At 42.4% G+C, this 72,089-nt stretch overlaps 1 protein-coding gene across 2 annotated transcripts; it reads left to right on the forward strand.

The window, feature by feature from the left end:
• Positions 1 to 40,282: 40,282 nt before the first annotated feature.
• CEP15 (centrosomal protein 15) lies at positions 40,283 to 60,290 on the forward strand. Of its 2 annotated transcripts, XM_007499995.3 has the most exons (5): positions 40,283 to 40,461; positions 45,989 to 46,094; positions 47,515 to 47,641; positions 58,024 to 58,098; positions 59,849 to 60,290. In XM_007499995.3, the coding sequence occupies exons 1-5, from the start codon at positions 40,386 to 40,388 to the stop codon at positions 59,978 to 59,980; spliced, it is 516 nt and encodes a 171-aa protein (XP_007500057.1). In that variant the 5' UTR covers positions 40,283 to 40,385; the 3' UTR covers positions 59,981 to 60,290. The 2 variants fall into 2 exon arrangements, with proteins under 2 accessions (XP_007500057.1, XP_056660323.1); XM_056804345.1 differs by having other exon boundaries at positions 40,291 to 40,461; positions 58,024 to 60,290.
• The last annotated feature ends 11,799 nt before the right edge of the window (positions 60,291 to 72,089 follow it).

Raw genomic sequence — 72,089 nt, forward strand, 5'->3', positions numbered from 1 at the left:
AGATAGAAACAATTTGAATAAGTAAATTATGGTTATTTATCTTATAACTGGTAACATTTTGACAGTCCACTAAAACACAAAATCCAATATTTAACATTCACATGACTCATGAATTCTACCTAACTTGACAATGTTTCAAAATTGACCATTCTAAGAATAACTAATATGGATGGGCTGTTGTGAAAGATACAAAACATCATTTTTCAACTAAAGATGCATGGGAATATGCAGCGTATTACATACAAAGATAGTATTAACTCCAAATTGAACTCATTATTTATTAACTGATCACAGTCTCTCTTACTATGAATCGGAGCAGAATTTTCAAGTTTCTCATAAATCTTCCAAGTAGAATCCTTTCGGGGCAGTGGGCATGGGGGATAGGGGCTGAGAAAACTTCCAGAAAGTTTTCCTAGGGTTTACTCTTCTTGACCCGTCCCCACAACACATCCTTTTGGCCTGATGAAGCATCGCCACTCCTGCTTTCTCCTAGGACAGGGACAGAGATTCCACCTTTGATGTCCTTAGTATGGGGACCTTCTGGATGAGGAAACTCCCTCTAGACACTACCTCAGCACTTTCTCTGCAATTTAATTATCCAGAGCCCAGAGAGTTTAAGTGACTTGCTCAGGGGTACACAGCTCATGTGTTTCAGAGGAGTGGAATAAACCCAGTTCTTCCTGAGTTCAAAGCCGGCTCTATTCAGTATATAACACAGCCTTTCTTCTCATATACTTCTTTTTTCATCTACTTTATAAAATATTGCCACCACAACACTTTGTCAATCCATCTCACACAACCAATGATCTGTTCTAGATCTCTCTTCCCTTCCTTCTTGTCTTCTCTCCCTTTGTGACTTCATCTATTCCCATAATTTAAATCATCTGTATGGAAGTGATAACTCCCACAACTCTTTCATCTCAAGACCTGACCTTTCAACAAAGCTCCAGAGAGTTCTAAGGGGCTTCTAAGTGCCTGCTGGAAATCTCTGCTTGGAGGTCTCACAAGTTCCTCAAACACAACATGGCCAAAACTAAACTAATCATCTTCCCCCTGTTGAAGGAAAAATTCTTTTTGGGGGGAAGGGGGTAGCGGGGCTTTTATCCTGATTAATGAGGCAAAACTCAGAACAAAGAAAATAAAAGGAGTTTATTAAAGTATGTCAAGGTAGCAAAATGTCGATGAGCTGACCATTGGAGATCAGCTTATTTATAAGACAATTTGTATAGGTCCGCATTGATTAGAAAAAAAAGTTGGGCACAGATGGGTCCTACATGACAACTCCCACATTGGTGGGGCATGTGACTCACCTACATGACAGGTGCAAGGGGAGGGTGATTTGGCTATATGACAGATATCAAGGAATACTAGCCTGAAGACTGAAGGATGCTTCCCCCTCAACACTGGCCAAACAGCGAGTCATTGAGTCAATATAACTTTACCCCACTGCTGGCTTCCTTATTTATGTCAATGGCATCACCATCTCATCAGTCTCCCCAAAGTGTAACCTTTGAGCCTTCTTTTTCTCTTGTGGTCCCTTGACAACCCATGTCGTTTACACTTCCTTAATGTCTCACCATCTCATTTCTTGCTGTATCCTCTGGAGTGGAGACCTTGATTTACTTTTTATTTTTTAAAGAGTTTAATACTTGGTTCATGGTTTTCCTTCTTCATTGCATTCCCTGTCCTTAAGCCTAAGAATATAATTTTTATATATATGCATATATATATATATGTATGTAGTTATGTGTCTATGAGAGAGAGAGACTTCAGAAGTACTGGATTCCCAGACTTCCTTCTTCGCCCCTGCCCCCTAAGCCTGAGAACACACACACACACACACACACACACACACACACAGAGGAGATATTGATGTCTTCTCAAAATCCTGGCATCCCAATTCTTTAATCTCATCAACGGTCCTCACCTGCCCCTCTATTCTAAAACTTGTTTGTAGATGTGACTTCGTCACACATACACAGCCTCAAACATTATATCTCCATGATTTAGAACTCTGAAACTCCTCCATCTTCCTCTCCTTCCATTTCTTCCTGGGCTTAAACCTAATCTTCAAGACCACTACAAACTCCAGTCACTTTACCCCATTTCAGTTTTCCAAGTCATGTTAGGGCCCAAGTTCCCCTCAATGAATATTGGCCCATCTTATAGAATCTAGATTGATTTGGTCATACTAATAATTAAGATGGAAATGAGAATAGATTTTTATATAACAAGAATAAACTTTGGCTCAGGATAACTAAGACAAATCAGGATTCAAGCCATAAACAAGCTCAATGCCATCTTGCTTCTTTGGTTTGCCACAAGAGTCCTGATGAAATGGCTACCTGTAGATAGGAATAACCACATAATCTATAAATAAGTATTTCACAGAGTGTGTTTGAGGCCATGAGAACAGGCTCACATTGCTCTAAGCACAAGGCCATTAAAACTTAAAATCCAGTCATTGGGTAAATCACCCTGTCCCCCTTTTCTTTTCTCTGCTCTATGAACCAAATAAAAATCTCAAATATCTCAAAATATAGATCTGAAAGTGGTGTTAATAGTAACACTTTCCTTCCTTGCCAGCCATAGCCCCAGGAAGCAAGAAGAAACTGACACATAGGAGAGATGAGACCCATCCTGTGGACCCAGGTAGTGTCTGACTATTTGAGTGAAGAACTACTCCCCTTCAATGACCCCACCCTTGGAAAATGGGCCTAGTCCTCCATTAAGCCACTCTGTGAAACCAAACTCTTAACTGACACCTCCACCCCATCCCTCACTGAGAAGCTGATTAATCCTTTGAAGTGCAAGAAATGGGACTGTGCAAAGAGTAAAATGATCACTACTTGCCTCTGAAAAAAGCTTCCCTAAACATTGGGTTTAAACTTCAGCTTATTTTAAAAACACAAATTTATCAAAATGATGAGATGCTCTAATTTGGTTTGGGCCCCAGAGAGGTTAAAAACAACCAACCATCCCAACAACAACAACAAAAACCAACCTAGCAATTTTAGGCAAATATGAGATCTCTGTCATTCTATTTGTACTCTTCATTGGTTTACTCCTTTTCAGGGCACTCTTCCTTCCTTTTTCAAATAAGACAATACAGATCAATAGCAGTGAGATAAATTGGATTTTATCTAAATTGATTTGACCTTCATAATTTAAATGGAAATTGGGATGGATTTTAAATAATATAAATAAACTTTGCCACTAAAAATTATTCTCCCTAGGAAAAAAAGGTGTGTGTGTGTGTGTGTGTGTGTGTGTGTGTGTAAAACCTAACTATGATCATTAATGGCAATTTGAGCTGACACGGTCTGATTCTCTCAATTCCATGTGGACTCTATGTAGTTGACTCTGATGGGTCCTACAAACAGCTATGACTCTAGTCGCGGGCAGTGCCATTCTCCAAAACTCACTATATCTTAATATTTTCTTAAAAATCTATATCCTATAATCCCTTGATGTTTCAATTATTCTATAAGCTGCCAGGAACTAAAGTGGAGCTGAGTCCCCTTTAGCTACTCAAACTACCCATCTGCTGTCTACATTAAGCCTTTCTCCACTTTCTTTAGTCTCCACAAATCATATATATAGTGCCCTCAATTCAGAATCCTCTCCCACAAGCCAATGGTATTCATTCTTGCAAAAGAAATCCAAGAAGTTCCATTCTGACAAGGGGAACATCAATTCCTGTCATGCATTTCTTGTGTTCTGGTGGCAGCAGAGTTACACCTATATAAAAAGGGAAAGTTTGGAAATTATCTTTGTTTCCACTCACTGCTCAAAGATTCATAGCATCTCCCATTTCTAGATCTCCTGGGATCTTGATTAGTTGTAAGAATATCCTTCAGGGGACAGTTTCATGGCTCAGTAGATTGAGAGCCAGGCCTATGTGAATTTTAGATTTTCTCCATTTTGCTTAGTCTTAGAATTCTAGCAACAAGGAATGCGTACACCCCTACTTAAGGATTAAGTGTTGAGGAGGATGGCCTATGACTGACATGTGCTAGGAAGTGACAAATAAGAAACAATTGACTGACCCCCTGGGCTGTCCTAAGTCAAGCTTAAGCTACCATTGGTACATGTGAGACACAGGAAGTGATATAAATAACTGTCTACATATTTCATGTCACTTGCTTGCTCTCTCTGTCTCTCTCTCTCTCTCTCTCTCTCTCTCTCTCTCTCTCTCTCTCTCTCAGATGTTGGACTTTTTCTACATTGGGAGCATGTGGCAGCATTCTTAGCATGCTTGGTGAGTGATTTAGGCTGTTTCCTCTTTTCCTTTACCTCCTAAAGCTATATCCTCCTAGGAGGCCCCTCATCTCAGAGGAGGCCTCGTGGCTGGAAGCGAAACTAGATTGAGAAGGCCCCTTGGTCTAGGCCTCTGAACTCCTATCTGGCTTGCCAGAGCAGTTCAATTCCTTTTCCTCTCTCTCTCTTCTTAATTTCTTCCTACTATTGTAATTAAACCACCATAAAAATCCCAAACTGACTTGAGTATTTTATTGGTATTGAACTTTAATCCCTGGCGACCACTAGTATAATATATTCAGTCAACAACCCTAATTTTTACCATTAACACCTAGAGATGAGAAATACTGGGTTCAACTCTGGCCTCAGATACTTCCTAGCTGGGTGACCCTGGGCAAGTCACTTGACCCCCATTGCCCAGCCCTTACTACTCTTCTGCCTTGGAGCCAACACACAGTATTGATTCCAAGACAAAAGGTAAGGGATTTTTTTTTAAAGAATATATTTCAATAAATTTTATTTGTATATGTAAGTTTCACACATGGACTCTTGTTACCTCCCGATGGTAGATGTTGATTTGTCAATTTTACATCGTCCTCTGCCTTCAGTCTATCATCTTTCAGATTGGTATCAATTCACTAATCAGATATTTACTACTCTTTGGATATGATCCAAATCAACTCATTCCAAATCCTCTTAAATGGATAGTCTTTACCTCTCCTTCTTGTCTATTAGCATATCATGAAAGATTTGTCATATTCCTTGGAGAAGTCAAGGTTTCCCATACTCATGGCATTTCCCTCATTCTCCACATGGATTTGGATCCGGAAGTGGCATTAGAGACCATGGCGTGCAATACCCTCATTTTTCAAAGGACAAAGTGAGACTCCTTTGGGTCCAGTCACTTCCCTGGAGCCATTCAGCTACAGCAATTAGTACTTATCCAAGTCTATCAGATTCCAACTTTAGGACTCTACCTACTACATGATCAGTAGGTCTATCAGGGACAAATTTGAGGTAAATGATGAACCCTGGATAAATTCTCAGGCAATAAGGATTTATTAAACATTTATTATGGTGGCACAGTAGATAGAGTGCTGTACCTGGAGTCAGGAAGGCTCATCTTCATGACTTCCAATCTGGTCTCAGACACTTACTTAGCTGTGTGACTCTGGACAAGTCATTTAACCACATTTGCTTCCTTTTCTTCATCTGAAAACTGAACTGGAGAAGGAAATGGTAAGCTACTTCTTTATCTCTGTTAAGGAAACCCCAAATGGGGTCACAAAGAGTTGGACATGACCAACAATGTGGCCTCAGTTTATCTAGTACAATCAATATATCAATGGGGCTCAAGCTATGGTTTTGAGTAGACACTAACCTACAATATCCTTTAAGATTAGAGTGTCTGCTACTACATTACTTAGGGTATTTTTTCATTCTATACTTATATATAAAACAGAGATAGTCAAGAAGAAGCTGTACTCCAGTCTTTGTCACAGTATGAAAATTCTTTTAGACCATGATTTTTGACCCATTCCTGCCTTCTCCTCTGCTTTCAAATTTAAATATCAATATTTAATAGGAATGGGAAATTTTTATGTTCACCTTAGAAACCATATGTCTGACCCTGGCTTGGCTAGGGGATGGAGGGAAGCAATAGGTTAGACCCTTAAAGTGGTAGAGATGGGTAATATGTAAATGATTAAACTGGGAAAGGATTGGGGCCAAAGTGAAGCTATGGCAGGTGCAAAATAGGGTCAAGGAAGGAGGTGAAGGGTTAAGTCCCTGGCTACAGTAATTGTAATTTGAAGCTAGATTTCAATATTTTTAAAGACCTCTGATTTCACTGGGGTGAATTCTCCCTGCAAGGAAGAGAATGACAATGTTTCTGAGCCTTAGTAATCAGTTCTCATGAATTTTCATTCTTGTTATTCAATCATATCTGATTCTTTTTGACCCTTTCTGTGGTTTTCTTGGCAAAGACATTGGAATAGTTTGCCATTTCCTTCTACAGCCTATTTTACAAATGAGGAAACTGAAGCAAACAAGGTTAAGCCACTTGCTCAGCATCACACAGTTAGTGTCTGAGATCAGATTTTAATTCAAGAAGATGAGTCTTCCTGACTCCAGGCCCAGCACTCTATTCCCTGAGCCATCTATCTGTCTCTTATGAGTTACTTTAGCCAAAAAAGAAAAAGAAAAGGAAAGGAAAGGAAAGGGAAGGAAAGGAAAGGAAAGGAAAGGAAAGGAAAGGAAAGGAAAGGAAAGGAAAGGAAAGGAAAGGAAAGGAAAGGAAAGGAAAGGAAAGGAAAGGAAAGGAAAGGAAAGGAAAGGAAAGGAAAGGAAAGGAAAGGAAAGGAAAGGAAAGGAAAGGAAAGGAAAGGAAAGGAAAGGAAAGGAAAGGAAAGGAAAGGAAAGGAAAGGAAAGGAAAGGAAAGGAAAGGAAAGGAAAGGAAAAAGGAAAGGAAAGGAAAGGAAAGAAAAGGAAAGGAAAGAAAAGAAAAGAAAAGAAAAGAAAAGAAAAGAAAAGAAAAGAAAAGAAAAGAAAAGAAAAGAAAAGAAAAGGATCTGCTATTCCAGCGCTGGAATAATGGAGGGTTCTAACCTTTAGGCTGGTCCTTAGATGAAAGATCCACATTCCATCCCCAGGACCTGTGCTCAGAGACTTTCATCTTAGCAGAACCTGCCAGATTTTGTATTCCATAGGCACAGTCTTAGAGAATTTTCTCACCATGGTAAGATACCAGAATAGGACTTTGTCAAACAATTTGATTTTTGCAAATATTCATATCAGTCTCTGATCCCATTGACATGAGCATCCCTTCTGATAATGAAAATCACAAACTGTCCATGTCTACCCATTCTGTGAGAGTCTTGTCCATATCCTCCCATCATACAATGTATTAGAGACCTTCCTCCCTTTCTCTTAATGTCAAAAGGACACCGGTGAAGTTCGTGGGCTGTCCAAGAGTTATTCTTCATTCTTGCTTTCAAGAAGGTCTATATTCTTTTTTTGATCATCTTTGACTGTATCTTTGTAAAATCCCAGAGGAAGGAAAGAGGAGGGAGGGAGGGCAGAAACGAATATATTCCATCATTCAATTTTCACCTTGGAAAAAATTCCTGTGGCTTCTCAAAGCTCTTGCAAATATGAAGAAAGCCTCATTCTTTTGGTGTGATTAATCCTTCTGTGCTTAGAGAGGACAACAAAGACGCATGAAGGTTAATAGCTTGCCTGCTATCACCTAATCAGTGATGTACTTGTCTAAAAAGGGAAGCACAAGGACCCAAGTCTAGCTTCTCAAGCTCTGGCCCTGCTCAAGAAATGTTGCTTCCTTTTGTACTATTCCAGATCCCTTCCCCAGAAGGGTGAAAAAATTAAGTCATTTACCTTCAAAATGAGGCTTTAGAAGAGGGGTCACCTAATGCTGATTGCAGCAATAGCTCCGTGTCCTAATAGTAAAGACAGCATTAACACTCAGCAATCTCGCCAGGGAAAGAAAGGAGGGCTAATTCCGCCATGCTGTGTCTGCCTGTTAGATTTGTTAGACTACTGCTTGCATTCAAATGGATATGTCTGTTAAGGGAAAAATTCCATCTGAAACCCCAGCCATTCAGAACGTTGGTAGTGGTGGAGGGAGTGCACAATTCACCTTGAGAATACAAGTTCTCCTGCTAAGTCCTCTCTGGCTTAAAACCAGCTTGGCAGTTTTCTAGCCAAAGGCCCACCCCTCTTATGAAAGGTTCAGTTGGGTCCATCTAGATGGCGCAGTGGATTGAGCTCAGTCAAGGCTTGACATGGGAGATCCTGGGCTCAAACACTTCCTGGCTGTGTGACCCTGAAAAAATCATTGAACCCCACTGCCATGGAACCAAAACTTAGCATTAATTCTCAGATGAAAGGTAAGAATTTAAAAATAAAATAAAATTTATTTTTTTAATTTTATTTAATTAATTAAAATAAAAATTTAAAGAAAGATTTGGTTACATGTGGAGACTGAAAGTTAACCCCCCATGTCAGTTGCAAAGATGAGAAAAAATTAATAATGATTCAGAAATATAAGCCTTGCTAATGAAATCTACATGGGGGTGACCTTCCTTCAAGCTTTGTGGCCATAGATTTCTAATCTGGAGCTGGAAAGGGCTTTAGGGGCCTCATCATCCAATCTTCCCATTGGACAGAAGAATAAGCTGAGTCCCAGGAAGAATAAAAATAATAAATATTAATTTATTATTAAATTAATTATTTATTAATTATCATTTATCTATATAATTATTTATTTATATTATATTATAATATGTTATATTTATTTAAGTATATTATTTATTAATTATTATTAGTTATTAATTTATTAAATTAATTATATAATAATACATAATAATTGATTAATTATTAAATTAATTAAATATGCAGGTTCAATTTGAACCCAAGTCCTCTAGTTCCAAATGTAGGTTTTGTTTTGTTTTTTAACTATTCTAATCACTGAGAATTTCTGTTTCCTGGCTATTGAGCTGACCATTTAGCTATCAGCTCCCAGTATTTCCTTATATTTGTAAAGGCAATATAGATACCTAATGAAGTAATGCAGAAATAGGAAAGAAGGGCCCAATACCCCCTAATAGGAGGACTACACTAAGATGAAAGATAGTTGAAAGAACTAGGGACACACAATTGCTGTCTTCATGTATTCAAAGGGGGCAGGACAGAATTTGCGCCCTTGGGGGGAAGTTACTAGATTTTGGCTCTGATTTCTAGGTAGCTCTTCTAGAGGGTATAGGGGGTATTCAGGGAAGATTGGAACCTCTAGTGCAAGGGATCAGTGAGGTCTTTTCAGGGATATTCATCCACCATCCCGCCTTTCACTCAACTCTCTCTGGTGGTTCCAAGAAGCTTTGGGATGTGAAGTAGCTGCCCCCCCCCAAGAAAACTATCTTGACAGATGGGAGGGCAACAGACAGGCCTCAAAGCCATTGGTGAGTTAGAGGGATGTCTACCCCCAGGCATGTAAAGATTTCCCCCATTGGAATGGGTGGATGAGAATATTGTGTTCCAACAGCCATGAAGAAGGCTGAAGCATGTGCTGTGGAGGGCTTAGAGCTTGGTCAGACATTGAAGATGCCAAAGTCCTCTACTACATCCTGGGCCATTGCCAGTCATTCTGACTTTTCTCCTGCCACTAGACTTTGATGACCCTAGAAAAAAGAGTGAGACTGATGACTTTGTGCAACTCTGCCTCCCTTAAATTCAATTCATGAACAAGTCAAGATAACACCCTTGATATCATCCAACCTCCTTGGAAAAGAAAGAACAATAACTTTTCTAATGGTCCAACAAGGGAAATGACTACCTGATGAAATGATGAACGCCCTGCCACTCAAGATATCTAAGTAGAGGCTGAAATGAATGACATGATATTGCAGCCAAAAAAAAACTAAAGCTTTTTAGGTTGGTTTAAAAGAATCACACTGAGGGGCAGCTAGGTAGCACAATGGATAGAACACCAGGTCTGGTGTCAGGAGGACCTGTGTTTAAATTCCTAACTGTGTGACCATGGGCAAGTCATTTAACCTTGATTGTCTAGCCCTTGCCATACTTTTGCCCTAGAAGTAATACTAAGACAAAAAGTCTTAAAAAAAAAAAAGGAACAGAAAGAATCTCAATCCTCAGAACCCAAGAGGTGACAATGTCTTCTGCCTTCATGAGAAGACATCTGGAATAAAGTATTTCATTCTGGGTGTCATATTTTAGTGAGAGCATTGATTGTCCTTCCTGTGATCTGAACAAAGGAGGGCAACCAGAGCCTGGAGGAATTGCTGTCTACACATATCTGGAAGCCTATACAGTGGAAGGAAGACTAGGCTTATTTTGCTCAGCCTGGAGATCAGAATCAAGTGTATTGACATGTCAGAAAGGTAGATCTGGGCTCATTTAAGGAAAAATCTACTGAAAAAAGATTCCAAAAATGTATCAGCCTGCTGGCCAGAGAGGAAGCAATGGTGGAGGAAGCATGCATGCAATACAGAAAATGAGGATGGATCATCTGTCAGTCAAATGAAGATTCCATTTTGGAATGTTACCGGGAAAAGCAGTTGGAGCCAAGCCAATGGCTGGACTGGGCTGAAGGGCTTTTGGCTTCTGGCTGATGGTGGTGACTGAAGCTGAAGGCTTTTGCCGGCTGGCTGAGGTGAAGAAAAGAAGCTAGTTCTCTGGGACTTGGGTTAATCAAGTTGGAGGTGACCTGGCTGATTTGAAGGAAGAAAGAAGAAGGACAATTGTCCCTATAACTCCCTGATTGACTCTGTTTCATGCTTGTGACCGAATTGCCAATACTCTCAATAATCCTCCAGTTCAACACTCACTGTAGAGAATAGGGAAATCCTACCCCTCTTACCCTATCCTCCATCCTTGTCCTGTCTCCCCAAATAAACCCCTTGTTATAAAAGAAGATTAAGAACTATTTCATTGAAATCTCATAGTTCACTCTGAGTGAAAGCTGAAAGGCTTCTGAAGAGGGAGGAAGACAAGTGGAATAGGGAGGAGGGTAGACAAAACTTGATCCATTAGTCATCTAATATACCATCAAATATACACCCTCAAAGTATCATCTATTACAAAGCTCCCAATCTCTTTGCAAAGGCTAGATGATCACTTACACTTCAGAAGAGATTCCTACTCAGGCCTCAGTAACCTCTGAGGACTCTTCCACCTCTGACACTCCAGGAGTCTATGAGCTAACATGCTGGCTTGTTGCCCTTATAGTTGGTCAAGAGTCAGAGCTCTGGAGCTGAGTAAACTGAGCAAGAAATCCTAGTCAGGCTTCCAGAGGACTGTAGCAGACTGTGTAGGTTAAGGAATCAAAACCTCCTTTTCTACATATAGGGTCACCCTTGGAAATGCTACAGCATTCCTCACCAGCAATCAACTCCAGCCCCCAAGGCAGTATTTGATGTCCTATAGTTCAAACAACCTAAATCCTGGACCAAATGAATCTCAGACCCATTCATTCTCCCAAACCAGAATTCCCTGGGCATGTTTAAGACAACTTAGGATGAATTATTCATCAGAAAATGCTAAGGCAGTCATTATCAAGAGAAAATAGACTATCTAATTCAGATCAGGACCTGGGGGGTGCTTTCCCCCTTGTCTTCCTTTATTTCTTTTGTAAACTGTTGCATTAAATACAATATCCTTTAAAAAACAATTCTTTCCCCATATATATCTCTTACTAATCAACCAAGTCTGATCATTTATACTACATTCCATACCCATAGTTCCCCTCCATCTCTCATGAAAAGAGGGATATGTATTTCATCCTGTTTTCCAGAACAAAGATTATTCATTGTCATTAAGATCTGTTTAGAAACAGGAAATGAAAGTGATGCTTTCTTTTACATTATTGTAGTGGTTCAGTTTTCTCACTGCATTATATCAATTATGTCTTTGAATAGAAAGAGGCTGGGATCCACAGCTACAGATGACCCTCTGATCAGGAGCAACAGAGAGGCTGGGAACTCTGCCAGCCATCAGCGAGCATGTACAGGGCATGGCTGGAAGCCGAGTTGTGCCATTCAGTTATCTGGGGGCATGGAGGCAGCAGGTGGATTTCCCTATGTAGTTTGAAACTGGGCACTATCGAGAGGTCTTGTTATGCTTCAGTCACCTCTGGAAAGTACCTCAAACCAAAAGGAGTCTCTGTAGCTAGGACTAGCTACAGGCGTTTTGTTCGGGTGCCCTAAGAATGCCCTGATGCAAGCATTACCACATGCCTTTACCAGAACATACCAACTGCTGGGAAGGTGGTCCAGGGAATCACTTGTATTTCTGTTCTGCTAATTGACCCAACCCATTGGCACTGTAGCTTTCCTGTTGGTACCTCCTTGTAGGCTGGAGTCAGTCTTTGAATTAGGGAAATTGATGACAAGACCTTTCTCCTTCAGCTTTGACAGTCAACACACATTTCTTTCTTTTTTTTTTTAACCCTTACCTTCCATCTTGGAATCAATACTGTGTATTGGTTCCAAGGCAGAAGAGTGGTAAGGGTTAGGCAATGGGGGTCAAGTGACTTGCCCAGGGTCACACAGCTGGAAAGTATCTGAGGTCACATTTGAACCTAGGACCTCCCATCTCTAGGCCTGGCTCTCAATCCACTGAGCTACCCAGCTGCCCCCTCAACACACATTTCTTAAATGCTTGCTATGTGCCAAGAACTGTGCTAAGTTCTGGGAATATTCTTCTTAATGGATTGACTGCCAGCAACCAAAAAACTGGAAATCTCAATCAACCATCTCCCTGTATCTCCATTGTTGGGCATAGAGTCCTGTATTTCTACTCTGGAGAACCAAGATTGTACCTTCCTAGTTAGCAATGGAACTGGCAATGACATATACTGGATATGCCATGCTCCTATGATAGCAGTTCTCAAACATTTTGGTCTCAGGACCCATTTACACTCTTACATATTATTGAGGATTCCTCCAAAGAGCTTTTGTTCATCAGGATTATGTCTATGAATAGTTACCATATTAGAAATTTAAATGTCCCAGTATTATTATGAAATCAGTTTTGACTTCAAAGAGCCTTTGAAAGGATTTCAGGGATTCCCAGGGTTCTCTGGACCATATGTTGAAAACCATTGTCCAACACAAACTCGAATCAGTCGATCAGTAAGATTTTATTAGCTTGAATACACCTTGTCTTCCATATTTGTTGAAGCTGACAGAGCTGTCTTAGGTATGGCTGGATTATATTTGACCCATTAAATGCCAACTGGACATTTAAGCTTCATTTAAAGGATGTAACAAAGGTTCATTGCCTTATTGATGTCAAAGACACCTTTGGCAGTCTGCATCACTTCTCAGAATAAAAATTTTTAATAATTAAAAGAAATGCCAAGTTTTGATTAGAGGTTAGTGAAAATAATCATTTTTCCATTCATATTCATGAACCGCCTGAAATTTATCCATGGCTACAAGTTAAGAATCCTTGGCAGAAAAGACTGAAAGTTTTTAGAGAACAGAGAAGACATGACTGCCTTGGAGGACTATGGAAATAATGATATAATATTCTATTTGGTAAGGCTATCAAAACTGAATATTAAGTAAAAATGCTAGCTATTACTAACATATAATCATGCATTTACTGAGTTGAATTCTCTTTATAAGGTGAAAAATAGAATGTGTAAGAAGACAATGAGTTCCACAATTCCATTTCTTGGTGTGAAAAATTAGCATGCATTTTCTCTTGTGGTTGACAAATTCAACATGGCAGTCTCTGAGCTCTCTGACTTTATTCTTTTGAATTCTTCAACTACCTCTATGGTTTCTAAAAACAAAGGCCTGATTATTTTTTTATGCTTTCTACTTTAATAATCTGAGAGTGCAGAAGTCCTTCTCAACTCTCCCAATTAAATATCTATTCTTTTTTTTTTCCATGCTTGAGTAGAATATAATGTACTTTTGCTACTAAAACATTGGCCTATTTTCTCCCTTCCCTATCCCTACAACTTCCAAAGGCCTTTTATATTAAATGAGAGGAGCTGTTTTCTTTTTTTAAATGAAATGCTGTCAAGCTGGGATTAAGGAAGAGTCTCCTGAAAGCCATTCGTATTACAACCTGGTGGTTTCCAGCCACATCCTCCTTTCCTCTGGAAAAGGACTAGGGCAGTGATGGCAAACCATTTAAAGACCGTGTGCCGTCCCCCCACCCCCAGACTGCTGTGCCCCACCCCTCCCCTTACTCCACATAGGGAAGAGAAAATGCACTCCCATTGGGCTGCTGGGCATAGGGGTGGGTGAAATGAGGAATGTTTTCAGAAGTGTAGAGCAGAGAAGGGGAGTGGGCTGAGAGTTCTGCTCCCTTCCTCTGCCACCTGTGAGCCACCTACTTTACCCCCTGGGCACTCATATTGGGCTGCTGGGAAGAAGAGCAGGTGATATGATAAAATGTCTTCAGGAACAGTGGAAAGGGGGAAGGGAGCAGCTCTACCTGAGTCGCTCTGCCTTTATAATAACAAACTCTGGTGGGGAGGGGAGAGTACTCTGCATGCCATCTTTGGTACCCATGTCATAGGTTCACCATCACTGGATCAGGGCATTGAAATTGAACAAATTTGGATCACCAGTAAAATATTGGAAGGACCTTTGAATTAGTGCCCCATGCTCACATATTGAGGGAGTATTGAATGGGGAAAACAAAATAAGCTAGGGAAAGGGTTCTTAACTTTTGTGTGTGCCATGACCATTTCGGCAGTTTTCTGAAACCTACTCAGAAAACTATTTTTAAATGCATAAAATGAAATATTTAGAAGTACAAAAGAAAAACACATTTTTCTGAAATAATAAGGTAATTTTCCCCCAATCAAATTCCCCCAAAATAAAATCCTTATCCATGGATCCCTTGGGGGTTCTACGGATTCTGGATTAAGAACCTTTGATCTAGAAAATCTGCCCTCCAAGAGAACACAAGCTCCTGAGGGAAGGAACTGTATTTTGTATTTGCTTTTGCATTCTGAGTCTTTATAGTCTTTATTCAATTCATATCAATACACATTTATTAAATGACATAGTCAAATGGCCCAATGGATAGAGCAGTGAGCCTGGAGTCAAAAAGACCTGAGTTCAAATCTAGCCTCAGAACCTACTAGCTATGTGATCCTGAGCAGGTAACATAACCTCTGTCTGTCTGCCTCAGTTTTCCTTATTTGTAAAATTGGGATAATAGTATCTGCTTCTAAAATTTGTTGTGAGGATTAAATGAAATAATAATTGTAAAGCACTTAGCATAGTACCTGGCACATCGTACTATATAAACAAATGATAGCTATTATTATTATAGTATTACTATGTTCAAGGAGCCAAGTGCAAAGTTGGTACTTAGTAAATGCTTGTTAAATGTAATTCTTTCCTTTGCTCATTTCTTGACAACACAAAGAGTATATTAGTCATGTTTTTAGACTTCCCGAATACTCACCATCATATTCCATAGTTTGGAGGCCATATCTCCAAAATAAGGACTTGCAAGTTTTATCCTTTTCTCCTGAATTTCCCCTTTCTTTCCCATTTTACTAATAAAAGAGAGATTTCTTCCTTCTATACTGTCATTTACAATCATCTAAGAACTAAAGATTACATATTATTTCATAATTCTCATGACAATTTACAGATAAGGAAGGAATTATCCCCATTTTACAGATTTAAAAATTAGATAAAGAAAAGGTAAATAGTCTAGTATCAAATAATCAGTGAGTGTTGGAAATGAATATAGAAACCTAACATTCTAATCACATAAATAAATATCTACTTGGCAAGTGACAAGAAATGCAAGCAGATATTATCCCAGAATTCATATCTGGTGATGTCTTTTGATTTGGATTTCCTTGATTGTGCTTTTGGAGGCTTCTGGGGCAGTTAGGTGGAGCAGCACTAGAGTGCAGGAATTGGAGTCAGGAAGGCTCCTCTTTCCAAGTTCAAATCTGGTTTCAGACACTTACTAGCTGTGTAACCCTGGGCAAATCACTTAAGCCTGCCTCACTTTCTTCATCTGTAAAATAAACTGGAAAAACAAATAGCAAATCACTTTAGTATCTCTGCCAAGGAAACTCTAAATGGAACCATAAAGCGTCAAAGGACTGAAAATGCCTGAAAGACAACTGAAGGCTTCTAGGAGGGAAGCTCAAAGCCTGAGTGAGCTGACATTTTGATTCTCTGCCCCTGGAGAAATATGGGTAGGGTCAAGTGGGGCTTCTTATCTGGGTACCAGCTCTGTTCCTCCTTCTTTGGCAATCCGATGAGCCCCAATTGTAGACCATGGGGATCTGAAGCTAAGAATTGGTCTCTCCCAAGCTGAGCCCTAAGGGGCTGCTGGTAAGACAATAGAGCAGCTACAATATCATGATCACACCTATACTGTAGAAATGTCAATTATCTGGGAACTGGGCACTTTCCCAGCTCCTTTGGAAGATGGCCTAGTATAGCACGAGAAATTGAATTGGACTCAGCAGCCAGTAGTGTAAGCTGCCTCTTCCCAGCCAAACAAACTCTTCCCCAACCCCATTGCTCACTTCCCTTGCACTGCCATCACTTTATTTCTTATATTCCTTTCTTTATGTGAGCTAATCTTTGTCTACTTGACTAAGGCTGGTGTGGGGTGAGAGTGGTAGAAAGGTTTAGAGGGGCTCAAACTCCCTTATGTGAGTGCTACATGTGGTGACCCTCATGCAACATCTTCAAGAATGTCAATGGTAGGGGGCAGCTGGGTAGCTCAGTGGATTGAGAGCCAGGTCTAGAGACAGGAGCTCCTGGGTTCAAATGTGGCCTCAGACACTTCCTAACTGTGTGACCCTGAGCAAGTCACTTCACCCCCATTGCCTAGCCCTTACCGCTCTTCTGCCTTGGAACCAATTGGTTCTTAGATGGAAGGTAAAGGTTTAAAAAAAAAAAGAATGTTAACTATGGATGCTGAAAGGGACCTTAGACAAGATCCCGTCCATCTTCCTCCCTTTACAAATGAAAAAACAGGTGAAGAGACATGATTTTCCCTAACACATTTGGTTGTGGGAGAGATGACCAGAACCTAATTCTCTGGACTTGGAGCACCACCTTCCTTTTCTTTTACTTGCAAATCTTAGATTTCATTCAAAGAAATGATCCTAAGGTCTTCCTTCACAAGCTTCCTTCCTTAGACGGAAAGATCTCCAGGAACTGATGCAGAGAGAAATAAGGAGAACTGGGAGGACACTGTAAACAGTAACAGCAATATTGGATGATGATTATCTGTGAAAACTTAACTGCTCTCAGCAATGCACTGATCTGGGGGAATCCTGATGAGGAAAGCTATACAGTTCTAGAGAAAACTTTTGGAGTTGTCTGTCACATCAGTGTCTCTTCGGTTATATTTCAGAGCTTATTATGAATTTGCTCTAACAATAGTGACCAATTTGGAAGCATGTTTTGCATGCCAACAAAAATAAACTAAAAAAAAACAAAAACAAATTTCCTTCCTTCCTACCCAAGTATGATGTATATGGGAGGGATTTGTTAAGTTGCTTGGAATCCCTAAGTGCAAAGGGTTTTCATCAAGTAGTTTCTGCCTCCCCCTTTTTGGTTTTTGTACTGACGTCACCTCTGGGCTCAGTGTCTTCCCCTTTTTTTTCTTCTTCTTTAAAAAAAAAACCAACAAACCTTACTTTCTGTCTTAGAATCAATATTGTGTATTGGTTCCAAGGCAGAAGAGTGGTAAGGGCTAGGCAAGGGGGGCTAAGTGACTTGCCCAGGGTCACACAGCTAGGAAGTGTCTGAGGGCAGATTTGAATCCAGGAATCCACTGAGCTGTACCCTCAGTATCTTTTCTCACAGGCCTTTGGACACTTTTCCCTCTCTGTTTCAGCTAAATCAGCTACATGAAGCAACTTGCATCTAAAATAATTCATGTAGTATTGATAATTCAGTTTTGTCCTTTGGGTGTAATCTCAAAGCCCAGATCAATAAGAAAAAGAAATTGTTTTCCACGTAATATGAAACAATAGGAGGATGCATCCCCAGGAATTTGCACTTAGACTTGTATGGCACACAGTAGGTACTTAGGAAACAATGTTGATCAAATAAACAAGCTAATGACTTTCAAGGAGTTGAAGAGGAAATAGAACAGTAACAATAACAAGTAGGAGAGGAGCAAGTAGCTTGACATTTCAGAGTTAAGAGACAGATGGGAAGGCAGCTGGGTCAAGGTCAAGAGAAGGCTTTTTTTGTTTTCAAAATATTGGAAAGACATGAAAATGTTGTTGGTAAATGAACAGACAAGATCCTGTAATAACCCGCAGAAGAAGCTGGTGGAAAAGGAATTCCAGGTAACAAAGAGAGGAAAAAGCAGAAATGAACAAGGGGAGGGAATAGATAAGCCTGCCAGCAGCAGAGATTCTATGTGGAGGAGTAATGAGAGAAAAGATCAGAAGATAGGATAGGGGACAAATTGTGGAGGGTCTTAGAGTTTAAATTTTATCTTGTAGGCAATTAGAATTCGTTCAAAAGCCCGCAAGTCACAAAGAATCCTTTGGTGTCACTGTCAGAGATGAGTATTAGACGAAATAGACCATTGGTCTGAGCCAGCACTGTCTTATGTATTCATTCCTTGGAATTATGTCTGCTTCTCTAAGACAGATCTGAATTTTCTTGTTCATCTCTGGAAGTCAAATTCAGATTAAGCGTCTGGAAATCTAAATTGTAAGATTTAAATAAAAGTGGCACAGCTCCCTTTTGAGCTGTAAGTCAGAGATAACCATGAATCTTTTTCATACATCTGAGGATTAAACAGCATTATAATTTTAAGCTTTATTGAAATACCTTCAAGTCTGAGACATTTGTTAACTCTATGGGCTTGGGGTTTTAAAATATTTTAAAATCAAGTTCAGACATTCACTTGGTGACTTTTGAGAGCAACTTTTTCTAAGTTCTAGCATGAAGAATGACTTCTTAAAAGTTTTGAATTACTGGATTTTACTGCTTTTAAATTCAAATTGCTACTTGAATCTAAAACCTTGAAAAGTTTGTTCACAGACCAATGAAATACATAAATTAAGGGACACCTTATTTGGGATTTTATCTTTATTTATGTGTAATTTTATTTTTGAAGACATCAGTGTGCTTGTGATCCGATCCATGTGGATACTATTTCCAAAATAGAAGTGTTGTGGGGTGAAGAGGTACCCCTTGGGTTCAGGAAGGATGCCTTTCTGCAAAAATGCAAGACTCCAAAACTTAGCTTAAAAATAAAAAGAGAAATTTATTAATTTAGAAAGTAATGTTGAGAATGGCCAGGAGGATGGTACAGGTGGAATAGCAAGATGGAAGGCTGCTCCCAGAACCCATCAATTCTGGGGATTTTATACTCTTACAATAAATGCTATGTCATAGTGTAGACTTGACTCTAGAATGGTAGCCACTCAGGTATTCCATGGGTGGGGGGGTTAGTCATCTGACTGGGGTCTGCCTGGAGATATAGGGAGTGACCCTCATGAAAGATTCCTTAGTTTTAGGGGACAGGCAGATGTCTGAGATGTATGTAGCCTGATAGAATTGAGGTGTAATCTGGAGGTACATCTCTTTGTCCATCTTAAATCTAAAGGAGGATCAAAGGAGGGTAATCATCTCAGAATCCTTGGATGTTTTTAGGCTAGGAGTCATGAGGATATAAAGGAGCAAAAGAGTTTTCCTGATAATGGTTTGCTTAAGTTTCTGGGGGTACAATGCTCATGTCAGAAGCATCCACATTTGAACAGGTCAGTGAGTTTCCCTGGGTCTCAATTACTTCATCCACAAAATAATAGATTTGGACTAGTTGGCCTCTCTGGTTCCTTCCAGCTATAGAACTAACCATCTCTTATAAACTCTTTTTTTTTTAAAGAGAGATTTCATTTTCCCAATTATATGTAATAATAATTTTCAATATATGTTTTCCCAAAATTACAAGATCCAAATTGTCTCTCTCCCTGCCTTTGTCCCTGCTCTTGGAGATGGTAAGCCATTTGCTCTGGGTAACATGTATTATAATGCAAAACATGCATCCATGTTGGTCATTGTTGTAAGAGAATACTCATAATAAAACTATAAATAAACTTGTGCTTTGATCTGTATTCCAACTGCAATGGCTCTCTCTCTGGAGGCAGATAGCTTTCTTTATCTTAAGTCCTTCAGAATTGTCCCAGATCAATGTATTTCTGAGAGTAGCTAAGTCTATCACAGTTGGCTGTTCCACAATGTTGTTGTTACTGTGTAGGATATTCTCCTGGTTCTGCTCATTTTACTTTGCATCAGTTCGTGTAGTTCTTTCCATTTTTTCCTGAAAACCTCCTGTTCATCATTTCTTATAACAATATAGTATTCCAGCACCATTATATACCAACATTTTTTTCAGCCATTCCTCAACTGATGGACATCCCCTCAATTTCCAATTCTTTACTCCCACAGAAAGAGTGCTTATAAATTCTTTGAAGAGAAATTAGTGTACTGGTGAACTTTCTTAAACATTTTAAGATTTAATTATTAAGATTTCATATAACATAGCTCTTAGGTTGTCAATCTATATGTGTGCATACACACATACATCTCTCATCCTTGGCTGTCTCCCTCTTGCTCTGTATATAGTGATCAAATCAAACCACACCTTCTAGAAAAGACCATCAAATGACCATCTTACCCAATACATCAATCCACTATCTATGTGACTTCTTAGACCAAGACTGTTCTTTGGCCATTACTTCCTTATGTGTGTCTTTTTGGAATAAAAACTCTGGGGCAGCTAGGTGGCATCGTGGATAGGGTGCCAGGATCTGGGTTCAAATTTGACCTCAGATACTTCATAGCTATGTGACCCTGGGCCTATCTTATCCCCTTTTGCCCAGACCTTGCCCTATTGGGACAGAAAGTAAGGGTTTAAAAAAACTCCTTGGGGATAAGGTCCATCTCTCATGAATGAAAAAAGCACTTATTACTGTGTGCCAGGTATTGTGCCAAGTGATATAGAGACATAATTTTTTTAAAGGATACACTAACCGTCCCCCCAACAAATAACTTAAATTTTAACTGAGAAAGACATTACATTTAGAGAAGTTACCTGGGCTCTCCTCCTCACCCTGTGGTAGAAGAGGCAGGGTGAGGGGTCCCACTGATAGATGGTGAGATGGCCTGGGTGTATGGCTTAATGGGAGTGTGTGGATGGTGCATGGTTGGGTCTAAGACCAGCCAGTAGAGCTAATGGCCTGGTTTGCACATACTCAGACTCCATTCAACTGGATTGGAAACTGGAGCAGGAACTCCAGAGATTTAGGGGTGGATTTCGGTGAATGGATTTAGAATTTGGGGATTTGATTCAGTAAGAACCTAGCATGAGGTCACCGGTCTGTGGTCCTATGAGAAAGTTCCTGTGAGAAGAAGCAGCTCAGCAATGATAGGCAGATGGTGAGATAGCCTGGCTAGAGGGGATGTGGTTCTTCGATCCCAGTGCTTAGCACAGAGCCTGGCACACAGTAAGCTCTTTACAAATGCTTCCCGTCCCCATTTATTCATCCCCTTTATTATCCCTTCTTCTATTTCTGTTGTTGTTTTTATTTTTTCCAACACAATTTTCAATATTCATTTTCTGACATCTTGCAATCCATGTCCTTTTCTGTAATCCCATCCCTCCTCCTTCCCTGAATCAGCAGGTACGTGTATTATCATACAATACACATTTCCTTGTTCATCACATCATGGAAGAGGGCACATAGTGCTTCCACTAGAGAAAAATTCATGGAGGAAATAAAGAACGGTATGCCCTGATCTGGCATTCAGACTCTGCCATTTCCTTCTGTCAAGGCAGACAGCCTTTTTCATCATGAATCCCTTATCCTTTGTTCTTGATCCATAACTGGCCCTTTTCCCATTCTTAAAACCACTGGATACCAACTTCTTATCAAGCTGTTCAGCTTTAGAATCATCCTTTAGGTGAAACCACCTAGTAATAAGATTCTTTTGAGTCTCAGTAACTAAACTGTCAGGCTACAATAAATTTATCAAACTCCGGGTTATTGAAAACACTGTGCCAAGGCAAGCATTTATTGAAGGATCTACAACTGTATGTATTTTTTTATAGGATAAACTATATGATTCCTTTGCATTTGGGCTAGAAAGATTTTACTTAACTGGTGGTGTAGTGGAGCCACTAGAGCTTGGAGTCAAGGAGACCTAGATTTAAAGCCACCCTCAGGCATGGACTAGCTGTGCCACCCTGGACAAGTCACTTAGCCACTCTCGGCCTCAGTTTCCTCAAATGAAAAATGGTGATAATAATAGCACCTACCTCCCAGAATTGTAGTGGGGAAAAAAGAGATAATATTTGTAAAGTACCTGACACACAATAGGTAACATAGAAATGCTTATTTGGGGGCACCTAGGTGATATAGTAGATAGAGTGCTAAGTCTGGAGTTAGGAGGACTTGAATTCAAATTTCAAATTTGATCTCAGACATTTAATTAGCTGTATAACCTTGGGCAATTCACTTCACTTTGTTTGCATCAGTTTTCTCATCTGTCAAATGAGCTGGAGAAGAAAATGGCCAACCACTTCAGGATCCCTGCCAACCAAGAAAACCCCAAATGAAGAGTTGGAAACAACTGAAAAATAACAGATATTTATTTCTGCCACCTCCAGCTTTTTAAAAATTTAATATAGGATAATTTGCTTTTTAAAAAGTCTAATGAGTCTACTTTTATCTGATCACACTGGCTTTTCTGGGGCAGGAGAAAACAGTGAAAAAATACGAGTCTGGAATCGGAAGAACTGGGTTGAAATGTTGGCAGTGCTACTTGCACATATTTCTGGACCTTAGAATTCTCATCTGTAAAACGAGGAGGTCCTACTGGATGATCTTCAAGGACCTTCTAATTCCAAAACTATGACTTGATGATTCTTATGATTCCTTTACTTAAAACTGCCAGAGAAAAGCAGACACTGTACCTACATAGAGACACAGCAAAATTGACTGCAATGACTTGTCAAATTAGTTCTATTTTCTAATAACTCATCTGTAAACTAAAGGAAGTATCAGCATAAAAGTATCATGATAGACTATGTTTAAAAGAATTGGTGAGGGGCAGATAGGTGGCACAGTGGATAGAGTACCAGCCCTGAAGTCAAAAGGACCTGGATTCAAAGCCAACCTCAGATACCTTCTGGTTGTATGACTCTGGACAAGTCATTTGCCCATTTTGCCTAGTCCTTGTCCTTCTGTTTTAAAGTTGTTCCCAAGACAGAAAATAAGAGTTTTAAAAAATGGTCAGAAGGAGATTGATAGTAGGTGACTATCTAGGAGGGTCTTCAGACTCTAGAAGGTCCCATCCCCATCCCCACCTTGGGGGTCACTTCTCTCCTGGAATACTTTTCCAATTTCAAATATTTCCTCTAACATTGATTGCCCTTCTGCCCTTCTGGGCTATATAAGTAATCAATGAATGAACATTTATTAAGAGTCTATTACATGCCAGGCACTGTGCTAAGTGTTTGGGATACAAAAAGAGGGAAAAGAGAGTTCCTGCCCAAAAGGAATTTATAATCTAATGGGAAAGACAACATGGAAACACATGTATCCAAAGCAAATTGTATGCAGAATTAATTCATTTCCCACAAATTAATTCATTTCCCACAAACAGAGGGAAGATACTTGAATTAAGAGGGGGTTGAGGAAGGCTTCCTGTAAGAGATGAGATTTTGGCGGTGACAAAAATGATCCAGGAAGGTCAATACCTGGAGTAGAGGAGGGAGAACATTCCAGATGAGAGAAAATGTCTGTACCCAGGGATTTCCTGACTTCACAGTCATAGCTTCTTGAATTTAATTCACCATCTCCTTTGATTTGAAGTATTGGTTGGATGTGGGTTTCTCTGTTACGTTCAACTTTTGTGGGAAATGAATTATTATGTTTTTTCATCAATTTTTAAATTATCTATTAATAAATATTAAAATATCTATTACAGTAGATACACAGAGCATTTTTCAAGGGCTAACTAGACTTCAAGCATTGTGCTAAGTCCTGGGAATACAAGCAAGTCCCTGTCCTCAAGGAGCTTATCTTCTAATGGATGAAGACAAGACAGAAAAGGAGTTGGGAATGTTGCCTGCTAAGTGGCATGGGGTGGAGATGACTTAGAGTGAACACTCAATAAATGCTCATTAATTTGAACTGAAAACAAGGCAAGGCCTGTTTTAAGAAGGCCATTTATATGCCTCAAAGGAGAAATTGGTATTTTAAACAGTCAACAACGTCTAGATTTCATCTTGACAGCTTAATAATAAACATTGGATTGTTCATTCTAACTCAAAATCACAACTGGAAGTAATGGGATACTAGTTTGCTTTGGTTTTATTTTCCAGGGAAAAGGAGAAGAAATGTCTCTACTTCTCTGTATATGGCAGGGTTAAAAACGGTCAGAAGTTTCATCCATCATGGCACCCACTGGAGGCATGTGCCAATATCACACTCCTAAAACCAAAAAGAAGATGATGGCCTCCTGAATTTATATGGACACTTCTAGATGGAATGGAAAGGCAAATGAAGCCACATTTACTACACAGATGGAAATAACAGCCACCCCCCTAGATTTAAGGATATGCAAAGACAATGGAGAATTTCCAACCATTTGTTTGGAGTGTTTGGCTTAGGGGAAGCAGGCCACAGGAGCTGTCTGAAATGAATTTGTAATTCACAACTAACATGCTGAGAAGTGATTAAATCAAAACTAATTACTCTAAATACATTCTATAATTACCTGTTAAACATTTGATTACTGGTACATCTGTTAAATTCATCCAAGGACTAGGATTCTCCCCAAAAAGATATGCTAAATTTGGGGTTATTTTTATATGCTTGATTGCTCTGACTTCCACTTTTGAGTGTGTGTCCTCTTCTATATTCCAGATCAAAAACTCTAGGAGGCCTGGATTGTCTCCCCCTGCACAGGTATGGATCCCGCCCAAGGGTCTACTCCATAAAGGAATAGCACAGGATCTTCGTGAATAAGCCAATCTTTTCATTTTATTTGATTTTACTATAATCCCAAACCACAATTTAGTAGTTTCACCAAAAAACTGAGCTGCTCTGTATAAAAATCAGGAGATTATAACTGCTCAGGTAGAAAGTCTTTGCCTCCTTTGCTTCTTTTTGCATGAGCCAGACATAACTATGCTGGGTTTTGTTTTGTTTTGTTTTGTTTTTTAAGATAGTTTATGGCAAGCAATGCTATTAGACTGGCATAAAGAGGAAGGTTTAAACATTTTTCTGTCAGTTTTGGGGGATGTTCCTCCTCATGGCTCCCCGTTTTGATCTGCAATGCAATTTACTGATGGCCCCAATTTTTAAAAAATTGAAGTCATTTGTTCTTTTCTCTTCTCCCCCAGACTGGAAGTGCAGCAGCCACTCACAAGCCTCATCTCTCTGCTGACCCTCATGGAAGCTTTCCCCCACCCTCTTCCCAGCCTGGGCCAGGTTGGCCTCCTAAGCCACCAGGTGACCCCCCAGTTCTCCTGGGGCTCATCATACTCAATAGGTTCTGACAGTAAGACTTTAGTACCGCTCAGCTCAGAACTCCCAAGCTCCTGTGATCCACCAGTTTTAGGCTCTGCACTAGCATGGATTACAGGTATGGACCACTACACTGAGCCTCAAAAGCCTTCTTAAAAATAAAAAGTATGGAGGGCAGCTGGGTGGCACAGTGGACTGAGAGCCAGGACTATTGACAGGAAGTCCTAGGATTGAATCTGGCCTCACTCACTTCCTAACTGTGTGACCCTGGGCAAGTCACTTAGCCCTCATGGCCTAGCCCTTACCACTCTTCTGCCATGGAACCAATCCAGCGTATTGACTCCAAGACATAAGGTAAAGGTGTAAGGAAATAAATAAAATAAAAGGTATGAATCATTCTTCTTCTGAGAGATGGAACAATTATCTCAAGAAATTCAAATAAAAAACTCAAGCAAAATTAGGGTTCAGATTAATAGAAAATATACCTGAATCATCAATAAAAAAAACTAACAAATTTTTAAAATCAAAATCATTATAAATTATATTTTCCCTGTGCATTATTCTACTCATTTTAAGTGTATTCAGAGTTCTCAGGTTGTTTAAAATAAGAACACATAGGAGTCAACATATATCCAAATGAGTACTCTATAAAATATGAAAGCAGGAATGCGAATATTTCACCTATAAACTAAGTTTAAATAATTTAAAAGAAAAGAACAAAGTCATTTTCTTCTCCGAACTATCTGAGGACATCTAAAATCTAGTCCAACTTGTTCTTTTTTGGATTAAATATAAAGTTCAGCCTAACAGCAAAGGAACTACAATTAGTGCAAGGTATCAGTCCCATGGAAGTCTATAAAAGTGGTATTCTATCCAAGTGGTTGAGAAAAGAGAATAAAAATAAATTAAGTCTTCACAAATCCTTCTATAGTCCTATAGTAGAAATGTCTCATTAGCATTATAATTAATTTAATCATAATCAAAATATATAATAGTTTATGTTTATTTATATTATGATTATATATAATCATAAATCAAAAACTGATATTACACATTTTTTCTACTAAATTTTTTATTTTAAAATTTTTTTCATGATTCTATGATTCATGTTTTCTCCCTCCCCACTCCCAGAATTGACAGGCAATTCCACTGGGTTTTATATATATATATATGTATGTATATTATCACTCAAACCCATTTCCATAACAAATGAAAAAAATTAAGAGATATTTAAGTCTTTCAAATTACAAGGTAAGATGAAAAGAATCCAATCCAAAATCTAGAATACACACATACATACATATATGATATATGTGTGTATACATACAAATATATACATGCAGATATAGAGATAAATAACAGCTTTTTGGAATGAATTTTTATGGCATACATTCTCTTATTAAAAAGATTTTATCTTTCTGTTTAAAATTTAAAACATGAAGCATGAAATAATTTTTAAAGTGACATATGGTTTGAATCGATATCGGTAAATAATTGTACATAAAATGAAACTGCTCTGAACTAAATGTTAGTAAAAATGACAAAATAAAATACAGGCAATATAAACCATGCACAGGTGTACTCCATATTACTAGCTGGGGAAAAAAAATCTTGCAATTACGGGACTTCACTATTTATTTCACTTGTGTGTAATTACATTTTATACATGTTTGTTTAGTAATATCAATCTGAGACATCATTTTGAGAGTATAATTAACTAGATGGCAGAACAGAATGTGTTTTACTATTTTTGTGTTTCTTTATTTTAAACAGATAAGGTTGTTAGCTGTGTTTAACTGCCATCTAGAGTTTAAATGAATCCATTTCTCTTTTAAGGTCTACATAAAATATTTTTGACATTAAAAACAAGTTTGAATTTGAATAAAAAATCAACATTTGATGTTAAGCAAATATCCAAACAACCCAAGAGCCAATTAAAGAGATGACACGAACAGCTGAATTGTAGAGATATCGTTAAGTTTAAATTGCCACCTGTATAATGAACAGCAGTTTACACTTGTCTGGCCCTTTAAAGTGTGTAAAGTGCTTCACAATTGTTACTATACATCTTAATATTGTGACTGACATTTAATTTGATTTAAATCCATTTAAATTATATAGAAACAAGCTGGCAGAGAAACTGAAACACAAATGAGCCTGCAGGAATGTAAATAATAAAAGCTTAAATTTAATTTTCATATTTTACATTGCATCTGTTATTTTAAGAGCTGAAGAAAAAGAAGTCCCCAATATCAAGAAACAAAAGTATGAATATTTATTTTTAATGATTTATTGGGCTCTAACCACTTCCAGTAGCTACCCTACTTCTTACCCTTAGACCATAGAAAAACAGTCAATCTAATCAGTCAACAAGTATTTATCACAATCCTGTTATCTATAATCCAGGCAGCCAGTCAGTGGTCCACAAGCATTTATTCAGCATTGACTATGTGCCAGAAACCGTGCTAAACTTTGGGGGTAGAAAGAAAGGCAAAAACAGGTTTCCTGTTTTCAAGAAACAACATGTATAGAACCCATTTTTTAGGTGATAGCAAAAGTTAGTAAGGTTAGGAAGGAGGATTTGGGGACATAGGAAATGCCTCCTGCAGAAGAAAGACCAGGGAAGGAGCACTTAGGTGACACAGTGAATTAAAAGCCAAGACTAGAGATAAGAGGTCCTGGGTTCAAATTTGGCTGTAGACATTTCCTAATTTTGTGACCCTGGACAAGTCACTTAACCCCAGTTGACAAGCCCCTACACTCTTTATCCTTGGAATTGGTATTTAGTATTGATTCTAAGACAAAAGAGAAAGAAAGAAAGAAAGAAAGAAAGAAAGAAAGAAAGAAAGAAAGAAAGAAAGAAAGAAAGAAAGAAAGAAAGAAAGAAAGAAAGAAAGAAAGAAAGAAAGAAAGAAAGAAAGAAAGAAAGAAAGAAAGAAAGAAAGAAAGAGAAAGAAATAAGGAAAGAAGGAAGGAAGGAAGGAAGGAAGGAAGGAAGGAAGGAAGGAAGGAAGGAAGGAAGGAAGGAAGGAAGGAAGCATTAGCAGAGGGGGTATCCTTTATGGGGATGTCTTGCTTCTTGGTCCTTCCTTGGAAGGAAGACACAATCCATCACCTAGAGACTTAGGATATAAACACAAAAAATGAAACAAAATACTACTTCTAAGGAACTTTCTAATGGGGGAGGGAACAAAGAAAAGTTAAGCAGATGGACCTGAGAGCAGATGCCCCATGGTGCACCTGTAGCCTAGCACCTCTACCAAAAAGGGAAGTGAGTATATTTATCTCATTCATTTCTCTCTAGAAGCTCACTTTTTTAAGGCGTCGAGATGAAAACCTGGATATAGGACTATTTGAATGTAATACATATAATAGCAAAATTTTATTCTCAGCACGATATTGTGAAATACCAACCCTATGTTATAAATGAAATGGAAATGGCAATCACTCCAAGGTCTTTGCCAAGAAAATCCCAAATGGGATCATGAAGCATTAGACATGATGGAAATGACTGAACTTCACAAATTGTAAATGAATCTATTTATATATTTTAGCCATGAGTGGACCGCGCTGAATGGTGGGATAAGGACTGGACCTTCCCATTGGTCTTGGAAGCTCCCACTACCGATGCAGCCTTGAGCACTAGCGAGTGGTTAAGGGACTTGTCTGGGCCACATTTAAACCAAGGTCTATGACGCTGGCTCTTTTCTCACTGTGGGCACACACTGACTCTCTTAAAATTAAGTGATACTTGGGTTAAGTGGCTTATAAAAAATAAGCTATGAGAGTCAACCAAGTCGCCGTACCCCGCTTAAAGTAAGTGAAAACAGGCCTTCAAACCTTCATGAGGTGATAACAAATCCCAACCCACCAATCAGTCAGCTATTTTAGATCAAATATGACATGTTCTTGCATGAATTGGAGTGACCATTGACAGAACAGTGTTCAGATTGGCTAAGGAAACTTCGTTATGCCCAGAGGGCTGTCTATACATGTGTGACCACAGTTCAGAGCATCCACAGATGTGGATTCCAGGGCACGGAGAGCAGGAAGAAAGCCTTCTAGCTACATCCCTTGAGAATGAGTCACTTTGGGGAAGAGTGAACGTTCAATCCCTGCATCCCACCACCACCAAAGGATGGCCTGGAGAGCTTCGAGAGGTCCCAAAGATTTGGGACTTCCTATAGGCCTCCTGGCTTTTTTTAGCTGACTGGACACCCTGAGGGACAGTCAGGAGGCAGCACGGATCAGGCAGATCAAACCACCGTTATCACCACCTCCTAGACTACCATCTCCCTTTGGCCCTGATTGAGACAGCCCAGAACCATAAATCCAAGAGTTTTGGGAATGTCAGTTTTCCCCCAAAGTACCAGGCTTGTTTCTAGCCCAGTTCCTGCAGCCATCATTAAGGGAATAAATCATTAACACATGAATTACTAACAATAACTCAACCACCAGGATACAAATCAGATACTTTCTGTGAAAGAGAAAGAATATTGAAAAGTTTTATCAAAGTAGAAAAATGTAACGGAAAAAATACAGCCTACCTTCAAAAGTAAAACCTGGATTTTTTAACTCTTCTGTTCCATTTTAGAATTAATACAAAGTATCAACTCTACAGAAGAGCAATAAGGGTTAGGCATTTAGGGTTAAGTGACTTGCTCAGGGTCACACAGCTAGGAAATGTCTAAGTTCTGATTTGAACCCAAGATCTCCTATCTCCAGACCTGAAGCCAGCTAATGACCCAAAACCTGATCATCCTAAACTAACATGAATATGTCCTTTTTTGCCATTGAAACAGACTCCGCAAATCTTTTCCTTTTTATTGCTCTGTGCTTGAAAATTTGTTCTGACCTTAAAACTGCCCTATTAACCCATCACAAAAGAATTTTCTGGCAACTTTTCTACATCTTCATTAGTTCCAGCAGCAAAGAAGCTGAATCACAGTCATAAGTCTTATTCCCTTCATAGGAATTTAAATAAAGAATTTCTGTTGGGTTCATATTACAAGTGACAATGATGAGAAATTCATTTGTGCAAAGAACCCTGAATGTCCTCAACAAACTTGATTTCTGGGTACTCTCTGGGATGTGACAGGGATATTTTGCTGAACAAGTAGTTGTTTGTTTTTTTTTTTAATTTCAAGAAAAGAGTCTGCATTTTCAGAAGGGTCTTACTTAATTACTTGGTACTGGATTAATGATAAGGTTGCTGCAAAAATATTACATCAGGGAAAGAACTATGCAGAAAAGAAAGGAAAAGACAGGAAGTCTATGAAAAAGAAAACTTCTACTTCAAGAAAGGCCTGTGATGAGGAGTCACAGAGAGACCACTGAATGTATGAAAAGACACTGGAAAATCAAGGAGACAGGATTGCAAAGATGCCTTTGGAAATTGCTCACAGCTGCGAGTGTGTGACTCTCACTGCCAAGAAACAATGGGACTGAGTGAGCTTTAAATTATGGAGGACTCTGAGTTACTTTGGGGTTTTTGAGTAAAATAAAATGAATAGACTTACTATGTACAAAGCATATTAATGATTTCTGAAGAACTTTTGATTTATGCTTTCAAATTAAAAGTTCAAATAAACTTAGTTTGCTTTGGAAGGCATTTTGCAGCCAGTAGAGCTTTAGATTTGCTGTCCCAAGAATGGAATTCACATAAACACAAAAGAAAAAGGTATAAACCAATGAAATACTTGAGGAAGTTTCCATCACTTTAATCATGAAGTTGATGATGTGATGAGCAAATTGTTGTGACCTAGGCTAGATTCCCCAGCTGTGTTACTTTGGTCCATTCATTTCAATTCCCCAGAACTAATTTGCAAATTTTCTAATTTGCAAAATAGGAATAAGAATAATTATACTACATGCTTATGGGTTTACCTAAATAAAGCATTTTCTATTCAGGAAACATCATTATTAGTTTCCCAACTAAAAAAAGGTATAAAGAAACAAATAATTATAACAATTTCTTTCTTGTGGCTATTTAAGTGGTTCTAAACTGATAGCTTTTTCTGAAAAAGCTCCCAAATAAGTATTGAGTTATAATCCACACGAGATCAAAACTTGTCAGGGACCAATCAGAAATTATTATCTGAAGTTATAAGAGATGTATGATCATTTATTCTTGGTAGGAGAAAAAAAGCAAAAAATAATTAGAATAAAATAAGATGCTTTGTTGTTTAGTTTTTGTCATATCTGACTCTTTCTGATACCATTTAGGGTTTTCTTGTCTTTGGCACTGATTTGCCATTTCCTACTCCAGCTCATTTTACAGATGAGGAAACTGAGGCAAACAGGGTAAAGTGACTTGTCCAGGGTCACACAGCTTAAAAGTATTTGGGGCTGGATAACAACAGCAACAAAATTAAATAATGAATAAAAGGTAGAAATTTCTTTTCTCACTCAGCCCCCCAATAACAAGTGCCTTCTTCACATAGGCTGTATATGTATGTTATATGTGTTTGTATATTTTGTACATGTGTGTGTTCTACCTTCTAAAGTTTTAAGGATCAAATGAGATAATGGATATTAAGCACTGCAAACTTTCAAACTGTATACAAATGCCAGTTATCATTATTTAATAAATAAAATGCAGTTTGATTAAACTTCCTAAATTTATCAAATGTGTGTTCAAGAAAAGGAAAAAAATCTTGTCATATAGTCAATAGACATGCATCTTCCTCACTACTTGCTCACTGTTAATGCAAAGAATCCAAAGGATGACTAATATAGAAGTTTTGAGCAGTATTAGAAAGTATTTATTTTAAATTAAATGAATTGATTATTTCTTCATTCTATTATATATTATTTTAACATGTGCATTTCTATTTAATTCTATTATGAATTTAGAACTTTCTTTTTTTTTTTAAACATTATTTTATTTGGTCATTTCCAAACATTGTTCATTGGAAACAAAGATCATTTTCTTCCCCCTCCCCCCCCCACTTCTCCCATAGCCGGCACATGATTCCACTGGGTATCACATGTGTTCTTGACTCGAACCCATTTCCGTGTTGTTGGTATTTGCTCTAGAGTGTTCATTTAGAGTCTCTCCTCAGTCGTATCCCCTTCCCCGCTGTAGTCAAGCAGTTGCTTTTCATCAGTGTTTTTACTCCCATAGTTTATCCTCTGCTTGTGGATAGTGTTTTTTCTCCTAGATCCCTGCAGATTGTTCAGAGACATGGCATTGCCCCTAGTGGAGGAGTCCATCACCTTCAATTGTACCACAGTGTATCAGTCTCTGTGTACAATGTTCTCCTGGTTCTGCTCCTCTCACTCTGCATCACTTCCTGGAGGTCGTTCCAGTCTCCATGGAACTTCTCCACTTTATTATTCCTTTTAGCACAATAGTATTCCATCACCAACATATACCACAATTTGCTCAGCCATTCCCCAATTGGTGGGCATCCCCTCGTTTTCCAATTTTTGGCCACCACAAAGAGCGCAGCTATGAATATTCTTGTACATGTCTTTTTCCCCATTATCGCTTTGGGGTACAGACCCAGCAGTGCTATGACTGGATCAAAGGGCAGACAGTCTTTTAGCGCCCTTTGGGCATAGTTCCAAATTGCCCTCCAGAATGGCTGGATCAGTTCACAACTCCATCAGCAATGAATTAGTGTCCCCACTTTGCCACATCCCCTCCAGCATTCTTTCCCTTCCTTTGCTGTTATGTTAGCCAAGCTGCTGGGTGTGAGGTGATACCTCAGAGTTGTTTTGATTTGCATCTCTCTGATTATAAGAGATGTAGAGCACTTTTTCTTGTACTTATTAATAGTTTTGATTTCTTTGGTTGAGAACTGCCTGTTCATGTCCCTTGCCCATTTATCAATTGGAGAATGGCTTGATTTTTTGTACAATTGATTTAGCTCTTTATAAATTTGAGTAACTAAACCTTTGTCAGAGGTTTTTATGAAGATTGATTCCCAATTTGTTGCTACCCTTCTGATTTTGGTTATATTGGTTTTGTTTGTACAAAAACTTTTTAATTTGATGTATTCCAGATTATTTACTTTGCATTTTGTGACTCTTTCTAAGTCTTGCTTGGTTTTGAAGTCTTTCCCTTCCCAAAGGTCTGACATGTATGCTATTCTGTGTTCGCCTAATTTTCTTATAGTTTCCTTCTTTATGTTCAAGTCTTTCACCCATTTTGAATTTATCTTGGTGTAGGGTGTGAGGTGTTGGTCTAAACCTAATCTTTCCCACACTGTCCTCCAATTTTCCCAGCAGTTTTTTTGAAATAGTGGATTTTTGTCCCAAAAGCTGGGATCTTTGGGTTTGTCGTATACTATCTTGCTGAGGTCGCTTGCCCCCAGTCTATTCCACTGATCCTCCTTTCTGTCTCTTAGCCAGTGCCAAATTGTTTTGATGACTGCTGCTTTGTAATATAGTTTAAGGTCAGGGACTGCAAGGCCCCCATCATATGTGGTTTTTTTCATTATTTCCCTGGGTATCCTTGATCTTTTGTTCTTCCAAATGAACTTTGTTATGGTTTTTTCTAAATCAGTGAAGAAGTATTTTGGTAATTCAATGGGTATGGCACTAAATAGATAGATGAGTTTGGGTAGGATGGTCATTTTTATTATATTGGCTCGTCCTATCCATGAGCAGTTAATGTTTTTCCAATTGCTCAAGTCTAGTTTTAGTTGTGTGGCGAGTGTTTTGTAGTTGTGTTCATATAGTTCCTGTGTTTGTCTTGGGAGATAGATTCCTAGGTATTTTATTTTGTCTAAGGTGATTTTGAATGGGATTTCTCTTTCTAGTTCTTGCTGCTGAGCTGTGTTGGAGATATATAGAAAAGCTGATGATTTATGTGGGTTTATTTTGTATCCTGCAACTTTGCTAAAGTTGTTGATTATTTCAATTAGCTTTTTGGTTGAATCTCTAGGATTCTTTAAGTAGACCATCATGTCATCTGCAAAGAGTGATAACTTGGTCTCCTCCTTGCCTATTTTGATGCCTTCAATTTCTTTTTCTTCTCTAATTGCTACTGCTAGTGTTTCTAGTACAATGTCAAATAGTAGAGGTGATAATGGGCATCCTTGTTTCACTCCTGATCTTATTGGGAATGCATCTAGTTTATCCCCATTGCAGATGATATTAGCTGTTGGTTTTAGATATATACTGTTTATTATTTTTAGGAACAACCCTCCTATTCCTATGCTTTCTAGTGTTTTTAATAGGAATGGATGTTGTATTTTATCAAAGGCTTTTTCTGCATCTATTGAAATAATCATGTGATTTTTGTTGATGTGGTCAATTATGTGGATGGTTTTCCTAATATTGAACCAGCCCTGCATCCCTGGTATAAATCCTACTTGATCATGGTGGATGACCCTTCTGATCACTTGCTGGAGTCTTTTTGCGAGTATCCTATTTAAGATTTTTGCATCTATATTCATTGGGGAGATTGGTCTATAATTTTCTTTCTCTGTTTTTGGCCTGCCTGGTTTTGGAAATTTAGAACTTTCAAAGCAGTTTTCTCATTTGGTGAAGTATTTCATAATTAATTCAACAATGTCTTTCTCTTTTAAATATAGCCTACCATTTCTCTCTCTCCCTTCTTTGGCCTTCTCCTGAACATCTCTTCAGCTTCTGCTAATTCTGTCCCTTCTGCATTATTGCTGAGCTTTCATTTCCACATTCATAGAGATTAGCAATGAAATGTTCAAATTGAGACAAACCCAGGCAAAGAATCTTTCAAAACTATATTAAAAAAACCCGATTATAAAGCACGTCAGACCATATCACTCCCCTACTCAAAAAATGCCTTTCTTTCTTTTTCTCTTTCTCCCTTCCTCCCTTTCCTCCCTCCCTCTCTCTCTCTCTCTCTCTCTCTCTCTCTCTCTCTCTCTCTCTCTCTCTCTCTCTCTTCTTTCTTTCTTTTCTTTCTTTCTTTCTTTCTTTCTTTCTTTCTTTCTTTCTTTCTTTCTTTCTTTCTTTCTTTCTTTCTTTCTTTCTTTCTTTCTTTCTTTCTTTCTTTCTTTCTTTCTTTCTTTCTTTCTTTCTTTCTTTCTTTCTCTGTCTCTCTCTTTCTTATTGGACTAACTTCAAACTCCCTATCAATCAATTAATCAATATTTATTAAATACCTGTGTTAAATACTGTGTTTAATACATAGTATTAAATACTATGTGCCAGGCTCTGTGCCAAGTGCAAAAGATACAAAAAGAGGTGGAAAAACCCCACCCCCTGAGCTCCAGGAGCTCACAGTCTAATGGGGGAGACAATATGCAAACAAATGCTTACAAAACAAGGTGCATATAAAGAGGATTACTAGAGGGAAAGCAATCAAGAGGGGCTGGGGAAGGCTATCTATAGAAGGCAGCATTTTAGTTGGGACTAAAAGGAAGCCAGGGAGGTCAGAAGTCAGAGTGGAGGAGGGAGAGAAAAATACAAAATGCTTCCTGTGGCATTCAAAGTCCCTCATCAACTCTTCCCCTCTTATCTTTCTATCTCCCCGCCTTGTTCCTCTCCATATACTGGCCTATTCAGTCACCTTGGCTTGTTTCACCAACAAGACACTCCATCCCTCGGTTCCCCATATTTTCTCTGACTGTTCCCATCCCTAGGATGCTCCATCTCCTTAAGTCGGCCTCTTAAAATCCCATCTTCTTTCCCAAACCTTAATTCTAGGGCCTTTCCTTTGTTAATCCTTCCTCCTTGTACAGATCTATTTGCTTTCCTGCTCTCATTAAATGGGGAACTTCCTGAGGGCAGGAACTTTCTTTAAGACTTTTTCATATCCCTAATGCTTAGCATGGGACCTACAGGTGCTTACTAAATGTTGTCTATTGATTGATTTAAAGTTTAATTGATGCAGTGGAATTGTATTTAATAAAAAATGACAACTACAAAGAACTTAGAGCAATGTGGAAAATTTCTTTTAATTTTTGCAGTGAAATGAGCATCTAGGTAGCACAGTGAATAGAATGGCAGAGCTGGAGTCAGGAAGACATCTTTCTGAGTTCAAAGCTGATCTCAGATATTTACTAGCTAGGTGACCCTGGGCAAATCACTTAATCCTGTTTGCCTCAGTTTCCTCATCTGTAAAATGAGCTGCATGCAGAAGGAAATGGCAAACCAGTGCAGTATCTTTGCTAGGAAAACTCCAAATGATATCACAGAATGGAAAACCACTGAAATGACCTAACAGCAAGAGAACAATATACACAATGACAAAAAAAAATGTAGATGTCAAACTCAGAGTAATTAAAAATAAAGTGATGGTCACAAAGTCAGTCAGCTAGCATTTGTGAAGCATCTAATATGTACCATGCACTGTGCTATGTTGGGGATATAAGGCAGAAAAAAAAACCAGTACTGCTAGAATAGTTTTTCCCTTATGCCAATGAGGGAGGGGATTACTAGAATAAAATAGTTTCAGATTTTCACACTGGCAGATGCCACTTTATTAGATCTTTTTGCTTAATTGCTTTTCTTTGTCATGAGGGAGGTTTCAACATGGAGGAATATGTGCCTGTGTGTTCAGTGGCTATGATACAAAGACAAAAGGCATCAATAAAACGTTTTAAAACTTCTTTGATGGCTTTTGTTATTCACACCAATCATTTCCCAATATACATGCCACTTGAAACAGATGAAGCAAAGCGGACAAATCAGCCTTGTCTAATAGAACATCCAACATTTCCCTCCCAGAGATTCCCTACCTTCTACCAATTGGAACAAAGTCAACATTGCTAACTAGTCTCCTACTACATCATTCTCTACCTCCACTTCCATGTATGTTTGCAGGCTCTTTTCCCAATTTAAATAAAAATCCACACTATTTGGATTCCAATGAAAGCTCTTTCCACTTTCTGAGTATATCAAATTAAAAGCAACGATGGCTTCTTTTTCCTAATTCTACAATGCACATAAACTATATTTCACTAAGGGAAGTCAACAAGCATTTATTAAACTCCTACAGTTTTCTAGATACTAGAGAGTGATGGATTATTTTTAAAGGGTTTTTTTCCCCAATCAAACTTGAGGGAAGAGAGTTAACCTTCCATCTGCCTCGCATGTAGTGTAACTGGACAATTGGACTCATTTTAAGAAGTATGCGAATAGCCTGGAGTGCACCTAGAGAAGGGCACCCAGAAGACTGAGAAGTCTTAGAATGATGCCTTAAGAGTACTAGAAGGAGAGACTGAAATTTGTCGTTTTCTGCTAGTAGGAGGAAAATGAGGGAAGAGGAAAATGGAAGAAGTGATCATGGAAAATGTCAAGAGAGATTCTGTGGCACTCCAAAGGCCAAAGGGTGTAAGTTATAAGGAATGACAATATATTTACAACAACAATAAAAGTAGCAGTTAGCATTCATATAACACTTCAAAGTTGGCTATCTGGCTCAGTCTGAGAAAGAACTCCTCAACAAGTTGAGCTGTGTTCAAATGGATTGGAAAGGGGGCAATTTAGGGCTCAGTGGATTAGACCCAGACCTAGAGATCAAAGGTTCAAGTCTGAACTCAGATACTTCCTAGCTGTGGGACCCTGGACAAGTCACTTAACTCTCTTTGCCTAACCCTCATCACTCTTCTGTCCAGGAACCAATGCACAGTATTAATTTTAAGACAAGTAAAGATTATTTTAAAAAAGAAGAAGATATACAAGTCTCAATTGCATTTAAGTAAAGCAGAGAAAGGGGTAAGGGAATAGGCATTTTAGAGGACCTACTACTTTCCAGACACTACAAATATTATCTCATTTGATCCTCACAACAATCCCAAGTGGTAGGTGCTGTTATTACACCCATTCAACAGTTAAGGAACTAAGGTAGGTGCTGTTTTGAACCCTATTTTACAAATGAGGAAACTGATACAAATGAGCTGGAGAAGGAGATGGCAAACCACTTGGGTATCTCTGCCAAGAAAACCTCAAATGGGGTCACCAAGAGTGGGGCAGACTGAAAAATGATTCAAGAATAAAGCACTTACCTACCACTTCTAAACATTTACCCATCCTTCTTGGACCAACATTGTACATGCTAGTAAGAGGGTACAATGGGGAAGAACCCCTGGAAACAAATTCTGGTTCTACTACTGACTGTGTAACCTTGGTAAATTGGGGTTTAGGAGATTGAATTTGGGGCTTTACCTCCTATTTCATGTAAATGGTCTCTAAATGATTGCCTTCTGAGGATAATCACCTGAAAAATCACCCACACACAAAACTTACATTTCTAAAGCCAGCCACTGGAAGAAATCTGGGCATAGAATTATCTGGTCCTTGTTCTCCAATGGCCAGGGGCATGATAGCTCAAAAGATGGGTCCCTCTGGAAGAAATCTTTCAGTTCAGAAAAGGTTCTTCCAGGATTGTTGCAGGGAGGGAGGGTGGGACAGTCTTGCTTTGGGTTGAGATTAGTTTTACAGAAAGCAAAGAAAGAGCTCTTTAATAATTAGTCACATTAGGCAAGTATAGTGATTGGGAGCTTTTTTTTTTTTCTAGCTGAGGCTGGGAAGAGGGAGGAGAATGATTCTGTCCTGCACTGCTTAGCAAAATAAAAAGGTCCCTATTAGCCAGACATAAAATTATATATAGAGATAATATTTGAAGTTAGGATAATGCAAGTATGTATTTTAACAAATACTCATCTGTGAGGAAGATAGAGTCATCTAGTCCCACAATTTTAGTATCTCTAGCCAGAAATTTAATGTTTTATAATTTTGTTTTCATATTGCCCTCATTTCCCACATATATTTATTTAATATTTAATATTGTTATATAATTTGTATACAATTTATTTATATTACAATTTGTATTACAAATTCCCCAATTAAAGGGATACAAAGAACCTTTTGACAAAGATTATATGTGTGTGCTATACATATTTATTTATTAGAATTATGCCTTGTAACAAAAGACTTTAAGAGAAAAGCAGTTCCATAAAACACAACTGTGTCTAGTAGTATAGACACCTGGAGTCAGGAAAGCCTGAGTTCAAATCTAATATCAGGCACTCACTAGCTGTGTAATCCGGGGTAAATTACTTAACTGCTCTTTGCCTCCGTTTCCTCATCCGTCAAATGAGTTGGAGAAGGAAAAGGCCAACCTCTCCAGGAGCTTTGCCCAAAAAAATCCAAATGGGGTCATAAAAGAGTCAGACAGCCGAAAAGCGCCTGACTCACCACCACAGAGGCTGGTAGAGGAAAGAGTTCAACTTGAACAGAACACTGGCTCCGGAAAACGGTGCCTGGGCTTCCTCGTCACTTCTGAGCTCCCTTTTCTATAAAATGAAGTGATGGATGGGCTCTAAAACACCTTTCCAGGTCTAAGTGTGTTATTCTATCATTCTTGGCTTGGCTTCCTGGGCAAGACCCCAAACCCGCGCTCTCGTTTCCTCCGTAAAACAGGGAGGTCGGACTGACCTAATGGCGCCACGCCACTTTCTCCACCACTAGGTCAAGTCAGTAAGCATGGGCCAAGCGGATGCTGTGCTCCAGGCGCCGAGAGCTGGAGAGACTAGATGAGAGACAGATCCTGCCCCAGGATCTACTGGTCTTATTATAGGGAAGACGACTTGCCTCCTGCGATGCATAAATGAACCGGAATAAGCAGCCAAGGGAGGGCACTAGCTCTGGGGAGGGGTGGGAAAGCCCTCGTGACTTGAAGGGAGCCAGGAAGGTCAGTGGGTGCCGGAGACAGTGGACGTGAGGTCGCTCCATTGAGTCCAGCGCCTCCCGCCGGCCGACTCTGTCCGTGCAGTAGCCGTGGGGGAGGGGCATCGTGTTATGGACCCAGGAGGTGATTGAATGAGGGGGGAGGGGCGTGTGACATGGTCTGACTTAGGAGGTCTGCGTGGCCATGTCAAGCTATCTAACGTCTCAGTGCTTCTGTTTCTCCGTTCGTAAAAAGAAATCCAATTCCATAAGCTTCCCAATCCCCTGCGGACATTAGAGAGAGAACACAAATCTTGCTCCGCGCGCGCTCCTCTTGTACCGACGTGCAGCGCCGGAGGCGGGGCCTGCGTCGTGACGCCACCGCGCACTGCGTGCGCAGACGCAGGCCCGGGGGAGGGATCGCGCATCCCCGACGGGAGGCCAAGACCATCCGTCCTGCTTGGGGCCATGCTCAAGTCTTCCGAGAAGACCTCGGCCTCGGCCGCGCAGCCTCCGGCGGGGGCCCGAAGAGGGGCCCGCCGAGGTAGGGCGGCGCTTGGGGGACGTCTGGGCGCGGGTCGCCTTGCGTCCGTCGACTTCTGAGCTTCGTTTTGTCCGTCGAATCTGCGGGAGAGGGCGGGGAGGGCCATGGAGCCCAGCCCCTTTTTCAACGGATGAAGAAATTTAGGCATAGGCGCTCAGCCCCAAAAGGCCAAGCCCCGGGGAGGCCGAGAAAGGCCAAACCACAGTCCCTGCCTTCAGGGGGCTCCAGGCTAACTGGGAGTGAGAGGATTCTAGGCGTAGACTAGAAGATAGTGGTGGCCCAGTGACCTGGGGAGAGCGGAGAGAGGGTTCTACAGGTAGAGGGGGCTTGAGATATCCAATAGGCTTGTGTAGGAGACTTTACTGAGTGGGGGGACGTGGGAGGTCTGCACTTTAGGAAGAGCAATAGAGGATGGATTGGAGAAGGCAGGAACAGGAAGAGTAGCTCCCCCTCCCCCAGACCCTTAGCAGCTATTTCAATAGTCCAGGTGTGGGGACCTGGATGGGGATGGGGAGGAGAGAAGGAGTGTATTGGAGAACTGCAGATAAGAAATTGGTGCGAGATGCTAGAGGTGAAATCTCCAGAGATAGCGATGCTGTGGAGGTAAAAGTGGCGAGAGCTGTTGGAGATGAAATTGACATGCCTTAGCACCATTTTGGATATGGGGAGAGGGTGGGAGAGAGTGAGGAGTCCGGGATGACACCTAGATTGTGAGCCTGGGGCACAGGGAAGATGATGTAGCTCTCTACAGTAATAGGAAAGATAGGAGGAAGGCAAGGGTTAGTGGGGAAGGTAATGACTTCCCTTTTTGGACATAATTATGTTGTCCAGTAGACATTCAGAGACTCAAGACTAGAGGTTAGGAGAGATGTTAGAACTAGATAAATCTGAAAATCATCAACATAGAGATAATTGATTATCTGGGGGGCTGGTATTGCTTAGTGAGATAGTAGAGGGAGAAGATGATCCAGGAAGTAGCCTTTGGGACCACTCATGATTTGTGGATGTAACCTAGCTGACCATTTAGCTTAGAGACTGAGGAGGAGCTGAAGAGGAACCAGGAGAGAGAAGGATGTTGTAAATAATAGACAGTGGAGTATCAAAGAGAAGAGGATAATTCACCATATCCAAGGCCATAAAAGGCGAGGATAAGGATTGACAAAAGGCCATTAAATCGATTAAGAGATCATTGGTAACTGTAGAGAGAGCACTTTCAATTGGACTATGAGGTTGGAAGCCAGGAGAGTTAAAGAGAATGAGATGAAAGGAAGTAGAGGCACCAGATAAGGATGGCCTTCTTCAGGATGGAAGGGAGGAAGATACAAGGGGCAATCTGATGGAGAAAATGAGATGGAATGAGGTCACTTGAGTATGTGGAGGAGGTTGCCTCTGCAAAGCAAGGGATTCCTTAGTCATTTGACAGGGTGGAGGAGAAGGCAGTGGGAAAGACTTTGAGCAATGTGAGATGAGGAGGAGAGAAGTGGGAGCTCTTGATTTTTTTCAATGAAATATGAGGTGAAATACCCAATAGCAATGATAACAGTGGGAAGAGACGGGGCCCTTGGAAAGGATGAGGAGGGCTATAGGAATTTAACCTGTTGTATAGTGGGATTGTGAACAGATGAGGGTACAGAGAGAGGAGATGATATCTGATTAAGGTTACACACCCAGGATATCCCAAGATCATTGATTTAGAACTGTAAGTAATCTTGGAGGCCATGAGTCCAACCTTATTTTGCAAATGAGGAAACTGAAGCTCACAGAAAGCAAGTGGTCACAGTCACACAGACAGTGCCTGAGGCAGAATTGGAAACCAATTTCTTCCTGATGCCAAGTCTGGTGCTTTGAACCCCTCCTTGAGGGCAGAGACAGTTTCATTCTTGTTTGTGTCCCTAGGACCTAGCATTGCATCTGACAGAAAATGTGCCTTGATTGTGTCATTCTCCTATTTTTCACCTTACAACAGTCATTTTCATGTAAATTCACCTGGTTCCTTTTCCATATATGGAAACTGACCCAGAGATATTTAGTTAAATGACCTTTCCATGGTCACACAGCTAGTGTTTAAGGCATCAGAACTTGAATCTTAATTATTTTGGATGATTTTTGCTTGTTTTTTTTTTAGCTAAAAAGATAAAATAATGCATAGTGAGCCTCATGAGCTTAAAAACAGGGGGAGCCATGGGTTCATGTCTATCTCCGATAAGTTCTGGCTGGATGACCCCAGCCAGATCTTAGTGGCTCCGACTAGCTTCCACAAGAGAGTTTCTTAACCTGGGGTCTGTGGACTTGTTTTTGACAACTATATTTCAATGTAATTAGTTTTCTTTATAAGGTCAACATTTTATGCATTTAAACATGTAATTCTGAGCTTAGATTTCACCAGACTGCCAAAGGCATCTCTAATACAAAAAAGGTTTTTAGAAAAACCTCGGAAACCTCTTCAACTAAAAAATGTTGCAAAGGAGTTACTCTGCATTTATAGAAGTTGTTTTTTTTTTCCCCTGAGTGACTTAGATCAATGAAATCACAGGGCCAGTTCTTGCTTTATTCCTCTTCTTAGGTTAGAATTGAAGGACGTGGTTCCAATTCTGCCTCCATCACTTATTACCTCTAAGACCAATAGGCAAGTCACTTACTCTCTAGACCTGTTTAGGAGAGCCATCCTTATGTAATGGAGACTGTTGGATTGGGAGTCAGAAGACAGATTTTAATCTTGCCTCAGACATTTACTAATTGGATGACCTTGGACAAATCACAACCTTTCCAGGCCTCAGTTTCCTCACATCTAAAAAGAGAGTCTTGTACAAGGTAGGTTCTTAGGTCCCTTGAGCATTCCTATTGTAATGGGAAGGCCCCTTTTAGGGCAGAGGACTTCTGTTCAAATCTAACCATGAAGGCATGTGACTGCTATTGGGCAGGTCATTTTATACCTCTCTTGGGCCTAAGTTCCCTCTTCTATAAGAAGACAGTAGAACTTAACAGTCTCTGAGGTCCTTTCCAACCCCTAGGGCTAAAGATTCTCTGGCACCTCTGTTGATACAGGTGAGCATTTTGTAGCTGGGGAGAACTAACTGCCCAAAGGATGTAGGTACAAATAAGTTGCCCCGGGTCAGACCCCTGATAATGGTTCTGGGCAGAACTTGAACCCAGTTCTCCCTGATTTCAGGGCCAACCTTGTATCTGCCGCACCAACCTGCCTTTCAGGAGGTATTCAAGAGCTGATGGTGCCTCGAAGTAGGGTGGAGGGGGTACTGACTTCTGGAGGACCGCCCCAGGCCAGTCACTGGACCAGAAAGTCAGGGCTGGAAGGGACCTCCTGGGTCCTAAAGTACAAACCACCTGGACCCCAGAATGCTCCAGAAGGACCAGCCTCAGAGAATTCAGGCTCATTACTGGAGTGGCCACAATTTGGTATGTGCTCTGGCCAGAGGAATACATGAAAATCGTGCATTGGGGAATTGTGGTGCAATAGAAGGAGCCCTGCAACAGGAGTAAGGCCTGGGGTTCAGTTCCTGGCCCTGCCATTTAACTTGAATGGTTTGGGAGCCAACCCTGTGATTTCCGTGGGCTTCAGACTTCTCTTTAAATGAGGTATTCTCATTGCTATGTGGCACGGTGGATGGAGCGCCGCTGAGTCAGGAAGATTGGAGCTCAGATCCTTAACTAGCTGTGTGATTTTGGGCAAGTCCTTTGGCCTCTGTTTGCCCCAGTCTCCTCATTTGTAAAATGAGGATAATAACAGCACCTGTTGTGAAGATCAAGTGAGAAAGTAATTGTAATGTGCTTCATGCAGGACCTGGCTTATAGTAAGCACTGTTTAAGTTTCAGCCACTTCTGTTCTTTTTATTCCAGATCTGAATGGATGATCTTTTGTCTCTGGAGGGCTAGGGACAGGAGGGCACAGGGTTCTTTCTGGCCTTGTCTTAAGCCAGTGTGTCACTTGGGAAAGTCGCCTTTCCCTCTCTTTTAACCCTTACCTTCCATCTTGGAATTGATACTGGGTATTTGTTCTAAAGCAGAAGAGAGGTAAGGGCTAGGCAATGGGGGTTAAGTGACTTACCCAGGGTCACTCAGCTAGGAAGTGTCTGAGGTCAGATTTGAACCCAGGACCTCTCATCTCAGGGCTTGACTTTCAATCCACTGAGCCACCTAGCTGCCCCTCTGGTCACTTTTTAAGTTAATGAATCCAATGTAGCTTTCTGGAAAATGAATTCCACTGTAGCCATTTCTTTCTATTAGCATCTTCTTTCTCTAGCCTTAGCAAGTCACAGAGGGCCTGATCAAGGGTGCTTAAAACATTTGAGTTCCAGAATTAGGAGCTGGAAAAGGTGGTGGGCATCATCTCCAAATCCTGCATTTTACATATGAGGGAATTGAGGTGTAGAGGTCATCCAGGGAGGAAATAGCAACCAATCAAAGAGATGGTTTATTCTAGTAATAACTGACACTGAGATGCTGATTTAACGTTTGCAAAGTGCTTTACATGTGTGGGTGGGGAGGGAAATGTGATCTTTCCCCCCATCTCTTCCATTTATACATTTTCTTACATCCATTATTTAATTTGAACCTCACAGTCACCCTTTAAGGGGGGGTACACAGGTGTTAGCCCCATTTTACACATGCAGAAGCAGACTCTAAAAAGGTAAATAGTTTGTTCAGGACTTTCAGAAGTGTCTCTCAAAGCCAGGCCCTCTGACCCCACTTTCAGCCCACTCTTCCCTATGCCTGCTGGCTCTTAGTACAGATTTGTGCAGGTGTTGGGTGACTTGGAGTTGTTGGACTGTACAAAGAAGAAATAGACCCAGAAAGCTTTGCTGATTGCTCAGGGGCCTTTCTGACCCCTTTTCGAGTATCTTTCTGCCCACAAACATGTCAGTGTTTGGCTAGTTTGCCCATATGATACCCTAGTAGGCCTCCTAAGTGCATCAGCTTCTTTGTCAAATTCCTTCCCAAAGGTGAATATGAGCATCTGGGGTATGAGTGCAGGTTACCTCTCTGTGCTAGCAAATGACCAAGTTTATCATTTACTCTGTAGAACCTAATATGCTATTCACTTGAATTTTCCTGTTTGTCTCTTGGCATCTGTCTCGTCTTAAAAGAAATAACTAGGGATTTAAACACAAAGTTTATTATTCTCTTTATGGTCTTCTGTTTAAAAATGTTGCATATTTCCCCAAGGATGTCATATATTCAATTTAAGCAAAATAGGTGATATATTTTAATGGTTTCATAAAATGCTTATAAATTTTAGCTTGTAAAATTTTCTTAAGTAAATATTAAACATTGGAAGAAAGTTGGAGCCTCCCAAGAATCACAGCAGGATGAGCACATTCTAGGAGTTGGCACATTTTGTGATGTCTATCCTACATCTGTAGTGATGAGCCCTTTTTTTTGTCAAAGCGTAAACTCGATCTGGAAAGGACAAGTACATTGACAGTATTCCAGGTGGCCACTGTTTCTGAGCTTTCTACCTGTTGTAGCTTGAGAGAAGTAATTTTACGCTTCTGTGGTTTTTGTTTTTGAGCTGGAACAGAAAACTTTCACCAACATCAAGGAGGGCCAGCGGTGGAAGGAAAGATGATGTCCTATTTTGCTAAAGAAGTTCAGCTTACGAAAAAACATGAAGAAATGTAAGACTTTTAAGGGCTCTCTGAATATCTCAATTGTATTAGTTTCACTTAATTCTTGTGCACTAGGAAATTTCATATGACAGAAAGTGTTCAATTCCATTCTTTCTCACACTTGAATTAGTACATGGCAAGAAAAGGAAAGATTCCACTTGTTTTATTTCTTTTAGATCATGATGTCCATTTTTTTTCCTTGCCAGAGTCCTAGTAGATAGAATACTGGGCCTGAAGTCAGACTCTCAGCTTACATCTTGCCTTGAACTCTTATTAGCTGTGTGACCCTGGGCAAGTCCCTTGATCTCTTTGACTCTTAATTTCTGCGTCTGTAAAATTGAGGTAATTCAACATCTTCTTTGTCTTTCTAAGTGTTTTTGTGAGGCTCAAGTGAGATGTTTGTAAAGTTCTTTATAAACTTTAAAGCCCTATTTGAGTGTCAACTATTCTTATCAAACCTTCTGTAAAGCTCTGGATTCTTATTCTAATCCCAAGAGCTTTCCAATCAAAGATTGTAGGCACATCTGTTTTGGTAATTATTGATTCTTTCTGTTACAGAGCATCCTACTCCTAAATTTCTAGTATCTTCTAAGTACTGACATCATGGCTTGCTTACCATTAATTAACATTAGAAGACTGAATTAATTTATTTCTTCTGAAATAATGCATTGCCAATGAGGAGTGTTCACCTGTGTGTGTACATTATGGATATATGGCATAGAAGCAGTATTTATTCTCTGCCTAATTTTTATAATCCTACCTTTAAAGTTTCTCTTCTGTATAAACATCTTAGTTGTGTGTCTGTATACATATTTTCACATCTACATACACACATACATATCCAGTACCATCATCTCTCTCCTAGAAAAAGAAGAAAAATATTTTTATTGCTTCTTCAAGCATATGGAAGTTTAGCACAATTCTAAATGTGTAACATCAGATTCAGGGGGTACTGAAGTGTTAAACAGAAGGTTTCATGTAGCAAGTTAAAAATCAATGTTACGTATGTGTGTGTATGTGTGTGTGGAGGTATATATATGTATGTATGTGTACATAAAGATATATGTATTACAGTATATATTTTCACCCAAAATTAAAACATGTCCTTAAAACTCCAAAATAATTGCACAAGAGCAAAGAGGGAATTGGAGAAACACAATCTTGTACATATATTACCCATAAAGAATATGATAATGAAAATAAAAAAGCATTTTCATGAGATTGACCTCAAAATCATATTGGAACCTGGTCATCTTAAGTAAATGGTCATTCAGACCTCCTACTTCCTTTCAGATTTATTCGGAAGTAATTGGCCTATAATGGGGAGTCTTGAATGAGGAGAAATTAGAAGATTTCGTAATGAATTGGGAATACAAGAAAGGAAAAGGCTTCACTGCATTTATTTAATGTGCTTACTTATTTTTTTTAGACTAGCCCAGAGATTACTGTTACTTCAAGAAATGGAGAATGATCACGGTAATCAGAAGACTGGAAAAAAGACATCTCACGTAAAAGCAGCGAAGCTGGCCCAGAAGAGGAATCGGAGCCTTTTGCAGGTGAGCTGCTGGAATGATGCTGATGTAGTGGGTTTGTAAAATTTCTGTAACTTCTCTTTGTGTGGTTGGGACTGTTGCCTTTTGAAGTGAACGAAGTAATTTGAATTTTAAAAATTCTTTTGTGCAGAGAAGCTGATAGCTTTTCACAGATACCATTTTATTCATCTTGAGTCAGATAAGTAGAGATATTCTTTTTATTCACTGAGATGGAAAAACTGAATTAAGTAAAGAGATATTTTAACATCCTTCTGTGGGAATGAAATCGGGCTCTGTTTTGTGCCGGACCAAGCCCTCCCCCCATCTCTTGTTACAGAGTAGCACTGACGGCTGATTCCATCTCTGTAAGGTTCTTCCACAAAAATAAGTAGAGCTCCTTAGACACCTCGCTGCGCCGGGGCATTCCCCTTTCAGAAGACCCCTTTTCAGTGATTTTAAATGAGCTGAGGCCGAGGGTGGCCTGAGTCAGCCTGCCGTGGGGACTCTGGGACTTGGTGTGTCCAAGCCCTCCGTGCCAGCTTCCCACTGTCAGAAGATGCTGGGAGGGTCCCGCTTGTCAGGCTTGGGCCTGTTTGAAGTTAGAAAGCGAGGCTTTCCATTGGCATTTTCCAGGGCTGCTGCGCCTTCAGGAGCATTTGGGCCACCACTGGGATTTCAGCCCCAGCCCGAAGCCTCCCCAGAACCTGAGGTTCCTTGCTTAGAATGTTTGCTGTTTATTTTAAAAGGGAACATATATGGTCCTCTGAATTTGTCACGAAATGTCAAAAAGAACAAAGCTCTCTCAGACCTGCCATCCTCAGGCTGTTAGTTAGCAAGTATCTCTGGTACATGGGCAGTGTGCTCGGCCTATGGAGAAACAGGCGGCCTTGAAGGTTAAACCACAAAGAGGGGCCAAAGCTGCAATGATGGAGGGGTGGAGCCCAGAGCTTGTGGTTAGAGTCTTGGCCGGGCCTGGGCAGGCAGAGCACTGGGAGGTGGGGCCTGGGTGGGTGGGGCCCGGGTGGGTGTGGTTCCCCCCCTTCTCCCCCCCAGGAAGTTCCAAGGTGCTGTGTGGCCCCAGGTAGGCATGCAGGTGGAGCTTCTTGTCAGCAGGCCCCTGGAAAGCTTTTGCCCAGCAGGGGCTCTGCCAGGCCTTTGAGCTTCTGAGAGGTGAGCAGGGCAGGGCCTGGCCCAGGGATTCTCAGTAGGAAGATCCTGGCCCGCCTTTCTCCCACTGTTGTCCCCCTCCCTGGAGGGACCAGTTCAGAAAGCTGTGACTGCTGGCCCTGAGGATTCCCAGGAGGCCCACTCAGGCAGCAGCAATTGATTCCTATTCCTGGCGCAGGAGGTGGGAGGCCAGGGCCAAAGGGAATGCCTCTGTGTGTTGGGGGGGGGGGGGGGGTTGTGCTTGGGCTAGAATGGAGAGTCAGGTCGTAGAGGCAGGAGGCCCCAGGTTCAAACCTGGCCTCACACACTTCACCCCTATTGCCTAGCTTTTCTGCCTTGGATCCAGTACTTACCCATTCCTAGATAGAAGGTATGAGTTAAAAAAGTATAATGGGATGGAATACGCATTTGTTAAACTCCTACCAAAGAAACAGTCTAAGATGGAAGGGCAAAGGCTAGGGAAATGGGATTGAGTGACTTGCCCAGGGTCACACAGCTAGGAGGTGTCTGAGGCCAGTTTTGAACTTGGCTCTCCCATCTCTAGGCCTGGCTCTTATCTGCTGAGCTACCCACAGCCCCTCATGAGGTTTCTTCTAGCATCTGGATGAAAGATGAGTTTGAGGGTGGGAGGCTGGAGCCCAGAAAGTCCATGAAGAAATGCCTGAGAGGGAGAGACCAGACCTAAGGGGGCGAGGGGAGGCCTCCCTGTGGATAGCCATTTGCTTCTGCAGTCACCCATTTTAACAGTAACAGTCAGGATCCATATGACCATACGGGATCACGTGATCTCACGACTGGATGCCCAGGGCAGATCGTCTGCTCTACGGCCTCAGTCGCCTCTTGTTGAAGCAGCATGCTGCCTGAAAGTGGACTCCAGAATAGGGTAATCAGAGTGAAGGACACAAAGAGAAATGAATGAGCCACTGACTCTCTTAAATTCAGTCTTTTCAGACTCAGACTGAAAGCAGTCGAGAGGGCGTTGTGTCCACCTTTTTCTTTTTGCAGATGAACGGCTGAGGCCCGCAGAGATGGGTTCATCGTTTACCCAGGGGTTTACCCCGTATTTCAATTTTGATTCTCCCATGGTCTCAGTCTCTTCTATAAAACGGGAATAGTAGTATGACTGCATCTGCCTCCCTGAGTTGGTGTGGGCACTCCTTTTGCTGCCTGTGCTCCTGGTCATGCCACCAGTCTGTGTCAGAGGCAGAACTTGTTTTAGTCTGCTGACCCCACGTCTGACTCAGCAGGCCTTACACCTGGCTGCCTTTCGGTTCTGAGAATGAGATAAAGGAGAGGTGTGGGCATCAGGCCCCTGTGGGGCAGCTTGGGCAGGGCCCTGGGGGGAGGTGGTGCCCTTTTTAGACAGCTCCAGAGAAAGGACACCCAGGACCCATTTCACCCATTTTGGGTTGAGGTGTAGACCGAGTGGTTGTCATCTGTAGTCAGGGCATGCCACTTAAGCAGCAGATACTAACCAAGTGCCTGTGGTGTGTTGAGCACTGTGCTGGGCACCTGCACCAAATGTGCGCCCTGAAGGAGTGCAGGAAAAGTAAAGCTGAGGGATTATTGCCTTGTGTGTCTCAAGGACCCCAATTCCTCATCGGACACGAACCCCGCCTCCAGGCTGGTGCTCTAATAGTGGCCACAGTGGTCAGCAGGCTCCTCCCAAAGACCCCTCCAGCTCAGCTTCTCCGGCAAGACCTTTAGGACATGAGGCTGGCAGGGCCACAACAAGGGCTTGACCCAGGGCTTGAGTGAGGGGCCAGGAGGCTGCTAGAACTCCCTCAACCACATGTGCTGACTGCTTGTCTGTGCCAGGCGGTGCCTATTGGGGTTCTGGGGTCTCCTCCAGGTGTGCAGACTCTGTGCCAGGCGGTGCCCAGCGGGAGCCGGCTGTGTGCTCCTCCACTTCCTAGGAGTCTCCTTTCATCACATGCCATTCTGAACACTCTCTTGCCAATGCCCCATCTCTTGCACAATAGGAGCAATACTAACATGTCCCCCATATAAGTTAGGGCCTTTTTTTTTTTTAGAGCAAGACTTGGGACAGCTCAGTGCCTCTGTGGATGGAGAGCCAGGCCTAGAGGTGGGAGGACCTGGGAGCGCATCCAGCCTCAGACCCATCCTGGCTGTGTGACCCTGGGCCAGTCACTTAGCCCCCATTGCCCTGCCTTTACCACATTGATTCTTGGTTGGATGGTGAGGGTTTGAAGAGAACAGTTGCCGAGACCTGGTAGACGTGGCCTCAGCTGCTGACACATCCTCACTGGCTAAGGTTCTTCTTGGAGACTTTGTGGTGACTTGCCAATGACAGCACAGGCGAGGAGTCATTCCCTGACATAGAGGCACGTCCTATTGAACATCCTGGAGCTGTTGTGGCTGAGGAAATCTCTTTCTGGTGACTGCTGAGTGGTCTCCACCCTTGGTTCTGCCAGGGGACGCTGGCCCGTGTCAGGCCCAGCCCATGGCAGTGGCCATCCTCTTCCTGCCATCCGTGCTCCGTCCTGGGTCCTTTCTTATCACCAATCAAAGCCTGGAATGATGTCCTTCTGTCTAAGGCCTCCTTGCACCAGTCTGTCCTATAAGAGGATGCTGAAATAATTTCCCTAAAGCAGCATCGGGAGGTCACATCAACTTCCTATTTTTTTAATGACTTACTGTGGAAGATTTTTAGAATTAAATCACATTTCCCCCAGAATTGGAGCCCCGGCTCCATGCAGTCAGCCGAGTTATCAGGCATAATGAAACGCCTGCTCTTTGGATGCCTGTGGCGGCCCTGGGGGCAGGCTTGGCAACTGTCCTTGCCTTAAAGCAGCTTTGGGACAGGCGGCACTAATGAAAAAACAAAGTGGAAAGGCTTGGGATGGACCTTCATGTTCTTCATACTCCTCTGCCCTCCCCTCACCCTTGCCCAGAGGCCTGACCCACTAGATCAAGGCTGCTGTGGGATCGTGGGTGATCACATATCCAGGCTCTATTTATTCATCTGTATATGGGGATCGTAATATCTAGACCGCAGCCTCCGAATGCTTCTGTGGAGCTCCAGGGAGAGTTTTGTATGTTTTCAGGGCCTCCTCTCCTCTCCCGTCATCACGGTGTCCTGCTGGACAGGGGCTCAGGGGTCATCCAGGGGGACTCCCTCACTGTACAGCTGATGAAGCTGCTCAAGACTGAGGCAGAATTCACACTCTGCTCCTTCAATTCCAAATACACCCAAAGGGGTCTTGCAACCCCTTCTCTTTCTCCTCTGCATCCTTGGCAATGCGGGTTAGAGCAAGCTCTAGCTGAGGCATCTCTCGGGCCCCACTCCCTCGTGTTGGAGTCATTTGGGCATGACCTCGTCCCTCTAGGCAGGAGCCTTGCCCTGGGCTGCTGACTCGCACCCAGCTAATGTTTGAAGATCCAGATGGTGACCATCAGTATCTGCAGTTGTTTCAGGAGCTTCAGCCTCATAATTGGGGCGAAAGAAGGCTAGATTTTCTTCTATTGCCTGAAACCAGGCTTAACAGAAAGATGGCTCTGAGCACAGCGGTTCCCTGAATTTCTCTTTTAAAAAGCCAGCAGCGATGGCTGAAATAGTTTCTCTTTCCCTGTGCTTAGCGTGACTGACGGGATAGTGTGAAGCCACAGGAGGGCCAGTGTATGGGAGAGAAAAACAACTAAATAAAGGGGACCCGAACCACAGGGTGCTGTGAATCTTAAAATTTCTCAGACTTGTGAATGTTGAAAATTCTGATTCTACCTTATGGTTAAGACCATTCCCCGTTTTAAACAATGATGGTACTTTATCAGGAATGTGAGAACTCTAACCTTATTCCACCCATACTTAAGCATACTTTAGGGGAAGATAAAAGTTGTAAAACTCCTTACTGAACAATGAAAAGTACTTAACCCATACTTATAGTAAGGCCAAAGCCCTTAAGCTAAGTCTGTTTTTAGATCTAATACAAAAAGGTGCTAAGTACCTTATGAAGGTCAAATTAATCACTAAAAGTTCAAGCAAGCTTAACAAAGGAGGTGTGAAGTTTTCGTCTACTCAGGTGTGAACTTACTCAGAAGTTTTAGTCTACCCAGAGGAGTTGAGAACTAAAGAAGATGTGAATTAAGAGTGGTCAGTCCTGTGAAAACCTACTGTGATTGGTAGATGTGAGAACTTAGGGGCGGTGACATAGGAGAAAATTCTCTTTAAAAGGAGGTCAGAAAGGCCCCTGAGGAAATTCAGCTTTGGCAAGCTGAATTGGAGGCTGGTGTTCTCTCGGAGGCTGAACTTAGTCAGCTTCCTGAGCTGAACTGGAGGGTCTCTCTGAACACTAGAGCTTTGCTTGGAATGACCTTGTGGTGAGTGATTAAAGACTGACTAGCTCTCTCTTAAGGCTTAGGCCTAGGCTGGCCTAGGCTGGCCTAGGCCCTTTCCTACTATTTCCTCTTACTCTGTCTCTCTCCCTTTCTTTAATTCCTTTATTCGTATTAATTAAAATCTCCATAAAACCCAGCTGACTTGGGTATTTAATATTTGGGAATTTTCCCATGGCAACCACTTTATTTTTGATTTAATGCAAGACACTGTCTGGAAACCATATTTTCATGGTCACAGTTTATGCCAACCACTCTTTTAACTGTAACAGTGCTGAGGCAAGGACCACGTGAGCACTGATCACTCCGTGGCCCCCTTTAAGCAGCACTGTTTATTGGATTCTTTTTCCCCCTAAACCCTTATTTACTGTCTTACTTAAAACTCTAAGACAGAAAGGCAAGAGCTAGACAAACATGGGTGGGTGACTTGCCCAGGGTCACAAGTTTGTCTGATTCTTCACATGGTGCTTGCAAAAAGCTACACAGTAATAGAAAAAGAAAATTTGTTATGATGTGTAATTGGTAAAAACATTTTTAAAAAATAAGAAAGTAATAGAAAAAAACTGGTAACGTTCATCTCTAAGGATTTAGTTCTGTGGCATTCTTATTATGGTGAACAGTAATCTAATAAAAATTAACTGTATGAACTGGAGATAATGATTCAATATCAGCCAGAGCTGGGTATTCTGAACTCATTTTTAAAGAGGTCGCTACCCAGTGATGTAGAAGTGTTTGCATTCATAATATGCATTTCTGTTGGTCTCCTTCCCAAATTTAATTTGTTAAAAATGAGAGCCTGAATTCACTCCAAATTTATGATTAGTTTTTTTTTTAATATTCCTAATGCTGATCTCCTATCCACTCCCATCTTCTCTAGCAGGTCCACTAGGATCCCTCCCCATAGCCTTCAGTTTATGCCCATCTTCTCATTCCTTCTGTGCTGCCCACAAATGAATTCCTGTGTCCTTGAAAAACAACAGCAACAACAAACACCCCCCCTACACTCTGCCATTCATGCTTTGTCCAGGGTATCGCCTCCATCTTTCAGCCAAATGCCTTGGGAAAGCTGTCTGTGCTCGATCCCTTCACTCCCTGACTCCTTATTGTCTTCAACACTATTTTCCAACCTTTGCCCACCTAAACCTCCCCTGAAAGTGCTCCCCTTGCAGTCACTGGATGATCTGGACAGCCAGTTGCTCGCTCCTCCTAGTCCTCTCCAAGTTGTCATGATCTGCCCTTTCTGGTTCTTCTCGTCTCTGTCCACTTGCTCCTTGGGTGTCTCTGTTGTTTATTCACTTACCATATTGTGTCTACTCATTGTAGGTGGGCTTCAGTCCTGGGCTCTTTATAGATTCTTTTTTTTAACCCTTCTCTTCACCAATGAGCCGCCGCCTAGCGTCCCAGTACCATCTCTTACACGGTTTGTTTTCTGTAGAATTTCCAGACATGGGATGCAAACCACCCTTTTTCTAATCTCTAGTTTACATAGAGGAGACTAAATAGTCTAATGTGAACACACAAGAAACTTGAGTTTAAATTTAAGAAGGAACAATGAAGGAACGTGGACTAGGCAAGAGTATGTAGGGGAGAATGACTAGAGGAGCATCATATTCCTCTAAAAGTACCAGGAAGGCTTCTGATGTCCAGAACAACCTGAAGCTTTCAATGAACCACAACGAAACCTAACCTTTTTTCTCTTTTAAAGTTAGCTTCGGGGTATGATGCAGATTAAAGAATGCTGGCTCTGAAGTCAGGAGGGCCTGAGTTCAAGTTCACTCTCAGACACTTTCTGACTGAGATCCCTGGAAAACTTACTTCCTCTTCCTCATTTTCCTCATCTGTAAAAAGGGCATAAACGGGCATTTGCCCTCCTAGGGTTGTTGTGAGGATAAGATGAGATCCTATTTGCAAAGCATCTTGCAGACCTCCAAGCATTGAGAGGTCCTGGCTCTTCCTGTGAACAAGATCTGCTTGGAGAGAATGAGCTTAGACGCAGGACAGTGTCACCAGGGTAGACCCACCAGGATTGTCCTCGTTCACCCGAGAAGCCCTGTGTTTGCCTGGGGATGCCGATGGCAGAGTAGGGTGGTCCTGCAGGTGCAGCATCTGCTTCTAGTGGACAGACGGACAGAAGGGATGACGGTGCTTGGGGCATGTGGGAAGGCCTCGACAGCAGATCCAATGAGTCTGGGCAGCCAGGCATCATGGCACAGCCGTTTGAGGGAGGGGATCGAAGACTGGTGTCTGAGTCGCGCCTCTTCCTCCTCTCCTTGGAGTCGGAGCTCTTGAGGGCAGGAAGGTCCTCACTTCTATCTCTTGGCCCCAGTGCCGGGGCCTCAGGAGCTGAGAACGCTTCAAACGGGACTGGCTCCCCATCGCGAGTGGCGATGACGCTGGAGCCCCAGGGACGGCCATGCCATGTGGCCCCTGTCCCTGCTCCCCGGCCCAGGCCCCTTCCTCTCTGGTGGCAGCCCTGCTTAGGCCTTTGCTGCCCATCACCCAGACTGTTTCCCGTTTCTCTGCCGTTACTGTCCGTCTGTGGGGGACACCTTTATTGGCGTCTTTCACTTGGATGTCCCCGACATTCCCCTTCCTTCTGCCTCGTGACGCCTTGACTCCTCGAGTCTTCCCTCGGTCCTGTTCTGTGCCCCTTCTTGTGGGCAACGATGTTCCGTTACAGTTGAGAGCCCTGCGTGCTAGCCAAACCCAAACGGTGCCCACGTGGCTGCCCTCCGGGGGCTGTTGGAGCCTCTCTTTTCGTCAGCAGCCTCCTTGGGACCGGGCCCTACTTTCTCACACGAACATCTGGGAGAACTTCTGAAGCTTCCCCACTGGCCTTCCTGCCTGCATTTTCCCCCCTCTCTTATCTGGTCTTCCCAGTGCTGCTAAAGTCATCCAGATCTGAGCCTGCGCTCTCTGGTGCAAAAACCTGCCAGGTAACTTCCGACTTCCAATTCAAGACTATGAGGGGGCAGCTGGGTGGCTCAGTGGGTAAAGAGCCAGGCCCAGAGATGAGAGGTCCTGGGTTCCAATCCAGCCTCAGACACTTCCCAGCTGTGTAGCCCTGGGCATGTCACTTAACATTGCCTAGCCTTTACTGCTCTTCTGCCTTAGAGCTGATACAAGGTATTGGTTCTAAGACAAGCTTTTTGTTTTTTTAAACTGCCCAAAATTTGGCTCTCGCTTCTCTTTTAGACCTTCTTCTGTGCCGTTACTGAGCTCTCCGTCCTCATTCCTCCTCTCATCCTGCTCTCGGGTGCCTGCCTCTGAACTTGGTACAGTGGACCCTGCTCCCTGCCCTCTGCTCAGTCCGCGGGCCCTCAGAAAGCTCCTCAGTCCGGCCAGGCCCGGCTTCCAGGAACCTCGGCTCTGTCCATCGTGTGCCCGGCTAGACATCCTCCACCCTCAGATTCCTGCTACCCCTCAGTGGCTTCTTCTGCCGCGCTCTAACTCATAGCATCGCTCTGTGAGTCCGGGGCTCCTCCCCCCCGGATCATCTAGTGAACTACACACGGGGGCACTTAATAAATGCTGCTGCGTAGGGCAGAGTTAAATGAAATCTGCCATTTTAATAAGTAATTTTGAACAACTATTCATAGAAAAATGACTCGGGGTTACAAGTTTTTATTTCTGACTCTGTCTTTGCTTTACTGGAGTCACAAAATCTTTTTTTCACTAAAGTCCTCCGAAAACTCGGCGGGCCCCCGTCAGGTCTCTGTTGTTATTTTGACTTCACAGCGTCGGTAGCTTTCAGCTTTACATTTCAGAGAGAGGACAGGCAAGCTGTTTAATAGGTTTTCTATTCCTAAATCGACTCTTTCTTTAAATCTCCTTCCTCGAGACAGCAGGTGCAGCAGTGGTTGTACAACTTTGGGAAGTCCCTTTAGGGAATTTCCTGTTTTTCCCTTTTACTCTTCACACCCATTCCCTGCTCCTGCCGCCGCTGCCATCTGCTCCTCTTTTCTCCTGTTCAGCATTGGCTTCTTCACACCCCACTCCCACGCCCCTTCCCATCCCTCTCCGTCTGTCCAACAGCCAGCCCTGTACTTAGATTTCTCCAGTGTTTGTTCAGAGAGCGGAGAACTTTCCCTTGTTCTAGCAACTTCGGCATCTCAGAGAGTGACGCAGATTTCCTTTCCGCTTTGTTTATTTCAGCCACGGCCTCCGGGTGTAGGTGAAGGGAGGCCGGCCGACCCGGAGGGAGGGTCAGCTGGGTTCGGGGTTCAGCCTGACTCTAAGGGAAGTTCTGCTAGAGAGTTGCCTTAGACTCTGTAAGTTTAAAAACACCCGTGCAGGGAGCCGCAGACGCGCAAGTTTGGCCAGAGCCTTCCTCAGAATGAAGCGCTCCTGCTGCTTGCGGAGGTTGGGGAGCCTTCGAGACCCAAGCCCAGAAATTGTTTCTCTCCGACGGTCTCTGCAGGGCAGCCATTTCCTTACTGTTTCATTTGTGATCCATAAGCAGTATGCCTCGGTGCCGTAGGCTTCAGTGGGCCGGACTTCCCTGCCGCCGATCGCACCCCGAATCAGGCCGACCCCCCGCCGGCCCGTGCCGTGAGGAGCCTCGTGGGGTTGGGAAATGGGCACCAACAAAGGCAGGCCTCGTGCGCCTCGCTTCCAGGAGGCCATGGTGGAGGGCCTCCACACGACCCTCAGCCATTCGGAACCGGTCAGGAGCTGGGCCCGCACAGGCCCGGCTCCCAGCTCGGTCCTGCACCCGCGGGTGGCTGCTCAGCCAGGGGAGTCGAGGACGTGGTCCTCACCGTGGCTTCTCGGCCGTGGCTGCCACAGCACCAGTGAAAGGGGCCTCTGGGAGCCGCGTGCCGCCAGGAGACGTGCGTGTGCTTTGTGCTCTCGGCTCTCCCTGAACGTACGGATTTCTCTTACAGGATATCAGGACACTGGAGAAGAGGTTCGAAAAAGAGGCGCACAGCCGGCCACCTCCCGAGCTGACGAATCTGCAGGTACGACGGGGGGAGGCGGCAGGTCGGGCCGGCGGTCCACGGTCGGTCCGCACTGGGGCCCTCCAGGCTCTCACCCAGCCAGTTGTTGACTTTTTGTGCTGCGTTATTGAGCTCTGCGGTCTCGTTCCGCAGAGACAGGAGCCGGATCTAAGGTGATGGCAGAGCCCTGCAATGAGCATTTCCCTTCAAATCTGTGTCCTCTCGGCTGGATTTAAAAATAGCTCTTCACAGTCTCTTCACAGAAAGTTTTAATAAGTGGCCTGAATATATGTTTGTTATGGAGTATGGCTTCTAAGTGTTATATTCTGTGAAGCTCGGGAACAGATTGGGGGAAAGTTTGGCAGAAACATACATTATTTGATATACGAAAATGTTCATGATGAAAAGGAATTGATTGCAGGGTTTGGGAGAGACGGAGGTTATTTTTCTCTCGGAAAGATGGGCTTTGTCTTAATACTCTGCTGCCACCTGTGCAGCCAGGCCCTCGGGTTTGGGAGCGTTTAAACTGCCCTTCAGCCGCCCTGGATGCCCGAGGTGGCGTGGAGGAGAGCTCACTGCTGGGGAGGGAGGAAGGCTTGGCGCCACGCGCTGGGCAGCCCTGTGAGCGCCATCCTCTCGATGGGCCTCTGTTGGAGTCCTCCTGCCTCCCTCTGACCAGTCCAGGCCTCCACCCAAGACGGCCGGCCCCAAGCCCCAGCCGGAGCCCGGGGTGGACCCTTGCCCAGCGGGCACATACATCCAGGCGTGTGTCATGGGATCGGGTCGCCCTGTGCTGGGTGACTTTTCTAAAATCTCCCCAGCGCCGTTTCTGTACAAGAGTGAATTTCCCAAGCGAGGAGGACACAAATGTCCTTCCCGACCACATCTTGGGGGTTCCGGCTCTTTTTAGCCTCAGCGCAGTCACCCCAAGAGCCCGGCCAGCTCCCGGGCTCTGCAGGTGCTGCCTGCACCATTAAAGGAGATGAAGCTGGATGATATTCCTGGCTAAAGGCCTGGAGGGCTCCCTCAGGTAAGGCCATTGGTGTGGAAGGTCATGCTGTTGACTTGAACTTCCTTAGATGATTCAAGTCACAGAATAAAAAAAAATGATGTTTGTACATTGAAGAGTATTTCTCTAAAAGATCAAGAATGGATCCTGTGCTTTCTCACAAAATTCCCCCCAAGCCCAGGCTATAAAACTGTGCCAGCTGGGGTTTGTTGCCTCATATTTTAGCCTGTCCATAAAAATGAAGCTCAAAGCAGTTGCTGTTTTTATGTTTCAATATGAGGTCTTCATCCTGGAAAACCACTTTGTTCTTGACTTTTTTTGTGGCTCTTTGAGGAGGGGGCCTAGGTTTTGCTCCTTTTTTCATCCCCAAGGCTTAGCACCGTGCCAGGCACACAGTGGGTGCTGCTTAAATGCTTCCTGACTGATTGACTAATGAAAAATACCAAGCAAAGAAATGGACCCGGTTCCACATAGCCCGTGCAGTCAGCCACAAGAGGGCGCCTCAAAGCACCACAAAACTTGATCAAAAACCTGACATTCTGCCAACCTCTGTGGTTTTGCTGAGAAATTTGAAAATTGAGGAGTAAGTAGCCAGCTTTTTTCTAAAATTAACATAAAATGTTCTTTCGGGAGCTCACATTCCACATATATATGCATGTATGAGTGTGTGTCTGTATTTAAGGGAATAAACATTTAGACTGTTTTGAAAAGCCAAGTTCCATTGCTTGTTTTGCTTTTTCCTTTTGGGTTTTGTTTTTTCAGATTCTCTACTGGGCATTGGTAGAAAAACAGGCCCCCAAGTGGGAGCAGGCTCTCCTAGGAAGAGCACGCCGTCCCGCTGGTGCTAGAAGTTGGAACCAGGCAGGAAATGACCTCCAGGAAACCCCAGAGTGACGACCACCATGAAGGTGCCCTTTCCCGGGGCCCAGGGCAGCAGCCCACCAGGAGAGCAGAACGTCCTGGACGCCGTCTCCATCCAAAGGAGGCTGCTCATGCAAGGGAATGTGTTCCTGATCCATTGGACAATTGGGAGAATTTTAAGATTTACTGGAAATGTTGTCAAACCAGGATTGAAAGGCGTAACCGCCTTTTTTAAGAATGATGAGAATTGGTTTTACTCGTACTCTGTTATTTCCCCAAAACTTTTAGGAGCGTCAGAGAACATTTTGAAAGATGACCTGATTGAAATAAATGGTTAAATGTGTCTCGTGTGACTTATTTTGTTTTTAAACGCTCTCCAGCCTCTCACCTTCCTGCCTTGTGCCCGTAACTCCTTAAGACAGAGAGCTGTGATTATTTCAGTTCCTTCACTACTTTCCACCCATGCAGGAGAAAACAGCAGAGGGCTTTGCCTAGCACCTTCTCTTTGCTCAGTACTTTCTCCAGTTTGGTTCCTGCACAGAGCCCCGAGGAAGGTTGTGTCTCAGCGCTAGCCAGATCCCCCCCGGGAAACCGAAGGGACTCGTCCACAGTCCCAGGCCTGCGGTCAGTGGAAGCCTGGTATCCCCATCCCTGCGCGCGTGTGCCTTGCTTCCCATAGACCACTTCGTCTCACGTGCTACAGAAAAGCACGAACGTCCCCATAGCCATCATTTCTGTTCTCACCCTTTAAACTCTATAGAGCACGTCAGAGCAGAGAACTGGAGCGCAGAGGCCGAGGCTGCCCATTGCCAGAAACCAGCCTGCCCTGGGTCCTGCTGGAGGGACTTGGACGTAGTTCAAGAGACCCTGTTGGGACGGGGGATCCTAATAGGATTTTTACTTGGTTTTCTAAGGATCACCTCTATCACCGAGGAGGCTAATGGGCTCTTCCCTCGCTTTTCATCTTTTAACTGTCTCTTCCCTCTCTTGGAGCTCTCAGCAAGCCATTTGTTCATCATTCCTAAACAATATAGCTTTAAAACTCATTCTGATGCTCCTTAGACTGCTAGTGGGAACCAGTTCGGGCTCCCTAGTTTTAAGATCCCAGAGACAAAAAGACCAATAGCCATGGAAGGACTTCCTCCCAGTGATAATCTGTTTACTTAAACTCTTTTTTGATTGTTTTCATTTTAACTTGACTCATATCAAAATAATACAATAGTACAAATGTAAAAAAAAAACCAACTTTATAATGAAATGTCCATTATGCTGATAAGTTCCTATAAACTGCCATCTTGGAAATATCCTGTTGAGTGGGTGTTGGTGTTTGTAACAATAACGTTGTTTTCATAATATGTGATGGCAGATTAGCATGCCTCTCTGCAGTGTTAACAGTTGTAATTAAGGAATAAACAGTACAGGGTGTCAGTCCGATGACAATTTCATCTATAGTGTCACAATACAAAATGTCACAAAATATTAGAACTGTTATATAACTACAAAAATATCAAATTAGGTTTAGTCTTAAAAGCTGAAAGCCTTTAAAAAAAAAAAAAAGAAAAACCTGGCATAGAGACCACCACAGTTTTCTACCTTCCCAAGAATGTTCTGTCATGAAGATAAATTGGTAATTTTTCTTCTGTTACATTACAGTTTGGTTTCTAGCCATCCAGTTGATTTAGCAGGAGAATGCAGGGTGGGTTTTTTTTTCTTCCTTTTTTTAGCAGCTTTGAATTTGTAAACAGATTTAGATGTAGTAGAAAGGAACATGATAAGGTTTTTTTTTTTTAACATCATATCTTTCCTAGCATATGCACATAAGAAGGTGAATTAAAGCAATATGAAACTTATTTCTCTTTAGTCAAGTGGAAAAAAAAACCTCTAAACATTTGTTAAGATGGTAAAATATTATGTCAAGCAAATAGGCACATTTCAGAATTAAACTGGTTGATAAGTTAACAAACAAATATTTGAACATAAATTTCCTTTGAGTTTTGTAAATTAAATCACTCAACAGCTTAGTTAAGTTGCATTCATTTGGGATATAAAATGATCTTTTAGAAGGATTTTTGCTAAATTGAATAACTTGACAAGCAAAATAGCTGAAGTTTAACGGTGATGGGCAGTAGTAGCATGGGCATTTTTCTACTGTTAGATATAGAATTTTATCCTTCACTGGATACTTAAAAAAAAAAAAAACCTCCCAAGACATTTAGTGATGACTTTAATTTCTGGTTTCAACAGAGATTTTCGAAAAGGATTTTTATTTTTTTATTTATTTTTTTTTCTTTTTGCCTTTTGGACTGTAACAGATTGCACCACATGGTGTGTATTTTTAAAAAAAAAATTCCTCAGAGGGACCTACACACCCCATTAAAGGGTTTTGTATTCTTCTTTGCAAATGACACCCTTTTAGATGGGAATTTGCAAATTGTGTTTTAAGTTAGGAAAAGATTAAGTAATATTTTTGGTTTTGTGCTCTGGTACTAGAATATCAGCTAGGAGTCATTTAGAAATAGCTCCAGTTCCGTCTCTTGACTTCCCATCCATTTTCCCTTCCCCTTCCTAATTTCTTCTGTCTGCTTGTTGGTTCTGTGAGTCTTCTGTTCTCTAATGAAATGATGGGAGTCATATTTAAAATGATAAAAATGTAAAACATCTTTTACCAGGATTTGGGACTGCAGTCTCTCTTAGTATATTATAAATGCATAAATATTCAAAGCTATTTTTTTCCCTGAAAGAATCCTGGCTTATGACATCTTTAACTACAAGATATGCTGGCTTGGTTTTCTGTTTGGAACTAAGGTTAATGTTTAGGGTGCTGGTTTTCAACCCTTTCTGGATTTGTGACATTTATCCTCCCTTTTCCCACTTAAAAAAATGTTCTATGCCATACTAGTTTTCATATTGATTTTTAAATTAAAATTTTGAGATTTTTCCGAATCTCCTTAAGATAACTGGAAAAAATCCTAGGGTTTGGCATAATGAATGATAGTTGAAGTTTGTATTGTGCTGTAACATTTACAGATAACTTCACACACATGAAAAAACCCCCAAAGAGGTCAGTAGCTCAAGTATCAGTCCCACTTTTATGGATGACGATATTGATGGTGAGAAAAGCTGAATGATTTGCCTAGAGTCATATAGCTAGTAAATGCCTGATGCTGAATTTGAATCCAGACCTCGCTGTTTATTCCTGGCCCATCCCTCTTTCCACTCTTCTCCCTGACCCTTATGACCACACTGTAGCTACAAGGAGGACTTTGATGTGTAAGTTTGTTACACGTAACCATGAGTTTGATGATTGAATTTTATTCCTAGAAGATTTACTGATGCCATATTTTTCCCTTTCATAATTAAGTGGCATCTTTCTCTAAGACAGCTTCGTCATTTATTTTGAGAAAAGAGATTTGGGTCAATCTACAAGCATTTACTTGGTACCTACAATTGAGGATATAAAAACAAAACCGACCTCACATTCATGCAGAAGCTTAAATAGTTTAAAAATCCAGAAAAAGGAGGTTTTGTTTTCGTTTTTCATCTAGAACTAGCTGGCCTTGATGGATGATCCTAGATCCCTTCCGGCTCTGACATTCTAAACCTCAGTCGCTAGTGCTGGTCAGATTGGCCTGCTGTGACCTCTTTGGCTAGAGGAACTGGGGTCTCGAGATGGTGTTATACGAAGTGCTAATGACTTTCAGCCCTCAGAAAAAGAAACCAGTTTGAGATTTGGAACAAGAGGGGAAAAAGGAGAAGAGGCGGGAGATTATTGTAAGAGGGCTTTAAGTTAGAAGAAGAGGAGGTTTTTGTTTCTCTCATGACACGGGACCCACTTTTCTTGACTACAAAATTTAATCCCTCATTGCTAATAAAAAAAGACTTTCTGGGATAAATATGGAGACATGTCACATTTCAGTAACCAAGAAAGGAAATAATTTGTTGATTTGACACCCCTGCTATTGTGATCTCTCTTTGAATGAGGCTGAGATTATATCCTTGCTAAAATTAAACAAAAGGGAAAAAGTCTATTCTAAAGAAAGGAGGATAAAAATGTTTCCGGACATCATTTTACACGTTCAGGATTAAATTTCCTTGCTTGCTATTAAAAAACTTGAGCCGGATATAATGCATATCTACCTGTTGGAAGTACGCTTTTATAAATAAAACATGTGCTGTGCTTTAAATTATAATAGCGCTGAAGAAAATACTACTGCTCAAGTCATTGAATATTGAAAGATTGGGAAAGAGGAATGAGCAGTTTTAATTGAAAAGGCAATGAAACTGTCTCCTACTTCAAAGAATGATCTTTGGAGAGTACTCACCTTAATAATATGGATTTATTCTCATCTTGATTTAATGCTCTGAGGACGAAAGAATACTTTAGTTCTCTAGCCAAACTGATTTCTTTGAGGCCAGGTTGTAGAGGACTGAGGAAGAAGCAGAGCTCTCTCCTCCTGGTACAGAGGTGGCTCACTACCGCTGCTGAAAGAGGATCTGTGCTGTTGACATGGCTAATAGGAAGTTGGTAGAGTTCTTTTGCAAAGGGTAGTTGTTGGGAAATAAAGGATGTAAAAAGGAGCACTATCCATAACACTAAAAAAAGGCTCAGAATTGTTCTGATGTCACAAATCACCTGGAACAATTCGTTCCTGTTTATTGTCAGATACGTTTTCTTGTACGGTTCTTCTGTTCTTCCCATTCCACCTGGTTCCATCCCTTCTGAGAGAGCAGACCCACTCCCAGACTCTGCCCACCCATTTTCTGTCCTTTCCTCCTTGCTGGAGCATCTTGGGCCATCCCGGTAAGGAATCCTGTAAGCCTCCAGGGGGAAGAGAATCCCGGGGCATTGATCCTCCTCCCCAGGCCACCACCCGGTGGTCCATGAGCAGCCTCTCTCGTGTATCAGCTAACAAGGGCCATCAGACAAGGCTGCTGCCTTCCGGGCTGTGGAGCCGGGTCAGTTTTGGCAGAGAGCCACAGCGACTGAGGGTCGAAGTCCTGGTCGCCTTCTTGGCCTAGCAAAGCAGTCCATCAAAGGTCGGGACTTCTCGGTCAACGCTGCCCTATTTGGAGGTGAGTGTGGCTGGGCACAGACTTCATAGCATCCTCATTCTCGGATTGGACCCCCTTTCCCCGGGGATGGAGGGCAGAGCATGCCCACAAGACCGGGGGAAATGCTTTGTGGTTTCTGCTCTTGCAGCTGTTTTTTTTTTTTTAAGTAAACAGCCATTTGAAAAAGCAAGATGATGTTAAATGGTTGACACTGGGGTGCTGACTGCTAGAGGGTATCGATCATGTAAGGAACGTGCAGCATCCAGGAGAACGTGCCAGAATGGGGACTCGAATCAGTCGTGTGAAAGAAACCTCTCAGGGGTACCCCGGGATCCTCAGGGGGAGCAGAAATTTGCCCTGCCCCTGGGACCCCACTGCTAAGGTTAATGGAAGTTGGAAGAATTACCAGAACTGGGGACAGCTGGGTCACTCAGTGGATGGAGAGCCAGACCTAGAGAGGTCCTGGGTTCAGATCTGGCCTCAGACACGTCCCAGCCGTGTGACCCTGGGCAAGTCACTTCACCCCCATGGCCTAACCCTGGCCACCCTTCTGACTTGGAACCTAGACACAGTTTCGATTCTAAGACAAAAAAAAAATAAGGGTTTAAAAAAGTGCACTTTCTCAGCAGCTCACATACATGGCTACAGAGTGTGGAATCCAGAGGCAGGGAGAAGGGCACCGCAGCAAGAAGCCATCGTGCTTTAGAGAGAAGAAGGCTGACCCTGAAGTCCAGGGCTCTATTCTTCCTCACAAAGCCCTCAGTCCCACGTCAGAAGGCAGCAGCAGCAGCAGCATCCCCACCACTGAAGTAGCACCTTCTGATCCACGGCCCAAATGTTTTCACACAAGTGCCATCATTGTCTCACGGGGAGGGTGCTTGTGGCCAGGATTGGGGCAGAGGCCTGTGGAGCTCTGATCAAGCAAGTCCTTCCCCTGACACAGACTGGCAGAACGATTTCCTGCGGTCCCGGAGGGAGGAATTGAACCTGCGACCTTCTCCCGCCCAGGTCCAGCCCTCCTCCCCTGGCCCACATCCCCTCTGAATCCCCACTTTACAGAGGGAGAAGTGAGGGCAGCAGCAGGACGGGACAGCCAGAGCCTGGCCCAAGCTTCCCCAGGATCCCTGCGAGGACCCTTCAGAACCAGCTAAGCCCAGACTGGACAGAAGGGCTGCTTTTTAACTCCACAACGTAAGAGGTGGAGAGCACGAAAGGGACCGAATGCCTTTGTCGCTCTGCTGGAACAGATCTCTAGCACAAAAGAGCCTCCACTTGCTCTGCATGGACCAGCTCTCCGACCTGCCGTTCTCTGCCTGAGCAGCATCATTTCGAGCCTGGATGCTGCCTGCTCAGCCCTTAGGAGGCTGCTTGCTCAACTGATGGGTCAAATCTAGATTTATCCTGGTCAGATTCAGAAACTCCGGAGCTTATTCTTGTTTTCACAGTCTTTTTCTCAAAGTAAATATGATTTATGACCTAAAGGCATGGAGAAGTTGGTGTGTCTGTCTTCCTAGAGATAGGGATGCTGGAATGGATTATTCCAATGGAGGTTTGTTTGAAAGGAAACCAGTGATCACTATGAACCAGCATGGGTTCATCAAGAGAAATCATGCCACCCCAATCTCATTTCCTTGTACGCCTGGGCTACTAAATTGGGAGAGCAGTGGTGTTTCTTTTGTGTTTATTCTTTCCTGCTCATGGGTGAATGAATATCCAGAGATGCGTGCTACAGACCCATTATTATTGGATTAAGAAAGGCTTTTGGTAATTTATTACTTTTATAGCAGTTTTATTGAATGCTATTTAAGTTAGTGGAAAAAATCAGAAAGGGGTAAGTTGAACAATGATGGACCCATAAATATGTATCTAATTCATGCTGTAGCACTGAATTTTTATCCATTTATAGGCTTAATTTGGGATTATCGCCACAGACCCAGAAATTTTAAAGTTACATTCTAGAGACTTAGATATTTAAATGTAGCGATTATATAATGCTACTGCTACCAATAATAATAGCAAAGTGCTTAGGCTTACTATGTGCCTGGTGCATTTTGTTGCTGTTCAGTCGCTTCAGTTGTGTCTGACTCTTCATGAACCCATTTGAGATTTTCTTGGCAAAGATGCTGGAGTGAAAACACCCCCACAACAAAACTAAAGATACAGAAGTTGTTTACCATTTCCTTCTCCAGTGGATGAAAGCAAACAGAGGTTACGTGACTTGCCCAGGGTCACACAGTCATCTGACTCCAGGCCACTTAGCTGTCCTGCCTGGCATGTGGTAAGCACTATAAAAACGATAACTGTTATTATTGTTATTATTATTAGATCAATTAAAGATACTATGTTAATGGCATAAACATTTAGAACAGGGTGTATTTCATCTTTTGTGTTTGTATCACTGGTGCCTGACAGTGCCTGTAATAGAGTGTTGATTAATTGGAGTCAATCTGAACTAGTGAAAACCCTTTAATCATCCCATCTTTAATGTCATTTTCTTTCCTTTCTTTTCTTTTTAATACCCTGACTTTGTGTCCTAGTGATAACTCTAAGATGGAAGGGATAAGTGACTTGCCTAGAAACGCACAGCTAGGAAGTGTCTAAGGTCAAATTTGAACCCGGAGCTTCAGTCTCCAGGCAAGACACTCTTCACTACTGTGCCACCACGCTTCCCCCTTTAATGTAATTTTCCACAGTCAATGAATTGGATAAAAGGGATCGTAACTAGAGAGACAGAAAGAGCCTTCAAGTCTACTCTGATCTCTTTCATTGTGTAGTTGAGGAAATTGATGCCCCACGAGTCTGAAGGGCTTCCCAGAAGTAGTAAAAGCCAGAACAGGGATAGAACTTGGGTCTTCTGTCCATGCTCTTCCCACCATGCCCCACGACTTCCAGGCACCATTTAGAGAGTGCTGCTCAGGACCTAGCCTCGGACCCAGCTTGGACCCTGAGCCTCTCTCCCTTCTCCCTGGTCGCATGCATGTTGTTCCCTCTCTCCCCCATTAAATCACAAGCTCATGGAGCACAGGGTCTGTATAGGTCTCTCTGTGGCCTCAGAGCCTCTCAGAGTACTTTCCACAGAGAAGGCATTTCACCATTACTCTAGCATTGAATTGAGGGGAGAGCCAAGCCTAGAGATGAGAGGTCCTGGGTTCAAATTTGGCCTCAGACACTTCCCAGCTGGGTGCTCTTGGGCAAGTCACTTAACTGCCATTGTCCAGCCTCCATATTGGTTCTAGGATGGAAAGTAAAAGTTAAAAACAAACAAATAAGAATGTCATTAACTTGGAGTTTGGGTGGGCAAATGAAAACAGAAGGCTGAGTTCTCTCCAACAAATAGGAGTGCCATTAATGGGGCAAATGAAGTGAGAAACAAAAGGCGATTGACTGGATTTAGCTTTATCCAGACTCCCCTGCGTTATGGGAAGGGCTGGGGTGATCTAGGTCTAAGCAGAGATTTGTTCAGGCCAGTTGGAGGATGGCCCGACCCCAGGGCTTGAGAGAAGCTTCTTCTGAGCCGCTCTTCATTCCTTCCCCAACCTGATAGAAAAAGTGGCTGCATTCTAAGAACTGATGCCTGGCTATGGAGGTGGGGTGACAAGGCAGTGGGGGAGGGACAATGAGGAAGAGATGATTCCGGTGAGATGGGAGCCTCCTCGGAGTTGACGGCCAGCTATGCTCACCATGCCTGGAGAGGCTCAAGGACACACAGCCATCAGGCGGTGAAGAGGACCAACGGTCCCACTTTGAGCACCTCTTTGCCTCCTCTGAACTTCCACCCACCGGTTCTAGCTCTGCCCTTGGAGTCACACAGATAACGGGCTTCTCTCTCCTGTTTGGCCTCCCTCCGTTGGTCCTGACCCCACGAAGCCTCTCCTGGGTGGGCATCTTCATTGACGGACGTGAACGTGAAGCCTGTGAATGGATGGATGCTTGGATGGATGATTGAATGAATGAATGAAAAGGCTTTACAAAAGCTTTATTAAGTACTTGTCTTAGTGCAGAGGGCGTCCAGACAGAAAGGCAAGAAGTTCTACCCTCAAGGAGCTCACGTGCTTCTACTAGGGAGAAGCCACACAGACAGGAAGTTCCAGCCGTAAGTCAGATGGGAAGTCCTCGTGGCTGTTCGCTAAAGCAAATTAATATCACAATTAATAGAACAAATTAATTATTATTCATATAATTACTAAGACAAACAACAGTCTATTCCATAGCAAAGCAAATAATCTTCTTTGGCATTATTTTCATTTATTAAAATCATATCTCTATTTCTAATGTCGAATAGGAAATGCCAATGCCTGCAGGTGAGAACTGTCTTTCCTGGGTCTTTTGTATTTGTGGCTTCAGAGGAAATGGGGCTCTTTTAGAGGCTCCCTTTCTGGGGGGAGAAAATCGGTGATCTGGGTTGTTTTTTGGAAGGGGGGGGGACCCTGCAGTGCTTGCCAATGGCAGTTGATCAACGGTTGGCATTGATATGGCTCTTCAGGCAGGCTCTTGTCCAGGAAAGTTCTTTCTCTCAATGATGTCTGCAAGGGCCAAACTGGAAGTGAACCTGACAGCAGAGGGGGCACTCCAGTTCTTGGGGTTCTCAGTCTCTGAATCCAGCCTCTGAGAAGAGTCTGTGGTTGAGATCCTGTCAGTGGTTGGACCCTCCTTCAAGATGTCTCACTGCTTTAACTAGTTTGGCTCACCTGCCCCTTTGGTAGTAGCTGGCTGTACCCAGGGGATAAGGCAGCCCCAAAAGGGAATGTAATTTTAGACTGCATTAATAATCCTAGAGTTTTCCAGAAGGAGTGAGCTGTCTGTCAGTGCCCTGCCTCGTACTCTGCCCTATGCATGCCATAGGCAGTTTTGGACATCCTTCCTGTCCTAGGCAGGACATGGACAAGCCGCTGGGTGTCCAGTGGAAGGCATCCATGGTGGTAAAGGAATTCACGTTCCATCCAAAGGGACATGTCCAGGCCTTGTGCAGCTCTTGACCACATCCCCCTATAGTTTGCTCTTGGGAATTGCCCAACACACCAGAAGCCTTGCTTGATTTCTCCTGCAATGGCTGCCCCCTTGCTTTATCCTCTGTGACTGGTCCATCTTGTCTCTTCCCACCATAACATTCCAGACGAGTCAGCCTACCAGATGCAGAGAAGCAATCCAGCAAAAAGGCAGAAGGAGTTCTGAGCAAGGCGGTCTCAGCCACTGTGACCAGCGTCTCCTGTAAGACCCAAAGATAAGTGGCTCAGGACCCCGTGCCTCGGCCTCTAGCCTGACCTCCCCTGCGGTACTCCAGGGAAGAAACCCGTATGGAGGCCCGCTTTCAACAGCTACAGGGCTGAAGGCCTGGCAGGGGGAGCTCTTGGTCAAACAGCTCATCATCAGTAACAGAAGACTTGCAAGCTCAAAAGAAAGCCGTTTGTCTGTCTACCATGTCTGCTCTTGGCACAGTGGCCACGTGGGATGCCTCATTCCCTCGCTCCCTGGCCCTGCCACAACAGCCCCAAAGCCCTGGGGCTTCTCCATCTGCCCCCCCAGATTGCCCCATTAGATAGTGAATGCCTCGAGAAATGAACACCTAGAGAAGGGACTGTCAGGCTTTCTCTTTGTATCCTCCTCATTTTGCACAGAGGAAGAGTTTCGTGAGTGATTCTTCCTTCCTTCCTTCCTTCCTGGATGCCATCTTTAAACTCACTCAGAGTCCTGTGTTGGCTCTCCGATGCTGCCTGTGCCTACCTACCTGGCGCCTCTCTACTGCCCGGGGTGGGATAATGATCGAATGTGTATTCTGTCTCATTTCCATACAGCGAGGGATGGCAGAAGGGAACTGATACATGCTGACTGGAGCATGGATTGGACCGAAGGGAGGTCGAGTAGCCCGAAGTCGTCAGCCTCGCTGGCTCCTCCGGAATCATCCCGGTCCAACAGCCAGACAAAGTCAGGATGACCAGTGATGGCTTAGGATGCAGCCGGAGGCCTCCTCCTACATCAGGCGGCGCTCAGCACTCCAGCTAGAAGCCATCGCCGTCCTCATGCTCTCTGTGCGGAGAGGCCTCCACATGCCTGGGCGCCCACCCCCAATTCTCTGCTGGCCTTGAGGCCTTTCAGCTACCTTCTACCTCGCTTAACCTGTTTGCTGAGATAGTTTAAAGTATGCGGCGACTGCATGTGCCACAGCTTCTGGATCTGCGGGCAAGAGATGGCTGAAAGGTAGACCCAAAGGGGGATGAGCGGCCCTGGAAAGGCTCCCGCCTGAGGGGCTGGTCTTCTCTGAGCCTCCATATACGCCAAGCACTTTGCCTCTGACTGTGCGTATATTTGTCTTATACCATAACAGTATTTCTAATTACCTTTTTGTGTTGTTTCATGGTTAAATGTTTCAAGTTCTTCCTATGAACTGCAATCCCTATTTGCACTTAAAAGCAACTTTTTTCTTTTACTATGCATTAAAAATCACTAATTTTGATCTTTAAAAAAAAAGTAGCAAATCACACATTATCCCTGGGCCTCAGTTTCCTCATCTGTAAAGTAAAGGGGCGGGGCCAGATGACCCTAATGACCTTTCTCTCTGAATGGCCGAATCCCTGAACCGACGTCCAGCTCTGAATCGTGTAGGGACTTTGGATGAGTCATTCAACCCCTTTGGGCCTCGGTTTGCTCATATATGAGGTGATGGAATGAGAAAGCTTTTTGGGTTCTTTGCCGTTCCAGGGCTAACGTTACCAAACCAACCAGTTGATTCCATTTGAAAATTCATTCAAGCCAGTATTTAACTGAATTACTTGGCCAGCTCAGGAAAGGCCATCAAGCCAATAGTCCTCCGTCCACACAGCCCGTGTACATAAGCCACTAAAACACCTTCTTAATTCAATTAATCTCATGGAGGGGGAGGAGGGAAAAGAGACAAATGAGCCCCGGCAGCTTCATCCTAGAGACAACAAGCGCTGAGTCCCGAGTCTTTCCCTTTTCCACCGGCTGCTCCTCTCCTGTCACACAGCCTCATCCTGTGAAGAAGGCGGGCAGCTCTCTCCCTCTTCGAAGCGGAGCTTCCCTTCTGACCCTCACCCAAATCTGTTGATGCCGGGGCAGTGGGAAGCGGCGCTCC

This window comes from Monodelphis domestica, chromosome 7 (assembly GCF_027887165.1).
Source record: "Monodelphis domestica isolate mMonDom1 chromosome 7, mMonDom1.pri, whole genome shotgun sequence".
NCBI classification, from domain to species: domain Eukaryota; kingdom Metazoa; phylum Chordata; class Mammalia; order Didelphimorphia; family Didelphidae; genus Monodelphis; species Monodelphis domestica.

Bases quoted from the DNA above. Each gene is read 5' to 3' on its own strand.
- CEP15 (XM_056804345.1), top strand. From the start codon at position 40,386: ATGCTCAAGTCTTCCGAGAAGACCTCGGCCTCGGCCGCGCAGCCTCCG. The intron at 46,095-47,514 runs GTAAGACTTTTA...TATTTTTTTTAG, and splicing joins ACGAAAAAACATGAAGAAAT to ACTAGCCCAGAGATTACTGT. The intron at 47,642-58,023 runs GTGAGCTGCTGG...TTTCTCTTACAG, and splicing joins GGAATCGGAGCCTTTTGCAG to GATATCAGGACACTGGAGAA.